Source organism: Furipterus horrens, unplaced genomic scaffold (genome assembly GCF_987537825.1).
Source record: "Furipterus horrens unplaced genomic scaffold, mFurHor1.1.pri manual_scaffold_1, whole genome shotgun sequence".
Classification (NCBI taxonomy): Eukaryota; Metazoa; Chordata; class Mammalia; order Chiroptera; family Furipteridae; genus Furipterus; species Furipterus horrens.
In genome coordinates this window covers 123788207-123860295 of record NW_028327171.1, presented here as the reverse complement: position 1 = coordinate 123860295, position 72089 = coordinate 123788207, and the positions used below count along the sequence as shown (strand labels likewise).

Here is a 72089-nt window from a genome sequence, read left to right as displayed (position 1 = left end):
TATCAGATATTGCGATTCCCCCTACTGTGTTCTTCTTCTTCCTCAAGATTGCTGTGGCTATTAGGGCTCTTTTTTGGTTCCATATAAATTCTTGAAGTATTTGTTCTAGGTCTGTGAAAAATGTCATTGGTGTTTTAATAGGTTAGCGCGTATGCCCCAACCGTCTGCGCCACCACCGAAGAGAAAGAACAGTTCTACCATGCACTGGACGAAGCGTTATCCAAGATCCCCAGAAGTAACGCTCTTTATCTCCTTGGAGACTTCAACGCAAGAGTAGGAGCTGACCACATGGCCTGGCCCACCTGCCTCGGAAACTTTGGGAGAGGAAAGATCAATGAGAATGGTCAGCGACTGCTTGAGCTTTCGTGTCACCACGGCCTGTGCATGACAAACACATTCTTCAAGTGCAAAGAGATCCACCAGGTGTCATGGAGGCACCCCCGCTCCCGCCACTGGCACCAGCTTGACCTCGTCATCACCAGAAGAATGGATATTGGCAGCACCCTCCTCACCCGCAGCTACCACAGTGCAGACTGCGACACGGACCATGCCCTCGTGGTAAGCAAGGTGCGCATAATGCCGAAGAGGTTGCACCACTCCAAGATGAAGGGTCGCCCACGCATCAACACCAGTTGTGCCAGCAACCCAGTTAAGACCCAGCAATTCATCAACAGGATGGAAGATGCACTCGGCGAGGGAACGGCGGCAGATGACATTATCGAATCCAATTGGCCACATCTCCGCGACGCCATATACAACTCCGCCATTATTGCTTACGGGAAGAAAGAGCGGAAGAACGCTGACTGGTACGAAGCTCACTGGGAAGAAATGGAACCCGTGATTGAGGCTAAGAGGAAGGCCCTACTGGCTTACAAGGCCACGCCTACTCCCAGTACACTTCAAGCTCTACGGGCTGCCAGGAACAAAGTCCAGAAGACCGCCCGCCACTGTGCCAACACCTATTGGCTAAACCTGTGCAGAAGCATCCAGGAAGCTGCCGATATAGGCAACGCACGAGGAATGTATGAGGGTATCAAGAAGGCAACAGGCCCAATCCTCTCCAAGATCGCCCCCCTTAAGTCCAAGACAGGTGAGGTCATCACTGACCAGGAACAGCAAATGCGGCGGTGACCGAGCACTACCTCGAGCTGTACGCAATGAGGAACACTGTAACAGACACTGCTCTTAACGCCATCCCAGACCTACCAGTCATGGAGGAGCTAGACACCCCACCTACTGCGGCAGAGCTCGGCAAAGCCATCGACCGCCTCGCTTGCGGGAAAGCACCAGGAAGCAACGGAATCCCTCCAGAAATCCTAAAGAGCAGGAAACCAGTCCTGCTACAGCCGCTCCACCATCTACTCTGTCGCTGCTGGAAGGAGGGTTACATCCCCCAGGATATGAGAGACGCCAACATTATCACCATGTACAAGAACAAAGGAGACCGCAGCGACTGCAACAACTACCGGGGCATCTCTCTCCTCAGCGTCGTCGGCAAAGTATTCGCCCGGGTCGCTCTTGCCTGCCTGCAGACCCTTGCTTCCCGCGTCTACCCAGAGTCCCAGTGTGGCTTCAGAGCTGGCCGATCAACAGTGGACATGATCTTCTCCCTACGCCAGCTGCAGGAGAAGTGTCACGAGCAGCATAAACCACTCTACCTCGCCTTTATCGACCTCACGAAGGCGTTTGATCTGGTCAGTCGAAGCGGACTCTTCAGCTTGCTACGGAAGATTGGCTGTCCACCACATCTGCTTGCTGTGGTCATGTCCTTTCACGACAACATGCACAGCACGGTGTCCTACAACGGCGCAACCTCTGAGGCCTTCCCAGTCAGCAGCGGAGTAAAGCAGGGCTGCGTCCTCGCGCCTACGCTGTTCGGAATCTTCTTCTCCATGCTCCTCCAATACGCCTTTAAGGACTGCAGCGAGGGTGTCTTCATTCACACCAGATCTGATGGCAAGCTCTACAACCTGGCCCGTCTACGAGCCAAGACCAAAGTCAAAGAGGTGCTCATCCGTGAGATGCTCTTCGCCGACGATGCAGCTTTGACATCACACTCCGAAGAGGGACTCCAGCAGCTAGTCACTTGCCTTTCCCACGCATGCAAGGAGTTCGGACTAGCCATCAGCCTGACGAAGACGAATGTTATGGCTCAAGGCACGGGGACTGCCCCATGCATCACCATCGACGGATACACCCTGGAGGTTGTCAACGACTTCACTTACCTCGGGTCCACCATCTCGAGCTCTCTGTCAGTCGACTTGGAGGTCAACCGGAGAATCGCCAGGGCAGCCACAGTTATGGCCAGACTGAACTGGCGAGCGTGGAACAATTCCAGCCTCACTGAGAAAACCAGACTGCGCATCTACCAAGCCTGTGTACTCAGCACTCTCCTCTATGGCAGCGAGACGTGGACCACCTACGCAAGGCACGAAAGGAAACTCAACAGCTTCCACATGAGGTGCCTGCGACGCGTCCTGCATGTCGCCTGGCAGGATAAGGTCCCCAACACCGAGGTGCTGAAGCGAGCCAATATGAGCAGTTTGCATGCAGTTCTTAGTGAGAGATGCCTCAGGTGGCTCGGCCATGTCAAAAGAATGGATGCAGGCCATATTCCCAAAGACCTCCTCTACGGCGAGCTAGCAGAAGGCCAGAGGATGACAGGGCGCCCAAAACTGCGGTTCAAAGACATCTGCAAAAAGGACATGACACAATGCTCCATCAATCTCAACACATGGGAAGTTCAAGCAGACGACCGCCTAGCCTGGAGGCTCGCGGTCAGGCAAGGTACATCCCGCGCAGAGGCTGCGCGCAACGAGGAGGTGGTCCAGAAAAGATCGAGGTGGAAGCAGCGTCAACAGCAGCAACAACAGCCATCTGCCTTCACCTGTAACAAGTGTGGCAGGGATTGTCACTCCCAAGTCGGACTGCACAGCCATTCTCGGCGGTGCAGATAGACTCTCAAGAAGCTACGCCATCGTCTCTCGAGACGGACGGCTGCCGATGATGATGATTTTAATAGGGATTGTATTGAATCTATAAATTGCTTTGGGTAGTATGGACATTTTAATGATGTTGCATATTCCCATTCATGAGCATGGTATATGCTTCCATGTATTTGTATCTTCCTTAATTTCTTTCTTCAGTGTTATGTAGTTTTCTGAGTACAGGTCTTTTACCTCTTTGGTTAAGTTTATTCCTAGGTACTTTATTTTTCTTGTTGCTATGGTAAATGGAATTTTTCATTTAGTTTCTGTCTCTGAGGTTTTATTGTTGATGTACAGAAATGCCTTTGATTTCTGAATATTGACTTCGTACCCTGCTATTCTACTGAATTCACTTATTTAGGTCGAGTAGTTTTTTGTATAATCTATAGGGTTTTTTATGTACACTATCATGTCATCTGCAAATAATGACAGTTTTACTCCATCTTTTCCAATTTGGATGCCTTTTATTTCTCTTTCTTGTCTGACTGTTGTGGCTAGAACTTCCATGACTATGTTGAATAGGAGTGGAGAGAGTGGACATCCTTGTCTCGTTCCTGACCTCACAGGGAATGCTCTCAATATTTGCCCATTGAGTATGATGTTGGCTTCAGGTTTCTCGTATATGGCCTTTATTATGTTAAGGTACGCTCCCTCTATTCCCATTTTGCTGAGAGTTTTCATCATAACTGAGTGTTGTACTTTATCAAATGCTTTTTCTGCATATATTGATATGATCATATGGTTTTTGTCTTTCCTTTTGTTTATGTGGTTTATTATGTTAATTGACTTGCAAATATTAAACCATCCTTGCATCCCTGGGATGAATCCCACTTGATCGTGGTGTATGATCTTTTTGATGTGTTGCTAGATCCAGTTTTCCAGTATTCTGTTGAGGATTTTAGCATCTATGTTCATCAGCGATATTGGCCTTTAAATTTCTTTCTTTGTTGTGTCTTGACCTCGTTTTAGAATTAGGGTAATACTGGCTTCATAAAATGAGTTTGGGAGTCTTCCCTCTTCTTGGATCTTTTGGAATAGTATGAGGAGGATAGGAGTTAGTTCTTTCCTAAATGTTTTGTAGAATTCACCTGTGAAGCCATCCGGTCCAGGGCTTTTGTGTGCCGGGAGATTTGTGATTACTGCTTCAATTTTACTAGTTGTTATTTGTCTATTCAGACCTTCTGCTTCTTCTTGATTCAGTTTTGGAAGACTATATGTTTCCAGGAATTTGTCCATATCCTCTAGGTTGCCAAATTTCTTGCCATACAGTTGTTTGTAATAATTTCTTACAATTCTTTGTATTTCTGTGTTATCGGTTGTGATTTCTCCTCTTTCATTTCTGATTTTATTTATTTGGGTCCTCTCTCTTTTATTCTAGATGAGCCTGGTTAAAGGCTTGTCAATTTTGCTTATCTTTTCAAAGAAACAGCTCCTACTTATGTGGATCTTTTGAATTGTTAGTTTAGTCTCTATGTTATTTAATTGTGCTCTGATCTGGATGATTTCCTTCCTTCTACTTGATCTGGGCTTTGCTTCTTGTTCTTCCTCTAGTTCTTGTGGCTGTAGGATTAAATTTTTTATTAGAGATTCTTCTGGCTTTTTTAGGTAGGCCTGTATTGCTATGAACTTTCCTCTCAGGACTGCTTTCGCTGTATCCCATAGGTTTTGGGTTGTTGTGTGTTCATTATCTTTAGTTTCCAGAAACTTTTTGATTTCTTCCTTGATGTCATTGTTAACCCATTCATTATTTAATAGCATGTTATTCACTCTCCATGAGTTTGAATGTTTTTGATTTTTTTTCCTTGAGGTTGATTTCCAATTTTAAGCCATTGTGATCTGAGAAGATGCTTGATATAATTTCAATTTTCTTGAATTTGTTTAGGTTTGTTTTGTGTCCTACCATGTGGTCTATCTTTGAAAATGTTCCTTGTGCACTTGAGAAGAATGTATATTTTGCTTCTCTGGGGTGAAAAGTTCTATATATATCGACTAAGTCCATTTGATCTAGAGGGTTGTTCAGTGCCTTAATATCTTTGGTGTTTCTTTGCTTCGAAGATCTGTCCATTGTTGACAATGGGGTGTTAAAGTCCCCTACTATGAGTGTGTTGCTATCTATATCTTTCTTGGAGTCTTTCAAAATTTTCCTTACATATTGAGGTGCTCCTAAGTTGGGTGCATATATATTTATAAGTGTTATATGTTTTTGATGAATTTTTCTCTTAAGTATTATGAAATATCCTTCTTTGTCTCTTTTTATGGCCTTTGCTGTGAAATCTGTTTTGTCTGATATAAGTATTGCTACCCCAGCTTTTTTTTTTTTTTGTCCATTTGCATGAAATACTTTTTTCCATCCCTTCACTTTCAGTCTGTGTAGATCTTTTATTCTGAGGTGGGTCTCTTGTAGACAGCATATCTGTGGGTCATGCTTTCTAATTCATTCAGCTACCCTACGTCTTTTGATTGGGGCATTTAATCCATTTACATTTAAGGTTATTATCGATAAGTACTTATTCATTTTCATTTTCCCCCTTTGTACTTGTGTTCTTCTCTGTCTCTCTCTGTTTCTCCATATCCTTAAAATAGACCCTTTAGCATCTCTTGCAATGCTGATTTGGTAGCGATGTATTTTTTTAGCTTTCTTTTGTCTTGGAAACTCCTTATTTCACCTTTCATTTTGAATGAGAGCCTTGCTAGGTAGAGTATTCTTGGTTGTAGGCCTTTGTTTTTCATTGCTTGGAATATTTTTTGCCATTCCCTTCTGGCTTATAGTATTTCTGCTGATAAATCTGATGATAGCCTTATTGGAGCTCCCTTGTATGTTATTAGTTGTTTCTCTCTTGTTGCTTTTAGGATTCTCTCTCTGTATTTGAATGTTGCCATTTTAATTATGATGTGTCTTGAAGTGGGCCTATTGCGTTTCATCTTCATTGGGACCCTCTGTGCTTCCTGGACTTGCGTGACTCTTTCTCTTATCATGTTAGGGAAGTTTTCTCTCATTAGTTTTTCAAAGAGGTCTTCTATCCCTTGCTCTTCTTCTTCTCCTTCTGGAATTCCTATGATATGGATATTATTATATTTCATCTTGTCCTGCTGCTTTCTTAGAGCGTCTTCAGTTTTGTCAAGTCTTTTTTCATTTTGTTGCACTGTCTGGGAGGTTTTGTCTACATTGTCCTCCAGTTCGCTCATCCGATCTTCTGCTTCCTCTAACCTGCTTTTAGTTACTTCTACTGTGTTCTACAGTTCAGAGATCGTATTATTCATTTCCTCCTGGCTCTTATTGATAGCGTCTATGTCCTTTTTCATGCTGGTGTAATTCTCAGTAAGTTCCTTGTAGTTTTCCTGGAGTTCCCTGTAGTTTCCCTGGAGTTCTTTGTAGTTTCCGCTGAGCTCATTGAGCTTCTCCATTATCCATGTTTTGAATTCCATATCTGATAGTTTGCTCCTTTCTATTTCATTTATCACTTTTTCTGGGGATTCTACCTTTCCTTTTGATAGGGGGTTGTTTTTCTGTCACCCCATTTTTGTGACTGCTATTGTTTTTTGTTGCTTCTTAAAATGATCTGCACTTGCTGGATCTGCCCCTGGTGGCTCAGATCCTGTACCAATCTGGGCCTAGGCAGCCTGTTGGAGACTTCCAGGGATCTACTGCCTTTGTCTGTCTTCTGTAGTTGTTAATCTATTCCATCTGTGATTAGTTGTCAGGCTTAAGGACCATGAGTGTGGCAGCTTAATTTCTATAGGCAGGACTTTTGCTTCCCCTCAGGATGATGCCACTTGGAGGGGAATTATCTGCCTGCAGTACTGGGAATGAGTCAGCACTGGGACCTGGTCAGCTGTTCCCCAAGTTCTTCCCTCAAAGCCACCATGCCAAACTCTCCCCAAGTATCTGCAGTCCTCTCTGCCTTCCCTCTGCTTGAGCCCAGGGTGAGTGGGGGCCAAAATATTTTCGCATGTGATCCACTTAAGGGCTCGTTTTCTCCAGCTGTTCCTCTCTGGCTAGCAAGAAACATTGTGGCTTTTCACTTTTCATAGCTGGATACTATTTTACTTTCCACTCTGTTGCTGTAGGCTGGGAAGCCCAGCTGGGAGTTTAAACCCTGCTTTTCTCAGGGGGAGCCCCCAGCTGCTGAGCTGTTTCTCAGTTCCTTCAGCTGCCATTCGTGGGAGCCCAGCCAGCCCTTCTGTGTCTCTGCACTCCCTACTGGTCACGCTGTGATGTAGCAGCCTTTTCTGTCTCTCCGTGGTTATAAGAATTCTCTCCAGCTAGTTTTCAGTTGGTTATTCCAGAGGATTTCTCCAAAATTAAGTTGTAAATCTAGACTGGTCCTGGGAGGAGGTTAGTGTAGCTTCCACTTACTCCTCTGCCATCTTTGATCTCCCAAATGTTTATCTTTTATAGTAAAAGTGTAAACACCAGTATAATTGCAAACTCCCAAATTGTTTTCCATACCTTTAAATACTTGTAAACCAGTTTTGCTTCAGATTTTTCCTTAAGTATTATTCTCCCTACATATCCTAGTGTTTCTCTTCCCATCTTTCCATTTTGATAAGATTAGCCTGCCAAGTCAAGAAAAGACAAAAACAAACATATAAACAAACAAAACTCCTATAAAAAGCTACCTCCCCATCACTCCACTTCTAAACAGCTTAGTATATATATACTCACACACACATATGAACACAAGGTACAATGGACAAATCACATCAATAAGCCAGCATTTGTTGCATTTATTTGTTCCTTTGGAGATATGGATGAAGAAGGAAATAAAGGAAGGAAAGATGGGAGGAAGAAGAGGTAGTCACTTATTGTCTAATAAACAGTTGTTTCATAGAAACTATTGTCACCTAGAATTTTTATAACTTTCCATGTATGTTTTTTAGAAGTAGAACCTTGTTGCTACCCATCATTTACACCCATCACTCCTTAACAGAAAGAGTGGCTGGGTTGGAACATGGCTTGCAGTGACTGATCCATGGTTTAGCAGTTGGTTTGGAGGTCTATTGCCTTTCTTCCTCTCAAGTGTAGACTGTCCCATATAAAGACATTTGATGAGGGCTATCTGGAAAGATTTCACTCCCCTGCTCAGGATGTGTAGCAAAGGAGCATCTTATACTCAATAAGGCTTCCTAGACCAGGGCAAAAATGTATGGTAGTTTTGACAGATCAGACAGGGACATTAGAGATGTAGTCATAACAATGAGAGTCAGAAGTCTGAGGAGACAGCACATATGGAAGACATCAATCTTCCTGCTACAGGCCCAGAAGGAAACCATGCCTCTCTTTCAGACCCTGATGTGGTTGAAGGTGTGCTTAAAACTTAAGGTTGGAAGACAATGGCAGTGAAAGAACAGTGTTGATGGATGGTCTGGGCTCATCAGAACTGTGCTCTGTTGACTTAATATATTGTAGGCATTAGGACTGGAATTCCTGTACCCCTCTGACATGAAGATTAGCTGTAGAAAATGAGATGAACTTTATATTTCAGAGACAATGAAATTCGGCTGAAAGCAAAAAGATCTGGTGGTAGGTATAAGGATGACATCCTAAGCAGGATGAACAATTGCCAAGAGCTCATTTTTGTATTCAGTAAATATTAACTGAGTATCAACTGTATGTCAGGCAATGTCCTTGGCACTTAGTATATATTGGTGAACAAAGAGACATAAATTTCTACCTTATTAAGCTTAAAATTTTAGAGAAACAAAACAGACAATAATTAAACAATATACATGTCAGTACATGATAAATACTGGGTTAAAAATAGGAAAAAATATATAGAGAGAGGTCAGTCAAGAATGTAGGAGAACAGGATTTGCTATTTTAAACAGAATCACACTTTTGTTGTCAAGACTTTAAAAATATATATTTGCTTTGAAGCATTTTGCTTAGTTAAGGCCCCTGTTACCATGAGAATATGAACTAATATGTATTTCCATAAATAAGTGAGAATTTTGATAGATAGGTCCTTTAGGGGCTTGCCATCAACTGGTAACTTCTTAGAGTTTACATCTGAAATGTAGATATAAGAGAAAAGTCTTGATTCATTAATTTACTAGTTTTACTCTTCTGCTTTGGATAAAAATTAGTTTTAATTGGAGTAAAATAATTCACAATTAGTTTTACATTGATTATACTTAGCTGAGGCAGTTTATAGGAACAAAGCAGGACCCAAAAAGATAGCATTAGAGATTATGTGTGCCCTCAAAGGTACACAGAAAGTTGTTTCTTGGTGAAATTTCTCATTTCAGCTAAAGATGTCTACCTTGCTCTGTTCCCTGGAACCAGACCAATCATCCAGATATGTATGCCCCTGATACCCAATCAAGTTGGGACCAGAGTGAACCCCAGACACTGCAGTAGGCCATCCAGAACTCCAGTTAGCATGGAGGCACTCATTTCTCCAGCTGCTAGGAGCACTGGCAGTGTTCAAGGTTACTGTGTTTCCTGGGGGCAGCCTGTCTAGTGATTTATCAGTCAGTGGGCATTACAAAAACCTCAGAAAAGGGCATCTCTGAAGGTCCACTTGAGGTCCAGAGCTCCCAAGGGATAGGCTGAGGGTACAATTAAACCCCTCCCTCTGCTTAGCTCTCCTTCTCTCACTCTTAGGTAAGCTTCCTGCAAGCCTTTTCCGTGTCTGTTTCCCAAGGAACTTCATCTAAGAAACTCAGCTCTAAAAGCAGAGATCAACTGCAGAATCAACAATTTCTACCGATTGCGCCCTTGTACTTAGACTCAATTTCATTGTCTTTCTGCCAATTTCTGATTCTTTAGCTCCCTCTTCTGTATCCAGCTTCATTCTCTCTATTTGGACAGCTTGATGGCATCAGCCTCCTGAGTTTTAACCTATGGTCCTACCAATTCTGCCCCCCCCCAGAAGTCCCATCCATTCTAGCCTCAGTTACCAGACAAGGACTTAAACCTAAGGGCCTGCCTTTCCCACTCCTTTGATTCTGAGCAGCTGATGTAGGAATAACCTTTCCTTACAAGGCACACAGCACTCCCTTAATTCAGTGGTGAGGCTCTTGCAAGCTTTAGGAGGAAAACACTGTAAAGACTAGGACACAATAATGGTGAAATTATGGGCAACTCAGGCCAGTAATGGGGTCATTTTACTTACAGACGTTGGCTGAGTTTATGTGCACAGAGCAGTCTTCAAGGCATGGTGTACTCTAAAGGACAGTGCAACAATTGTGGTTTTTAATGATAATATTTTCATGATGATGGATTTAGATTTGAACTCTTGGCTTAGAGTGTCATAACTTACTTAAAAATATACTTTGATTTTTCTTTAAATAATCGACCTCTTGGTATAATATTACCACAGAATTTTGTAGGCACAAGCTTTTCTTGTTGTGTTACTTATTCTAAATGAAACACCACCTCACTCTGAATGACTTTTGGTGCCCCTTAATATCTCAGGAATTCTTTTCAGTGCCTGCCTGTCTAAAATTATCCATGGTTCCTGCACGGGTGGGTAAAGTTAGTGCCTCCAAAGAGTTATAAATCCAGTGTCCCTACTGAGCACATTGTTTTAGGTCCAAAAGTGTATGAATTGCAGCCCCAAGATTTTTCTTTATTCTTTGTTATGACATAGGTAACCAGATCTTGTTGAATGAAAATCTTCCTTCGAAAACTTTCTGGCATCCAACTCCACTTTCAACTCTTGCAAACCTTATTTTGGAAAACGGTCATTTAAAATATCAACATTTCTAGATCATGTTTTAAAGACGGTTACAGGCGTTTGGAGTAACCATATGCCAAAGCTGTCTACTTCCAATCTCAAAACCCCCTAGGTTAAAACCAGAGCGAAACTTTGAGACAAGCAGCCAAGAGCTGAAAAACTCTTGGGGTTATTTATAATCCCCAAATTCAACCAAAATTGTTTCCACTCAAAATTAATGCTTGGAAACAGATTTTCAAGCCCAAATTTAGACTCTGTCTTCAGTTTTTTGGTTCATCACAGAGCCAACTGTTTGAAATAAATGTCTTTGAAACTGATTGAACATTAAAATGATTGCCTGTTACATTGAAAAGATAAATAATACAAAATATTTAAAGAGATGACCCTCTTAATCCCAGAGCGTTTAGAGCCAAGGAGCACAGGTTGGCTGATGTCCATAGTGAGAAAGGGTCATTACCAGGCTTGAGGACTGGACATCTGTTTACACAAGTGATTACTCTGTAGCTTAACTGAGAGTCTCTGTTTGGTGAATGGAGCTGCAGTTCATATTTATGGGGGGAATGTGATATGCTGAAAAGCATTTGGACCTTGGAGTTAGAAAATCTAGTTTCAAAGTTCTGCTTTATCAGTTCCAAGTTGTATAATCTTCACAAATCATTCAGTGTCTTCAAGTCTCAGTTTCTCCATATGTAAAATTAGGCTAATCAGTTTTTCTCTGCCTCCCTCTAGGACTGTCAGAGGCTCAAATGAAGAAATATATATCAAAGTGGTTTATCACTATTCCAAATACATGGTCTTACTATGTGATTCTGTTTTCTTTCTTTCTTTTTTTTTTTTTTACTTACTTTTCAAATATCAACAGTGCTTGCATTTTCAAATCAGGGCATCAGACCTTATATAACCTGTGAATGTTGTGAAAAGAGAAGTATAAATATAAAGAAAACTTCCTGTTGCCCTTACTTGTTAACTCAGAAAAACTGTGTTCCGAAAGAGGCCAGCAACAGTTTTCAAAAAAAAAAAAAAAGAAAACTGGTTTCTCAAAGATGATCCCCTTTACTGGACACTAATTGGGACATTGTCTTTGTCCTCAATATGTAAAGAGACTTTTCTTTTTCAGATATTGTTAAAGTATTTCCTATTAGTGGTTACTCATCATCACCAGTTTAAAAAGTTTAAGCTTTTGGTTATTTATTTATTTAATTATGCATTTCACAGAACTGTATTGAATGTTAAGATTCAGGTAATGTTCTATGTTAAGATTGCCAGGCAAATTAGAATTTCAGATAAACAATGAAAACACTGAAAGTGACTTCCGGCCAAGATGGAGGCCTAGACAGACACGCTGGGTCTCACTCCACAACTAAGAAGGAATATAACTACCTCAAAACTAGAGACAACTATAAGTTCCAGAAAATCAAGCTGCATGGAAGTCCAACAAACAAAGATATAAAGAAGAAATGCTCATCCAGACAGGTAGGAGGGGTGGAGCCTGGACAGAGAGGATATGATGTGGTGGTGGCGGCAGCAGCAGCAGGCCAGAAGAAAGCAGAGTTACATGTTTTAAAAATTGGGAGGGACACCTGGGGAGTGTTCCCAGCTCCTGACCAGACTGTGCAGCTCACAGTCCCAGTGCCAGGGAACATCAAGCCTCATTGCTTCTGACTGTGCAAACCAGTAGGAGTTGGGGCAGAGGAAAAAACTGCCAATATCTCAGCAAAGTCCACTTGTTTAAAGGACCCTCATGGTCCTTTAAGGTATGTAGACCCACCCACTATGGGAACGACTACCAGGGCAACAGCTAGAAAGGTGATATTCCAATACAGAAGTGGGAGCAGTGCCTGGAAAAGGGGTAAGTACTGAGCAAGTGGCATTGTTCCTTCTCAGACCCCTCCCCCACCTACAGTGCCACAACATGGTGAAATGGGTCACCCTGTACTGACAAATACCTTAGGTTCTGCCCTTACAATGTAACAGGAGAGACAGCTCTGCCTAAGACACAGAGGCAAACAAACACAGGAGCCTGTCAAGATGAGGAGACAGAGAAGTATGGCCCAAAAAGGGGAATGGATCAAGGTTCCAGTGGGAGAACTAAGCGGCAAGGAGATAGCCAACCTAACAGATGCAGAATTCAAAACACTGGTGATAAAAATGCTCACAGGATTGACAGATATGCTTGACTACAGCAAATGCATAAGGGAAGAAGTGAAGGCAATGCTAAGTGAAACAAAGGAAAATCCACACAAAACCAATGGTGAAGGGAAGGAAACTGGGATTCAAATCAATGATTTGGAATATAAGGAAGAAAAAAATGGTCAACCAGTACAAAATGAGGAAAGAAGAATTGAAAAAAGTGAGAAGAGGCTTAGGAACCCCTGGGACAACTTTAAATGTGCAAACATCTGAATCACAGGGGTGCCAGAAGGAGAAGAGGAAGGTCAAGAAATTGAAAGCTTATGTGAAAAAATAATAAAGAAAAACTCCCCAAATTTGGCGAAGGAAATAGACATACAAATCCAAGAAGCACAGAGAGTCCCAAACAAGCTAGACCCAAAGAGAACCACACCAAGACACAACATAATTAAAATGCCAAAGGTTCAAGATAAAGAAAGAATCTTAAAAACATCAAGAGGAAAGCAGAGAGTTACCTACAAAGGTTTACCTATAAGACTATCAGCTGATTTGGCCAAAGAAACTTTGCAGGCAAAAGGGACTGGCAACAGGTATTCAGCGTGATGAAAATCAAAAACCTACAACCAAGATTACTCTATCCAGAAAAGCTATCACTTAGAATGGAAGGGCAGATAAAGTGCTTTCCACACAAGGTAAAGCTAAAGGAGTTCATTACCACCAAACCATTATTATATGAGATGTTAAAGGGACTTATTTAAGAAAAAGAAGATAAAAACTATGAACACTGAAATGAAACAAACTCACAACTATCAACAACTGAATCTAAGAAGTAAAAACAAAAACAAACGAAGCAAACCAGAATAGGAACAGAATCATAGGTATAGGTATCATTTGGAGGATTATCAGCTGGGAGGGGGAAGAAATGGTGAAATGGTGCAGGGATTAAGAAGCATAATTTGTTGGTACAAAATAGGGGGAAGTTAATAATAATATAGGAAAAGGTGAAGCCAAAGAACTTATTGCACAACCCATGGACATAAACTAAGGAGGGTGGGATTTCTGGGGGTAGGGGGGGTACTGGGAAGAGAGGAGCAAAGGGGAAAAAATTGGGACTACTATAACAACATAATCAATAAAATATACTTAAAAAAGAAAACACTTAAAGTATAATAGCTAATACTTTAAATTTATGCTCATACTTAAAATAATTTCTGAAGTATTGATAACCAAGCCAATGTTTTTAAATACTGTGTTCACCAAATCTAAAAAAAACCAAAAAACAAACAAAAAAATATTACGTGGGACATACTTTCACTAAAAAATGATTTGCTAATTAATGACATTCAAATGTATCTGGGCACCTTATGTGTTTATTTCCTAAATCTGACAAACCTATCTATGTGTTGAAAATGTACTAGTCCCTGCTCCTAGGCAGCATTCATCCATAGAGTAAGACAGACAACAAAGAAGTAAGTAGATAAATAAGGCAAGCATTATAAAAACAAATAAACTTAGGTAAAGAAGTAGTGATAAAGAGTTGGTCTTATTTTTAAAAAGGTCAAAAGGAGGACCTTTTTTGGAAGATGACTTGGGGTTGACATCCAAAGGTGGAAGTGAACTACTTGAAGCTACAGAGGAAGAGTACCCAAACAGAGGGCACAGCAAGTGCAGAGATCCTGAGTGGGAATGAACTTGGCATATATGAGGAATGGTCACAAGGCCAGGTGTGGGAGGAAAGGGTTCAAGGATGCAAGGTGAAGCTGGATCTTATAGCTAGCAAGTTGTAGGCAGAGGTTTGGTTTCAGTTTGGGTGAGATGGGGAGCCATGGGTGGGTTATAAGCATGGAAATGACTCATTCAGATTAATAACAGAATTCTAGATGCTTTGTGGGGAAGAGACTGTAGAAAGGCAAAGTGAAAGCAGGATGAACTAGGAGCTTATTGTGGGTATCTCAGTGGAAGGTAATAGAGGCTTGAGCGATGGTGGAAGCATAGGAGGTTGGGAGAAATGGCTTAAGTCATGACATATTTCAAAGATGGAGTTAGCATCTTTGGGTTTGGTGGAGAGAATGAGTACATGTTAGTGTGAACATGGGATGAATGGTGGTGCCATTCATTGAAATGGAGCAAAAGCTCATTTGGGAGGAAATGGAGCATTCTGATTGGACATGTTATGTATGAGATGCCCACTAGATATTCAAGTGATGGTGGTAGGTGTGAAGATAAGAGTAGACTAGGATAAGATTGTAGAAATAGCAAAAACCATAACATTATTGGCTATAGTTAAGAATATGGACATTATTTTAATGTTATAAAATATCAATAAAATATTTTTTAAAATATGGAAGTGAAGTTATTTAACTTTTATTTTAAAGGATCACTTAAATGGATGAAAAATTATTGTTAGGTGAAGGAAAATTAGCACTGTTAGCTTAGGGCTTCTCACCCAAGGAGTCTTGTTAGAATTCAGATTTTTTTTCAGAATCTATGGAGTAAAGATTCTGAATTTCTAACAAGATTCAATGACACACATATTGCTGGTTTGGGGACAGACTTTGAGCAGCAATGTGTTAGGGGACTATTCTAAATAATACTGGTGAGAGATAATGGTGGCTTGGTCCTTCAGGGCAGCAAACATGGAGAGAAGCAGGCAGCTTTGAGATAGTGGTAGAATTGACAGAATGGAGTATATGTGAGGGTTGAAGGAGAAAGAATAATACAAGATGACTGAGATTGCTGGCTTGAACAACTGGATGGTTGTTCGTTCACTTATGAAGTGTAAAATATGGGGTGGTACAGGTTTTTTTTGTGTGGGGGGGTGGGGAGAGGGATTGAGGAAGAGTTTTGCTTTGGGCATGTTAGGGATGAAGTGCCTGGGACTGTCAAATAGACACGCTAAGTAGGTAGTTGTATATATCAGTCTAGAGTTTAGAGTAGAACTCTAGGCTTGAGGATAAATTTATGAGTCAGAAACATAATGAGTATTGAAACCCATGGGATTAAATGTGCTAACCTGGAAAAAGAGTATAGAAAGAGAGAAGAAAATGACCCAGGACTGAGCTGAATGCAGTGCAGGTGTGTGTATCATACACAAGAAAACTCTAGATAAACTACCTTGGTCAGGGGTCAAAATCTTAAAAGCCCACCTATGCCAGGCATGCCAGGTAAATGAGAAAAGAGGGCTGGCTATAATACAATAGGGAATGGTTAGGTTTATGGATCTCAGAGGTATGTATGACTCACCTAAATGGGTAGCTACCATCCCACCCCTCTAGCTGATTGGTACCATCTAGTAGGTCTAGATTCTCCAATTTTTCAAAAGAAGTCAGAAATCCAGATTAGTTATGGGAAAACCTTTAAGTGTTGGCAACCATAGTCATGTTTTCAAATACTATGTTAGCCAAATAAAATATGTCAGTGCACAGACGTAGCCCATGAGCTCCTAGTCTGTAGCCTTGAAGGTATCAGATTTAACATTAGCTGTTTGGATTATTGGTGAGAGAAGGGGGTGGCCTGGAAGGTCTATGACATGGAAATTAAAAACAAAAACAAAAACAAAAAACCTTCACCCAAGAACATTTTTTTATTGCTTTGAGAGAGAGAGCGGAAAGGAGAGAAAAAAGGGAATGAGAGAAACATCGATGCGAGAGAGAAACATTGAATAGTTGCCTTCTGAATGTGGCAGATCAGGGATTGAACCTACAACCCACGCATTTGCCCCACAGTGGTAATCAAACCTGCTACCTTTTGGTTACACAATGAAGCTCCAACCACCTGAGCCATACTGGCCAAGACAACATGGAGACATTTATAATTGTCCTGAGGTACAAATTAGAATCAGTCATGATTTGGAGAGTTGAGTGACTCCAACTAAGCACTGAGCACCTGTATTGCAAAAGAACTTTGCAGTTCTCTACTCATCGCAATGTGCAATTCTTGTGAAGCACAAAGAAGAAACTCAGTATTTTTGGAGGAATGGCAATATAATTTTAGTTTTAGTTGTAAAGTGGTAAACATTGGAGGTTGGGGAACAATGTACAGGAAACATGTGGTTCCAGCTGGAAATGTGATTCAGGAAAAAGCCAGCAGCTTAGATAAAATTTTCACACTCATTATCCTGACTGGTGTGGCTCGGTTCATTGGGTGTCACCCTGCTAAGAGAAAGTTCACTGGTTCGATTTCTGGTAAGGACACATGCCTAGGTTGCAAGTTCAGTGTCTTGTAGAGCACATGAGAAGCAACTGATTGATGTTTCTCTCTTACATTGATGTTTCTCTCTTACATTGATGTTTCTTTCTCTCCCTCTCTTTCTCCCTCCCTTCTCCTCTCTCTAAAAAAATTAAAAAAAAATCGGTCATTAGTTGGGAGGTTTGGGAAGGTCTCTAGTTGTTTCTCTGGAGAATACTATGCAATATTTCTGAATATAAATGGAAGATAATGTGTGGTCTAGTTGAACACCAGGACACATTGAGGAACCAGGCGAAAATCCATTTGCTTCCTGATAGCAGCTCAGGCCTCCTTAAATCTGGGTGTCAGGTGAAAAGAATGACCTTCTTAGAAAAAAGAGCCTTATATTTGCTAATGAGGTCTATGTGTATTTACATACATGTAAACCTTTTCTTCTCTAGGTCACAGCAGCCTTGGTAGAAAATTAAGACTTTGGGTAATAAACCCAATTGATTTTGACTTTAGGTGCCCACACCAATGTCTTTAGATGCTATCTAAGCTCTTTTATACCTCCTCCTCCAAAATTTCCAAGTATATGTATCACACACCAATACACAGATGGTTCCTCTGGTTAGCATCAGTATCCCTGTTCTTCATTTCTCATCATGGCAGTCCCAACTTGTGACTTAATGGCTGCACTGTTGGCAAAAAGAAGAGACTAAGAATGAGCCTGCCTCTGGCAAGAAGAGGTCAGTGCAAATCACCCTTTGCTAAGGAGTTATTGTCTCAGCCACACTTTCCTCATCTGTAAGCAGAACCTTATAGGGACAGTAGTGTCAGTGTAGGGACTGGTATTTACCATATGCTCAATCATTTTCCCTCCATTGCTCCCTCTTTATTTTCAAAGTCTTAGAATCAAATTGTGCATCTCCAAATCCTCCATTATTTCTTCCAGGAAGACAAGGGTAGGATAGAGAAGGATGACCCTGGGGCTCTATCCTAATGTTCCAGGGTTCTCTAGGTGGGAATGCACATTGAGTGTTTTTTTGTTTTTGTTTTTGTTTTTGCTTCCTGGAAACCCTGACCCTTGCTACACTTAATAAATCAATTAGTAAGCATGGCCCATTTATGCTACACACTTTTACTTACTTACCATCTGCTCAGGATAAGATATGATTTTGACCCATAAGAGGCTAGCCAGCCAATGGCGAAGATCTGACTTGTGAACAGAAGTGCCATATAGCATTGCAAATATGGATTGGGTGGTAGATGTCAGAGCCAGATCACCCTCACATCTGGAAAAAATATGGATTACAACATTTTTCTGAGCAATGTCTTCCCCTAAGACTCTGTAAAGCACTCTGTATGCTGGGTATACAGGGCATGAAGGTGTCCCCATATTGTCTTCAGACCTATTAAGACCCATCTTTCCTGCAGCTTGGTTGGTCCCTCTCCTAATGTAACAGCAGAACAGGAAATTGTGTAGATCACTAGGCTCAGTCTTTCCGTGTGTCACACAGTGATATCAACCTATTTGAATTTGGTTATATCAAAGGACAGAGAAGAATATGCCAGCTGGTCTCAAAGAAGAAACAAGCCAACCCCCGTCAGAAGGGATCAGAGCTGGAGACTTGATGCCATTTGGTGAACTGAACACATGACTTCTCTCCTGATGGTTCCTGGGGGAAACACTGCTTTCTCAGCTGACAGGCTGGGAATGAATGGCCTGCATACTCCTGTTTTCACACAGTACATCAGATCTAAGTGAAAGGTTTGTGCTGCTGCCAAGAGCAGAAAATGATGGCTCGGCATCAGTTTTGGAGGAAAGGACGCTTTAAAGCAGAGCCTGGCTCCCAGAGAGCGTTGGATCCCAGGACATCTGGTCCATGAGGCCCACCCAGTGTCGCCCTTCCAGGCAACTCTCAAGGCAGGGAGATGCCACACATGCTTCAGACATCTGGGATGTTACTCAGCTCTTTGCTTTTTACCCCTTAGTGAAGAGAAATGTGCTCTAAAAAGCAAGATTAAAAAAAAAAAAAGCTGGTCATTTATTTGAGCAAGCATAGCATGGGTTCTTTTTCATTGGAGCTTTCAGAGTCTTAATACAATCAATCATTGTCTAGCCTGGCTATTAAGCAGGTTACCCTGATTTGTGCCATGGTGCAGCAGTCAACAGGGCAAATGCTCAGCACTCTTCTGGACTGAAGCCTTCATCCTGGACCCCTTTGCTTGGCCAAGCCTGAGCTCCCCTCCAGGCCTAGTGCTAGTTGTCTTAGACCCTCTGACCCACTGTACCACAGAGAGTCTGAACAGCAGCGAGGCATATGTGGGGACAGGGGGGGCTGGGGAAAACTTAAGGGCACATCATCTTTGGAAATTGTTGCCTGATGAATGTAGAGCCTGTGATACCAGTTCTTCTGATTTTCAAAGAGAAACAAAAAATCAGAGTTTTAATATAAATTTTCCATTAAAATATTTTGTTAAGTTAGTATTATGAATGTTTAAAAGACTATAAATAACATTAAAGGTTTATGATAAAACACAGTACTATCCTGCCTTGCTCTTCTCTACCACCAATAACTTTATTAGCTGCTTTTGTATTTATCCTGTTCCTCAATTTTTAATGTTATATACCAGCCTCTAACTTTCCATTATGGTAGCTAAATGGACTCTCTCCCACTTCTTCTTTCTTATCATCTCAATACTATTATGTCATAATTGTTGGTTAAATCAATAGTCAAAATTTATATTATCATCACTGTATAAAAACTAGTGGCTAAGTATTTTACTATGATTACATTTTTTTTTCAGACAACTTTTATTTATTAATCTTTTTTGGAATTAACTATTGTCTTATGATTTAATTTCCTTTGAGGGGGGTAATTTTTGGTCATTTTCCCCAGAAATGTTCCAACAGCTCTCTCAGATAGATACCAATCAATATTTTTAATACTGTCAAATGTGTTGATTTCACCTTTTCCTTAAAGAACAATCCATTCTCCTGTTCCGCATTTGAATGAATTACTCTTCAGGATTGCTACATAACTATCATCTTGAGACTTTCATTTGAAATTTCAACTATCATAGTCCTGTATGTTTTTTTGATTTACACCCTATTTTGTTTTTCTGGTATACAGACTCCAGTCACTCTTAGAAATGGTGCATAACAAGTAAATTTTTTATCCTTATTTGTCTAAAAATGTCTTTATTCTATCTACACACTTGATTCTTTTGACTAGGTATAGAATTCTTGTTTGAAAGTCAAAATAATTTCCCTTGGAAATTGTTCTATTGTCTTTGAATTTTCAATAGTCATCTCTGTTTCCCAGTCTTTACCATGTGATCTGGAATTTTGTGTTCCTGTAACCTTTTGTTATTTTTGCCTATGGTATTCTGAAATTTCTGTTATGAACCTTGATTCTCCTGTATTCATTGTACTTTGTACCATATAAGCCCTTTTAATATGGAGACTAGTTCTTTTAATTTACGGGGCATTTTCTTAATTTACTTGATAATTTTCTCTAGCTGATTTGTTCTCTTTTTCAAGGATTTCTAACATTTGAATATTGAACCTCTTGCACTAAATCTCAAATTTTCTTGTATTTTTAAAAATATTTTTTTCCTACTTTCTGCACAATTTCCTCATTTCTATGTTGATCTTATCCTGTATCAGCTTGGTTTACCCTCTACCATGAGTGGTCTGCATTGTTGATTTTCTGCTATGTCAACTCGGCTACCCTGGAACTACATTTTCCCAAATCCTTTTCTCTGTATGGATTGGCGTTACAGCTGGCCCAAAGAAAAGTTTGTGTGAAATGTGGGAGGTAGACATGAAGCAGCAACCATCACCTGCTGTAGCTCACGGTGAGAGGTGGTATGGTGACAGATAGAGGTACCAACAAGCTCCAATTTGTCTTCTTCCCCACTTCACATGTTCTTCTCCTTTATGTATCCAGCTCTTTTTACCCTTGACCCTGCTGTCCAGCAGTGACCCCATGCCCACCACCAGCTGCTCAGGCACAAACTCACTAACTCAGGAGCTATGAAGAAACTGTAGCCTTCCATGGATTTCCACCCCAGCAACACTTCACAGCCTCACTCCAGAAGCTGAATGTGCCTGAAGTCTCTACTTTGTCCACCTGCACTAGTGCTTCAGGAGGGCTGGTTAGGGGCTGTTTCTGGATCTCCTAACTCCCCTTCCAAGGCTTTACTTTCTCAGCTCCTTTCACAATGTATGAAGTCTAAATTCCTATGACAAAATTTTTCTCCATAATATTCATAGTAGTTCTGCTTCCCTCTTTGAGACCTGACTAATATAATATTTTACTGAATCTTTTATTTTGGCTACTTTAGATTCAGTTTTCAGGTATGCTTTCTTGTTCTCTGATTATTCCTTATCAGTCGTTGCTATTTCTGTTAACAATGTCTCTATGGGTTGAGTAGTGTCCCCACAAAATTATGGTCTGTAACCTCAGGATATGAGCTAACTTGCAAATAGCATCTTTGTAAATGTAATAAGCTAAATTGAGGACATACTGGATTAGGGTTGGCCCTAATCCAATGACTGGTGTCCTTTATAAGAAGGCTATGTGAAGACACAGAGAGACACAGAAACAAGGTCATATTACAACAGAGGCAGAGACTGAAGTGATGCTGCTACAAACCAAGAAATACCAAGGATTGTCAGCAACCACCAGAAGCTAGAAGACAGGCAGGGGCCTTATTCCTCTTCCCAGTTGTTAGGAGAACCAACCCTCCTGACACCTTGACTTCAGACTTCTGGTTCCTGAACTCTGAGACAATACATTTTTGTATTATAAGTCACCCAATTTGTGGTAATATTTTTTGTGGTAGGAAACTAATATAGTTTTTTTTCTTCTTTCAGACTACTGAGTATATTTTTAAAGTTTACTTTTGATTCCCGCATTTTCTCCATTTCCTCCAGGTTCCCTTTTTTCTGTTTCTTGTTTTAGTGTTTTTTTTTTTTGTTTGTTTGTTTGTTTGTTTTTGGTCTCTAACTTTTATGTTGGTGGTTTCCTCAAATTATTGGTGCTGCTTTGCTGGCTGTTCATGTTTAAGAGTGGAGTGCTGAAAGGTAATTGGAAGCTCTGTGTATTAGGTAAGACTTACTAACATGTGGGGCTTCTCTATAGAGCAGTTAAGCAGTGAATCATCATTTTCATTGATGGGAAACTGCTAATGTCAGCCTATTAACGTGGCATTTCCATGAAGCCACTCAGTTTATCTCAAGAATTATTCTCAAACCTATACCTGGTAATTATAAGTGAAGCCACTGAAAATTTTTAAATGGGACAGGGAAAATGTATTGAGACTTCTTTCATCAATGGACAGATTCTCACTCAATTTCCTTATTTTCAGTCCTATGTCCCAGTGTCTCTCATATCAAACTGTACTTGTGTCCTCAGATCTGAAGGTTGTCAGATACAGTTTCCCCAAAGAGAAGGCCACAGTCTCTGGCCAAGGGGCTTGGCAAGAAAGAAGGGCTAGTTGCCCAACTGCTCAGGTGTTTGGAGATAGGTGCTCCAACTATCCCATATACGACTGTTCAGTTAATTATCTCGTATTCAGCTTTACTCCTTATGTCTTCATCCTGAGGGTTCATATTCAGAAGCTCTGAGCCTTTCCAGGGGCATTCAGGGCAGATTATGTTCATTTTAGTAAGTATAATCCTCTTTCAGTCCCCAAGTTGAGCTTCCTCCACTCAAACTCAGTTATCACTCTTCCATCTGCCTTTAATGTCTGTCAAAATCTCTTGTCTGCTGCTGTCTTTCCTTCAGGTCTTTTACTGTTTGTGACCTAAAACCTTGTAAATATTCTCTTTTGCTGTTATTTTTAGTGAGTGAGAGAGGAACTAAATACATTTGGGTCAGTCCATCACATTAAACAGAAAGTACTCTTTCAATTTTCAAATCATAGCTCACATCTTAAAACAAGACAAAATGCAAGTCAAACAAAAAACAGTTAGGGTCCTATTTGGCTTGTAGATGTTTTGATCTCTGCCAAAGGCTTACTGTGGAGACAAAAATAGAGACAGGGGTCTAAATATACCATAGCAATGACAGCTAGAGATATCAGTAAATATCAGGAAAAATCTGGAATGAGAGGGCAGATATTCCACTCTGCAGGAGGAAGAGGGACGGTGAGTGCTGCTTCTCTTAGTAGGACCTGATATCAGCAGACCTAGGACTTAACCTGCCAGAGAAAGTAAGGGATTTATGAGCCCCAGAGTGCTGGACAGGCTTCTTGACATGAGGTTTTATGAAGCTGTATTGGTTTTCTGTTTCTGCATTACAAATTATCTCAAAATTTAGTGGCTTAAAACAAATACTCCTTATCTCAGTCTGTGGGCCAGGAATTTGGAAGCAGTTTAGCTGAGTGGCTCTGGCTTATGCTAGAGGTCATCCATAGCTGTTGTTATTAGAAGGCTTTCTGGGGAGCTGGGGTATCCACTTCCAAGCTGACTGACATGGCTGTTTGCAGGAGATTTCAGTTCCTTCCTGGCTATTGGTTGGAGGCTTTGGCTCCTCACCTGTGAGCCTGTCCCATGATGTGACAGCTGGTTATTCCAGAGTAAGTAATCTAAGAGAGCAAGCGGGAAGCTGTAATACCATTTAGACCTAATCTCCAAAGTTAAACATTGTGACTTCTGCTTTATTTTATTTGTTAGAAATGAGTTCCTAAGTTCAGGTTACTCATGCAGAACGGACTTAGGTTCTACCTTTGAAAGAAGGAATATAAAGAAATTTGTGAACATTTTATATACACATGGGCTTGCTTTGATAACTTTTTTTTAAACCTCTTTCTCACCCTGACCTTACCCCTCTGGGATATGTTTTTCTGCTTAGGGTACCATTAATTTTGGGAGGTAGGAACAAATTCATGTTAAGCAGATTTTCTCATTTAATCCTTAAACAATGATCCCTTCAAAACTCCATGAGATAAGTACTGTTCTTAGTTACAAAACTCATTTATTTAGCAAATATTTTTTTTTGAGCACTGGATGCTAGGGTACAGTGTTGAACAGGACTTGGTGACTGATCTCATCTATCTTATGTTGTCATGTGGTTTCCATTCTCGTGTGTGTGTGTGTGTGTGTGTGTGTGTGTGTGTGTGTGTGGCAGGGGGTGGGGTACCTGGAGGGAAGTCACCCTGTATTGCCCTCATCAAAGGAGGAGTGATGGGGGCAGGGATTATGGGAACAGGTGGAGGAAGGAGTTTCTTTTTGGCTGCCCAGCACTGCTCCCTGCCAAGAAGAGGATGTAAGAAGTGGGGAGGAGTCTCGATAAGGGGTGGAGGTGGTACATTTGCCCAAATACACACTAGATTGAAGCTCTGGGAAGCAGAGGGACAAAAGCTCCGACTCCACTACTCTCAACTCAAGTAACCAGCATTCTTGGTCCTGAGGAGGAGTAATGAACCAGATGTCTGAGAACAAGGATCTTTCTCAGCCTTCCTCACATCATCTGTGCAGACAGCTGTCCCTTCTGCCTCTCATAAGACTTGGCCAGGCCCACTCCTGGCCAATGCATCTAAGGATTGAACATCTTGTGACCTGGGGCCTCAGACAGGACTGATGGTGGGTACAGATGCTAACATACACAGACAGTCAGGGAGAAGATTATGACAAATCTGAAAACAAAACTTGGATTGTATCTGGGTTTTGGAGCAGGGACTCAAGCAGAAAAGAGTGATTTTGAAAGCCAGAGGTGAAAGGGAGAAAGGAACACTTGAATTTCCAGATGGGGTGGGCTGATTCTGAAGCTGCTGGAGCCTGGGTGGCTGTTGAGGGCTTTTCTGCTCTGTTGCGGTTGTAATTACAGTATCTGAAAGCTTGCGTGACATTGCTAATTTTAGAGAAAATGGGACACTGATATCTGTAAGAACACTCAGGCTCAGGTTGCTGATTAGTGCTTTCACATATCGCAGAATCAAACCCAGAAATAGTGTAGGCATTAGGAAATATTATTATTAGAAGGATGTTCATAACGATGAAAATGAAAAATGTAAATGCCAACTCTTTAGAGAGGCTTAAAGAGATTAATTGGAATAATAAAACAACTGGAAGTCAAATTGGTTATGGAACTGTGCTTTGAAATGATGAATTCTATTTACAGTCTGTTTTCTTTTGGCACATTCTTTCTGGGCTAAAATGTAAAAATAAATTCTGTAATTGAGCTTCTTAAATTCATGAAGGACTATATAATATGGAGTATTTTAATCAAGAATTTCCCAGTTGTTGCAGGAAAATAAATTTTTAAAAAGGAAAGCAAGCTTTAATGTGAAGAACATAGAGTAGATATAAAAGCAAACTAGTGAGCAGAAAGTGAGACACAGGAATTGGTCATCACAGATCATTTAGGGTAAAAGTTCTAGAGGAACTGGAGATGTTTCACTTGAAAACAGGAATGATGGGATAATTTTAAGTCCACAAATGTAAATAATATCAGTAAGAATAGGGTCGAGACCCCAAAATGAAATGGAATTGGAGATAAAAAGTAAACAATGTTTAGGTCCAGAATAAATAATGCAAAGGTTTATTTGTTTGTGTTGACTAAGACAGAGAATAATTCACATGCAAAGAGCTGAAATCAATCATTATTCTTAGGGATAATAGCCTGAAACAAATTTGAGCCAAAATGTGTTATATCATAGATGCAGACTAAAATTTTATCACGTTCTCTGACATTTAGTGCTAATAATGACGTTTTATAGTTTAAAAGTTTAACTTTCAAGAGAGCTGGGAAGAACATGAACTGTGAAGCCAAACAGAGCTGAGTTTGATCTGTGTGACTTTTTGTACACTTTATTTTGCCCAAATGTGGTTTCTCTGTGTAAAGAAAATAGCAGTGTTAATATTCCAGGACTGCCATATTAATGAGGCCACATGTGTACGGCACCTTGGCACATATTATACACCTGCAAGTGCCTCTTTTTTTCTTTACTTGTAGGGGAAAGTATATGTGAAACTTATAATGTGACATGTTACCATCACCTAAGCTGTGGGCCACAACCCTCAATCTGACCTCTAAGACTTATGCCTTGATCATGACTCTGAAAGATCAGAACTTGTTTTATTGGACTGTATGTGGACTCAGGAAAAGTTTATAGGGAATCCTGCAGAGTATTTTAGATTCCATCTTAAAGAGAAGATAATAAATGGAAATTGTCAGAGCAATTAGGTTAAAACAGGAGCATGTGCTTAGTATCTGTGTGATTCTTAGACATAAAGTTACTAGTAAGACATTAATCATATTTTATAAAATAATTGCAGATAGCCTGGCTTTAGCCCTTACTAGCTGTGTGACTTTGGGAAAGTTACTTAACTTTTCTTACCCTCTGTTTTCTCAGCTCTAAAATGGGGATAAAAGTAGTACCCACCACATAGGGTTGTTGTGAGGATATGAATGAGATAATGTGTATAGAAGTGCTCAGTGGAGTGCTTGGCACACATTGGGAATTCAGTCAACATCAGGTAAAAGTTAAACAACTGAACAAATAAAATTCTTGTTCCTCTTAAAGTAGAGAGAGTAAACAGGGTTTCTGCCTGAAACTCCTAGCACTTGTGACTTTTGGCTCTCAGCCCTGACCATATAATTAATCACAGTACGGTGAACTCTCGATTATCTGCACTAGTGAAGAGCACAGGCGTGGGTGATGCAAAACAAGGGGCAATCTAAAAGTCATTTATATCTTTGGCTTTAGAATAAATGCAGAGAAAGACACACATTGTATGCGCATGTGCGCGTGCGCGTGCACACACACACACACACACACACACACATCTCATGTTCTGTCCTGGAATCCCTATCAGCCTTTCTAGGGATAGGGATGGGGTAAGGTATAACTGGCATGTAACAAAGTAGATTAAGAATATATAAATCACTTAAAATGAAAAAAAATGCGTAATATATACAAATAAAATAATCATTATTGTTGTCAATAATAATTTACTTGCAGATTTTTGACAGTGACTAAAGTCATAAACCGGAATACAGGAAGCAGGTTGTTTTTATTCACAGCTTCCCATGATTGACCATGTTCTTGTCTTCTGTTCCACACCACCCAACTAACAGAATTTTGAGCTGATTCAAGATAGAATATGATTCACTTTTATATACCTCTAAAGCATTTGACTGATATAGTGCTTGCCACATAATACAAGCTCAGAAAGCATTCAAAGTGTGAACTGATGTCTTTTAGGGAGACTTCGGTTTGCGTGAGTGTTGCATTTGGACTTGGGACAACAAAGCACATGGATAGCCCCATTTAATCTGAGATGGTTTTCAGTTTTTACCTTCTATGGCTCACGGCCCCTTCTGGAGAGGTTACTCTAGTTCTTCCACTGAAATATACAACAGTGATAGTGAAATAGTGAAGATGGAATGTGTTAGAGACTAAGAAGTATGTGATAACAGTCTCACAACTGTAACATTAAAGAAGTTTTAGAATCTTCCAGGTGAAAGCCTCTCATCTCATAGAAACTTCATTCACTTAACTCACATTTGTTTAGTTTCTCCTGCAAGTCAAGTATTGTGCTTAACGCCAGGGAAACAGATATCCATGCTTTGTATTAGAATTGCTTACAGATCTTTTTCAGCTCTGCACTCAGCTGTTTGAGGGTAAAAATTGTCTTTTTTATCTTTATGTCCCTAGTCTCCCTGCAATATCAGCCCCACAGTCAGTATTTGAAAGAATGAAAAAATGAATTAACGAGGGAGACAGTGCCATTGTCTCCTAGTAGGGAGGCAGTATGTCAATAAATGTTTGCAGAACAGTACACATGGTGCTGTTATTAAAAATTGCTGGGAGAAAGAGTGTTCCTCTGTTCATGTGGGCTGAGTAAGGCTCATAGAAGAAGGGCATGGCTGGGTTCTTGATAGGCTATGATTTAGCTAGGTAAAGGTAGAGGAGGAAGGCATTCCAAAAGAAAGAATAGCCTATGCCAATGCATGGTATGTTGAGAGATAATCTGAGAAGAGTGTCTGTGGAAGAGGAGTGGGAGCAGATGTCGGGAGAATGGGGAGGAACCCAAGAGCCATTTAGTCCCCTTGTCCTTACCTGTGCATTGCTGTGGATTCATTTATTAAAGGGCTGATTGTTTGAACATTTTTCTGGGTCTCTCCAAACTGTACGGGCCTAATCCTCCCCAAGACAGTCTTTCACGCCTTTCCTTTGCTCTGTAGCACCAGGAGCAAGTCGGGGCACAGAGTACACACACTCAAGTCTGTTTGGCTGGAATCCTGATTCTTGCCAGAGGAAAGTCTCCTGCACCTTGTGCTGTGCTTTTGTAGCCAGCAGTTTTATAGGGTTTTGACAAAGATTATGTCTTTTTTCTCAATCTTTCTCTCATCCATCCATCCATCCATCCATTCCTGATTAACAATGGTGGTTACACAGATAACCTGCTTTTTAAAAATGTATGTTCATTAATAAGTAGAGAGGACAGCAGATTTGGGGTCTTCTAAGACATGCCTTGCTTTGGCAGGTGCCACTTGTAAGGGTTTAAACTGCTTGATTTTCTTTTCTTCATTGAGTTTTTCCCCTCTCTCCAAATAAAGATGTTGACATTCTTGTATCAAGATACCACTCACTGATGCTAGATATCTGAACTTTCCATCCAGAGATATCATCTTCAGTGGCAATAATCCAGGGTAGGGGAGAGAAAGAGGATGTGAAAGAGATTGCCCCTTCTGCTTATCTGAGACCTGCTGGAAATCGGATTCATCCCCTTTCTCTCAGTTGGGTCATGAGGCTTTCTTAATATTTGTTCCCCAAACTAAATATTTAGCACTGGGCAACCAGAGGCAGGGGAGGGAAGGGAGTGAAGAGGCACATGGCTCTGTGTCGGAGTGTTTGCCTCCCGCAATGGAAGGGATAGGAATAGAAAAGACCCAGGCACAACATAAATATTTCCTATTATGGAGAAACTAAAGTCACAATGGAATCTGTCATGCTTGTGATATGAGAGATGGACAATATTTCGGGGCTGCTGCCATGCTGGCACCTGAATGAAGTTTATATTTTGTTTATGGAGCTGAATCTGAAGCCTTTTATTTTTTTGGCCCAGCCTGTGTAATTCTTCTTCATGGGAGCTCGAAATGGCTGCGGAGCAGCTCAATATTCCATTTATTTTATTTATAAAAGAAATTCAAAGGCTGAAAAGATGAAGTAATTGACTTACTGGGATGACAGTTAAACCCACTAAATTTAATCTTATCCTCTCAAGTACAACATATCGCGCTTACAAATTATCACCAGGCACCAGGCAGCCCCTCGCTCCTCACCTAATGCAAATGGAATGGAGGCCTCTGTTATTGTATTATCTGACTTTACTATCAGCATTAATCCGGCTTAGCTCACTTAATGATGCCACTTGTGGCACTCTGAAGGCAGCGGAGAAGTCTATAAACTACTTCCATTAAAATGCAAATTGAGCCCGCGGAGAAAATAAGTGACACAAAAAGTGGGAGAGTTGGGCTGTGCGCGGCCCAGCCGCTGCGCCAGCGTGATCCGAGGATAATGACTGATGCTGTGATTATCCGGCCCGCAGCGGCCCGGAGAAAGGGAGCCAGCCTTGCACGGAGCGCCACAAAAGTGATCCAACAAGCTGGGGCATTTAATTTCTGAAGAGATTTATATTTTTTTGTTGTCAGGAAATGAACAAATACTTATCAATGTAAAAACTGCTATCTCTGATCTCGCTGCCAGGTTTTTCATACTGATATTATTTGCACCCCATAACACAGGAAATGAAAACCTCTGCCTTCAGGACGCCACTGTATCTTCAAATCCTCCGCTAACAGACTTGCCTTCCCCGGCTCCCTCCCTCCCTGGTAAACAGAAAACTTCTGTGGGCAAAGGACAGAGAAATTCCAAGGCTTCGGATTTTCCAACCCCGACTTGGATTTCAGGGACAACACGAAGGCTCTCTTCTCCCCAGGGTAGGGAGAGAGGTTGGGGGTAGGGAAGGATGAAGTAGGGGGGAGGGCCTGGAATAATGGCACTCTACAGTAACATCTGTTTTACTTAAGCAACCTGAGATTCACTTTTAGGATGAAAAAGTATTCCCTTTCAACAGAAGAAATCATGGGCCCTGGGTCTGTATTGATTCAGAACGACGCCAAATAAAACACAGGCAGGTGATTTAGTTTCATATTTTGATTCCGGTGTTTAAACAGTGTCTCTCAAGTTCTACTGTGTCAGCTCAGGGATCATCGTATCTGCACTTTGATATGGGAGCAACACTAGGGCTACCCCCGTGTGGCTCCTCCCATCTCCTGGGTGACGCTGGAGTCTGAGGGTAGTGCATTTCTCACAGTTCCTGGGCAGCCAGCCCATCCTCTGCGGTCAGGCTTTCAAATCTGCAAGGATTTATGGTCCTTCCAGAAGGATCAATACTACATTTTAAATATTACAATACCTTTTATCAAGACAGTGCTACAACAAAAACATTTTATCCTGTCATGGGACCCAATTAAAATTGATTTTGGCTGTCTCATTGGTGGGCTCTGTGTTGGCTGCATCCTGAAGGACAAGTGTGCTCACAGGGCTGCTCGTCCTGCACAATTGGCTGGGGACTGAAGAGCAGGATGCTGCAGCCTGTGAGGGATTCAGGCAGCCCTGGGAGGGCTGTAGAAACTGGCTGTCACCCAAGTGGCCTTCATTGGGGGCCTTGTTCTTAGCCACACTGACTCTGGCTGAGAAGCCATCTGAGAGGAAAGCAGCTTAAGTGGGAAGATGAGAGAGTCTGTGCAGGAGAAGCTAGCTGTTGGGGAGAGAATGAGATTTATCGCTAAGCCTTTGAACAGATTGTCTTCCATGCATCGCTCGGTCCTCTTTACCTGTCTGGTGTGCAGTTGCCACACTGCCTTGTAACTCACCATAGCTGTGTCCACTTCACTCCCTCACGGGACAAGGCCCTCCTTGAAGGCAAGAGCTGCTTTGTTCTCTAGGTTTCGGCCTCTGCAGTATAGATAGATACCAGTATGTGCTCAATGAGGGTTTGTAGAATGACTAAAAGAATGAAGGAAGGGAAAGTATTACATTCTTACCTCTTGTCTCTGCATATGCTTAAGAATTGCCTATGAATATATACAGCACATCAATGGTTTACACTCACACACAAAGATCCCCTCAGACTTTCTTGGTCTACCTGAACTTGGCTAGTCCCACATGATGCAAGTAGAGAGTCACACCTGAGTTTGTATCCTGGCTTCTTCACTGCATAGATGTGAATCTTGAGAGAGTTCCTGAGTCATTCTAAGCTTCAGTTTCCTTATCCATTAATTGGGAATGGAAATACCTGCCCCATCAAGCTGTTGAGGGTTCTGATGAGATGCTATGTGTTAATTGTTCTCAGAGGAAGCATTTAAAGTGATTCTTTTTCTGTGAGCTGGGCAAGGTGTGCATAGTAATAGTGGGTCACAGGCTGCCTGTTACTAATATATAGGAGAAAAAATATTACCTTTTGACTTAAAATCTTAAATTGCATATTTTTCTTTACTTAAAAGTTTGACACATGTCTTCTGTAAGTGGTCCCCGTGTAACACAATTGAACACATTCAAGTTTTATGGTGTTGCTCTACTCATTCATTATTCCACACATACTTAAAGCATGCTCACCACATACCGGGCACTGAGCTAGGTGATGAGATAGATACAGTAGTAGCAAGAAAGACAAGATCAAAATACTCATGAAGCTTCAGTTTTTGGAGGGGAAAAGGGAGGCAAATAAAGCAAGTAAATAAGTAAATAAAGACTACAATTGCAAATTGTGATTAATGCCATGAAGGAAATGGAGAGAGTGATGTGATAGGGAATGTACCATAAAAAATACTGTCATTTCTGAGTAATTGGCCTTTTGAACAAATGTGAGAATGAGTGTGTGTGTGACACCTAGCCAGCACCTTAAACAGCTGGTTTCAGTTATCTAATATTGTGAAACAAACCCCCAAAACTTAGTGGCTTAAAATACCAACATTTATTTTGTTCATGAACCAGCAATTTGGGAAGGGTTCAGTGGGGATGGCTCATATCTGTTCTACTCGTCAAAAGCTGGGGGATCAAAGCTGGGGCCGGGTCATCTCTCATTTTCATTGGAGAGGCTGATGCTTGCTATCCACAGGGACCTTATTTGGGGCATGGACCTCAGCTGCTTGGCGTTCTCATGGCCTGGGGTCTGGGCTTCAAGGGCAAATATCCAAGGGGAAAGAGAACCAGGTGGAAGCTGTATTTCCTCTTATGAACTAGCCTTTAAAGTCCTAGACAGTCACTTTTGCTCCATTCTACTGATCAGAGGTTAGTCACAGAGGTGGACCTGTATTCAAGGGAGTGGAAATAGATCCTCTCTTTCCATAAAAATGTCAAGGCATCTGCAGACTTCCTTCTAAACCTCCCAATTCCTCAATTGAAGAAACAAGAAGCATTAGTTTGAGAGACATTATCAAGTTATTAAATAGACTTTATCTCCTTATACCATTCCCCCTGCAAGTCAGTCTCTTGCTAATGTAGCCACCCTGCCAGAGCCACTGGACTAATCCTCCATATCTTGCTCTATTTTCCACTTTGTCACTCTCTCCTTCATGGCCCTCAATTGTCTGCTAGAAAAAAAACCAGTATCCTCATCCACGCATTCAAAATCCCTGTGTAACTGTCCTCAGCCTCATTCCCTATTTTATTTCCTAAGTCAATGGAGGGAGGCTGGATTTAAGAATGGAACCATTCAACCAGGTGGAGCCACTTATTTTTCACTGAAAAGAATCATATTGTGTTTTCTTTGTCAACTACTTTCTTTCTGAGTTTGCTCCCCAACACCTGAATTGTGTTCATCTTTCAGATCTCAGACCAAGCCTGCCTCTTACCAGATGTCTTCCCTGACAAAACCTGGTTTATAATAACAGTAGTCAACATTTATTGAATACCCACAACAACTTTGTAAATTCTTATTTCACTGAACAGATGAGGAAACTGAGGCAAAGCGATTTACTCTAGGCTACCCAGCTTGTATGGGGTGCATTTGGAATCCAAATCTGTCTGTCTTCCCTGAGTCCAAGCTCTTTCTATTATGAAACCTACAAAGTTCAGCACTACCTGTACAAGATAGAAAGTGATAAGTGAATAAATCACAATGGAAAAGTACTGGGTGGTTCTGCGGTCAGTCATCTCTTTTTACTCTTTGGGATTTGAGCTAATCAAGAACTTCTCTGTCAGTAATATAGTATTTCTATAGCAATTAACAGAACTATTCAAATTAAAAGTGTTGGTCTTTAACTATATCAGGCTCAATGTCAGCCATGCTTTTAGGACTTATTATCATGATTTCCCAATAGGTCTCCCAATTACCAGCTGGCAAGTAATGCCATAAAACCTGAGAGTATTAAATAAAGCAATTGGCTGGGAGTTAGACAGCCTCACTGTTTGTTCTACCTCAACAAGTTTGAAATAAAGTTTTTTGGGTTGGACAAAAAGGGCCCCGAATTCTCCCTTTTCCTGTAGATATGCCCCCTTGCAATTGGTCTTTGATTGCCTTCCCCCAACCCCATAAAAAGAGAGAGAGCATGAGTATGGATGGGCCTGGCAAGCTTGCTTTGACCAATAGAATGTGGAAACAGTGTTGGGATGGGAGTTCTAAGACTAGGCCTCAAATGGTCCTGCAGCATCTGCTTCTCTCTTTGATGACTTCACTCCAATATTGCCATGCTGAGAAGAAGCTTGGGGTGAAGGCCCAAGCAGAGAGAGGGAAGTCACTCTGCTCTCCAAACTGCTTAGTGCTGAACCCATCCCTGACTTGGGAGTGAGAACTGGTCAATAGTCAACCCACAGGACCTTAGAGAGAGGTAAATTGTTGTTGTTTTAAGTGCTAGGTTTTGACTTGTAGGTTACACAGCAAAAGATAATTAATACACACAGGTAACGTTCCACTGACGGAAGGAAATTTGTATATCCTTTAGAATACAGGTGTGGAAATGGACTTTGCTTGTAGGAATCAAATGGAATAGGATGAGAGAGAAGGCTCATTATCCCAGGAGTTTAATAAAGCTGGAAGAAATCCAGCACATGAAGGATGTTCAGACCAAGAGTTAGTATTCAAATACTGAGTAAAATGAGAATTAAAGAATAAAAAAAATTTCAGACCTGGGAGTACCTTCTGGAACTTTGTTTCCTGAGAGCAAGGCCATGTCTGTTTTTTTCCCAGGTATTTACTTAGAATCTAGCACAGTGCTGAGGCATAGTAGGTACTTAGTACTGTTTGCTGAAATGATGATAGAGATGTGGCACAGATACCAAATTTGAATAATCTGAACTAATCCGACTTTGTCTTCTAACATGGATGTAATTAGATCACATTATTTGCTCACAAAATCTGTCAAACTGCAAACTCCTAGTCCAGGGATATTCTAAACTACCAGAGTTGGGATGCACACAGATGTATTTTAGAGATTAGAAGCTCTTGGGGAAAAGGGGCTGAGACTTTGCTGAGAGATTGAGATTGTGCTAGAGCAGCCAGTCAATTCAGATTCAGACACATAATCTATTGATGGGGAATAATAACTATCAGTCAAGTTTGCTTAAACTTTGTTGCATTAAGCTGATATTTGGCCAGGATGTGATAGGTGCTATTGGGTGGTAGCAAGTTATGGGTATGAAAGGAATATTTTGTCTTCAGCTTCATCTTTGCCCTTATCAACAAAAATAGAGTGTTCAGGAGTTGAATTGTTGTGTGGCTATAGCACCCTATACCTCAGAGTGGGACATATAAAATCTAATAAAAATTTTTCATGGCTTTAAACACCTTTTAGACATTGGTATTTTGAAGAATAAATATTAAAGAAAAATAAAGACAGGTAAAGATATTTTGTATCACTCTCAAAATTAGAAGCAATAAAAATGAATTGATTGACATATGGCCAAAGCAATCGCCCTATTTGATGTTAGAAACCTGTATTCATCCAGACTTCCGCAGAGGGCAGACACATTTCACTCTTTATAAAGCCTTTTCTTATTAGGAATAACCAGTTCTTCCCCGAGGTGTTCCCTGCTCACTGGGCAGCAGAAGAAATGGCTAAAGAAAGCACATCTGCACATGTACACTGGGCACAAAAGAACAGTTGGCAAATTTTATGACAGCTGGATTAATAATGACCAATTGTTAGGCTTTAACTAGTGGTAGGACACATTAAAATAATTTTTGTATTTTCACAGTTAAAACCTTTATTGTCTCTCTATAACAAGTGTACTTTTTCCAGCTCTACCCTGTAGGACAAGGGTTGAAAATTTTTTCTGTAAAGGGCTTGATTATAAATATTTAAGCTTTTGGGCCACAAGATCTCTGTTGCAACTCTGTCATAGTCATGTGAAAGCCAACATAGACAATATGTAGATGAGTGAGTGTGGTTTTGTTCCAATGAAACTTTATTTACAAAAACAGGCAAACTGGATTTGGTCTGCAGGCTGTTGTTTGCCAATGCCTGCTTTGGAAGAATGGAGTCAGTGCATTTTTTCTGCTCTAAAAGATGAAAACTTAAGCTGCTGACTTCCAAAAACCTCTTCTTGCCTCCTAATATGCATTAACGTAAGCAGCAAACTATAGTTGAATTTCTACAATTTTAGAGTTATTAAAACAAAAGAACTAAGTTCATTGTGCCTCTGAAATGAAGGAATAGTGTCTAATCTAAGAAAATGTTAAAAAATTAAAATAATGAATAATTTCCAAATTCTGCTTTTACGCAGCAGCCTTCCTGCATTTGAAATCTTCGAGTAGAATAGCTATTATTTCCCACTGATGAACCACAAATGGGCTGAAGTTATTTGCATACCTTTTTACACACAATATACACCAGTACTCTCACCTCTGATTCTTCTTACCAAATTCCATTTAATTTGTCATTAATTAGTAAATTGTTATGTGAAATGCTGCAAAGCATGTTGGGTAAAACAGCCAGCATGATGATTATTCTTCTGGAAGCTATCTGAAATTGTTACTATTGAGTAATTTCCATAAAAATAGAAGGGTCTTTGGAGCTGTTCTTTTAAGAATAAAATGAACCAAATGGGGGAGAACAAATAATGGCAATAATAAATCAAGGACAAAAGACAGGAAACTAGTCCCAAAAAAAAGTATCTAAGAAGAAACTATATTAGCTTATTTTTGGAAAGAGTAGATGCTTCTCTAACTTTTCTTTGAAGATGGAATAAAAACAAACTAAAAAGTCCAAAAGTAAGCCTTCACAACTCTGAAAGACTTTATCTATGGTGGTAATTAGTTATACATGGGGTAAAATCTTGGCAGAGTATAAGCAAATTCAGGTTCCTTCATTCTTTCTGTTACACCCATATTATGTATTTGCATTTGTTTTGTCAGTTTCAGAATCATTGCTTTAAGTGATTATAACTGTCTTTCTTTCCCTTTTTCTCTCTTCCCTCCCTACTTTCCTTCCTCTTTCCCTTCCTTGCTCCCTCCCTCTCTCCCTCTTTTTCTTTCTCTTCCCTTCCTTCCTTCCTTCCTTCCTTCCTTCCTTCCTTCCTTCCTTCCTTCCTTCCTTCCTTCCTTCTTTCCTTTCCTTCCTTCTTTCTGTTCTTCCTTCCTTGTGCCTTGTTTGCTTACTTATTTGCTTTCCTCCATTTCCTTCTTCTCTCCTCTTCTTTTGCTTAAAGCCCAATGAACACATCATCTTCTGGATATATGGGATTTTGCCTTCAAGTTTCTTCCAGTGTTTTAATCCCTCCTTACTGCCACCTCCATAACCAAGTCCAAATGAAAGGCAAACCTCTTTGACACTTTGCCCTCCCTTTCCTGTCTTCTCTTTGCCTGGATTTCAATGGCTAAATGAACAGTGTGTTAGGTTCACTGAACTTGGTCTTGGCTTCAGTTCCACCCAGAGATAAGTTGGCTTCCAGACCAATTTCCATATGAAAGCAGCTGAAAATTTGCCTCCCGTTTTGGAATTCTAAGCAGCACCCTGGGCTCTGACTTCTCAGACTCAAAGTTTTGGCTCAACTTTCTCCCACTCCAACATCCTAACCCACCCCTAATATTTTCCCAGTCCCCTTTCTCTAGCCCTGGATGGCTTTCCAGTTCTTTCAGTGCACTACTGTGGCCCTGAGAGAGTGACTGTGAACTCAATTTGAGGGCCACTTACTTCATGTCTCTCAGAGGCTGACAGTGTAAGAAAAGGTTTTATTTATTCGGGTTTGAGATGGGCAGCAGGAGGTGGGAAATCTCCTGTAGGATGGGGAGGGAGGGAAGAGTCAATGCTTATTAGTGTTGAGACTAAGAGAAAAGTGGAAATTCCATTGCCAACTATTTGGAACAGATATAGCCCCATTAAAGAATTTATCTGGTTGTCTGTATATCTGGTTTGGGGTCTTAGGCAAACTGCCTCCAAAATTTCGTTTTACCTCCAAGATGTGGTTTTGCCAAACTGGAAAATAACAGCAAAAAAGATGTTTTTTTCTATTGCATTCCTTAGGTAAGAAGATGGGCTGTTTGGGCCCCAAAGATGTCATTAAAAAAATAATAACCCCAACCCAGTAGGAATGGAGAAAGCCTGTCTCTGTTTGAAAGCCACAGGGGTGTATGTGGGTGGACACATTAGAATATCAGGTCCTCATCCACGTCAACTAAGAATGGTTTCAGAAGTTGCTGGTGGGCGAATCTGCCTTGATTTACTTACTGGCTTGTGTTAATATTGGCACCTTGATGTTTCCGTTCAAAGGTCTGTCCAACATTAATACCTGGTCACACTTTGGATATGTTCTGAACAATGTTTTGCTTCTTTTTGTTGTTGTTCTTGGGGAGTAAAGCACAATGATTTATAGGCTTCTTGTTGTAGAGAAAACGCTGTAATTGTTTTTATTATGTCTCCTAAAAAATTTCACTTCTATAGTGGGGTGCAGTTATCTGGAAGACTAAATATGGCTATAATTTGGACACCATGAGATTGTTACCGAATTCCTCCTGTGGCTATGAGGACCTACATGTCCATAAGCATGAAGGGTGTGTGTGTGTGTGTGTGTGTACACATGCACATGGACATCTGTGGGTTCTTATGAGTGTGCCAGCACATATGAGCAATGTATATGGGTGCATGTGGTATATTTTCAACCTTGTGTGCACAAGGGTATGTGTATGTATAAGTGTGTGAGATGTACATGCACATGGATGTGCACTTGTGTGTATATGGACCAAAATTTGTAGAAGTAAGTGGGTATAGGTGTTGGGGAGCAGATGAATGTGCAAATCATACTGTGGAGCCCATCCAGTAAGAACCCTAGCATCATTATCCCAGCAGCTAAAGGCTTTCAAGGCTCTTTGTTATAGTTGCATTCCCGGTGGGTTCCAGACCTTAGCCTCTGTCTCAAGGTACATTATGCTCTCCTGAAAGGAGAAATTATTAAAATGTGAAGTGTCTGCTGTTGCGAGCCCAAACTCTACTAAGATATGTTGGCCAGGTCCCTGAGAAACATCCTGGACATCATTGGAAAAGCAGGCCCTAAGCAAAAACATATGTGCCCGCCGCTGCCTTGGAATCTAATGGTCTTTAAGGAAATGAATCTATCTCTGTGGAAGAGTGAAGGAGGAAAAACTGCATTGACCCCACTGTTTGCAGTGAAGGTGCCTGGTGTTATTTATTATGCTGAGCAGGTATCTTCCCTATGGATTATAATAAAATAGTCTGCCTTTGTTTTATCTTGCAAGCCCTTTATTGTCCTGCATTGGGCCTTGGTAATGAATTCATGCATAGATTGGTGACAAGGAAGAAGAGTTTAAGAATTGTAACACTGTTAGTATTGATTATGGAATAGATTAAAAGAGAGCTAGGAGGAATTATTCAAGGGATCAAATTCTCCCTCTTCACCCAACTGCCTGAGATAGTCAGCAGCAGTAGACGCCAACATCTGTCAATACAACAATTTCAACTCTTGAGCAAAAAACCTCCCATCTCAGAAATTTGACATTTAACAAATCACTGCATTTTGTCCTTAAATTTATCCTGTGGTAACATTTTGGCAGGATTGTTGAACTGTGGGATAAGGAGACGAAGAATTTTCAAGAAAGGGTTTTCACCCCCAACTGCTGCACAGGGAACAGCATTGTCCAGGGAGAGGTGGGGATGATTAATCACATCCAGTTCCCTAGAATCCACTTTCCCCTCCCTCTTCCCCTTTCCATTCCTTCCCTTTTCATAGGCTTCTATGACAGGGAGAATGATTTACTGACTAGTTGAGGATAACAGATATCAAGTCTTAGGTCCTATCTAGTCTTTTAAATAAACAAGCCTGGCCTTGCCTTGGGCACTAACAACATTGGCTTTTTCATGGCCTTTATTCTGAGCAGTTTGCCTCAGTCTAATTTCACAATATTTTCATCTACCTTAAAAGTAAATCCATCCATTAGAGGTCACTCCTCCTTCCTCCCTCTTCCTAGCCTCTGACAACCACTAATCTGTTTTCTGTTTCTATGGAGTTGATTATTTTTGAACATTTCTTATAAATGGAATCATACAATATGTTGCATTTGCATCTGGCTTCTTTTACTGAAGAAGGTTCATCCATGTTGTAGCATATATCAATACTTTATTTTTTCATATATATATATGGCAGAATAATATTTCATTGTATGGCTACACCACATTTTGTTTTTCTAAGATAACTTTCACTACTACCCAGAGAGATTAAATGACTTGCTTTAGGTCATATTCTAGGAAAGTTATGCAAAATGTAATTACTTAACATATGTATTTTCAATTTAAAATATTTATAGGCCATCCTTCGAAGGTTGTGGACCAGGCTTGAAACCACAATGTAACAGAGCTACAGGATGTAATGCATGTTACCCTAGGGCTTCACATAGGTTGTCCTTACCCAGAGCTCTCCCTATTCTCCAATTCTGGATTCCACTCCACATTCTTCTTTCCTGGACCAATTCTTAGGCCCTGAGCCCTGCAGTGACCTCCTGGGCCTCAGCAGTTCTGCAAAATAACCCGGGACCACAGTCTGGCAAGGAGAGTAGATGCAGAGAAGAGGTACTTCTCTGATGTGACATTTGGTTATGCTTCTTAGTAGAAACTGTGTGTCCCTTCAAGTCCTCCTCCTTGGGAAAGTTGCAGTTTTTCTTTCCCTGACAGGAATCCCAAGGGTCAGGTTGTTTATTGAGAATAAAATGATAGGAACTAAAGAACAGATTATGTATTATATTAGTAAGTAAACAACTTTTTCATTAACAAAATTATATTTTATATCAAGCTCTGCCACTCCAGTCTGTCTTTATGAAAATAAAATATTGACTAATTGCCATTGCAGATTTTATACAATAAGGCATAGTTCCTACCCCAAGGGACTTACATTCAGAGTGAGAGATAAACTGTGCTCGGGAAACATCACTGGCCATAGCATGCTCAGGACACATAGGCATTGGAAGTGGTATGCTGCAGTGACCAAAGGGAAGACCATGTGTATTGGAGCTGGCTGGAAAGGCTCTCTGTATTGGAGGGAGAGAAGATGGGGCTGGGAGAGGCTGATGCCTACAAAAAGGGCTACAATTTATTTAAACATCTAGCTGAGATAGAAGGGGAGGAAACAGCCCAAGGAAAGGCACAGGGCTAGTTCTGAGCTGGGTGTAGTTGGATAAAGTTGAGTAAGCCCATGTGGCTGGAGTTAAAAGGAACTTGGGAGGAGGCTAATGTGGAAGGCAACGATGAAAGAGAGAAATTTGATTTTTATTTGGTAATCAAAGAAAAATTAAGGTGGGGGAACTAAGGCAGGCTCAACCTGAGCATGATGCAGTCTGCAGGCAGAACAGAGGTGTCAAAAAACTGGGGATAAGTATCTCAACTTTATTGCTCTTTGAGAAATAATGGCAGAAATACAGGGCTTAGACCCAGCTTGGGGGGTGGGCATGCTTAGGGTGGTGTGTTCACAAGCAGCTACAGCAAAATGCAGATAAAAAACAAGATATGCTATGCTGAGGAGCTGACCTAAGTTGACTGGTGCATTGAGGGACACCAGAGTGAACATTCAAATGTGTGCAGGACAGTGGACATCATTACTTTGAATTGCCAAATTTGGTGGCCAAATCAAAGAAGTGGGCTCAGGGACAGGGAATGAAAACATGAGCTAGTATCTGGGACAAACTGTGCCTACACCTGGGCTTAAGAACTATGTCAATAATTCAGCTCAAAATCTGGATGATTCTGAATGTTCAATTTTAAAAATGTAAATAAAGAATTATTCATTCTAATGGTAGTTATCATTTATTAGATTGTTTTTTTAGTATATTTTATTGATTATGTTGTTGCAGTAGTTCCAATTTTTCCCCTTTTCTCCCCTCTGCCCAGTACCCCCCTTCCCCCAGCAATCCCACCCCCCCTTAGTTCATATACATGGGTCATGCATATAAGTTCTTTAGCTTCAGCATTCCCTATATTATACTTAACTTCCCCCTATCTATTTTGTACCAACCAATTATGCTTCTTAATCCCTGCACCATTTCCCCATTTCTCTCCCCTCCCACTCCCAGCTGATAACCCTCCAAAATGATCACTATACTTATGATTCTGTTTCTGTTCTGGTTTGCTTCGTTTGTTTTGTTTTTATTTTTTAGATTCAGTTGTCGATAGTTGTGAGTTTGTTGTCATTGCAGTGTTCATAGTTTTGATTTTCTTTTTCTTAAATAAGTCCCTTTAACATTTCATACAATAATAGCTTGGTGATAAAGAACTCCTTTAGCTTTACCTTGTCTGGGAAGCACTTCATCTGCCCTTCCACTCTAAATGATAGCTTTGCTGGATAGAATAATCTTGGTTGTAGGTCCTTGATTTTCATTGCATTGAATAGTTCTTGCCAGTTCCTTCTTGCCTGCAAAGTTTCTTTGGAGAAATCAGCTGATAGTCTTATAGGTACCCCTTTGTAGCTAACTCTCTGCTTTTCTCTTGCTGCTTTTAAGATTCTCTCTTTATCTTGAACCTTTGGCATTTTAATTATGATGTGTCTTGGTGTGGTCCTCTTTGGGTCTAGCTTGTTAGGGACTCTCTGTGCTTCCTGGACTTGTATGTCTATTTCTTTCGCCAAATTCGGGAAATTTTTCTTCATTATTTTTTCGCATAAGCTTTCAATTTCTTGTTCTTCCTCGTCTCCTTTTGACACCTCTATGATGTGGATGTTGGCACATTTAAAGTTGTCCCAGAGGTTCCTAAGCTTCTCATTTTTTTCCTCATTCTGTACTGGTTGACTATTTTTTTTCTTCCTTATATTCCAAACCATTGATTTGAATCCCAGTTTCCTTCCCTTCACCATTGGTTTTGTGTGGGTTTTTCTTCACTTCACTTAGCATTGCCTTCACTTCTTCCCTTATGCATTTGCCAGTCTCAAGCATATCTGTCAAGTCTGTGAGCATCTTTATCACCAGTGTTTTGAATTCTACATCTGTTAGGTTGACTATCTTCTCATCACTTATTTCTCCCACTGGAACCTTGATCCATTCCCCCTTTTGGACCATACTTCTCTGTCTCCTCATCTTGACAGGCTCCTGTGTTTGTTTGCCTCTGTCTTAGGTAGAGCTGTCACTCCTGCTCGTTGTAAGGGGCAGAGCCTTAGATATTTGTCACTACAGGGCCACCCGTTTCACCACATTGCAGCGCTGTATGTGAGGGAGCGGTCTGAGAGGAAACCATGCTGCTTGCTCAGCACTCACCCCTTTTCCAGGCACCTCTCCCACTTTTGTATGAAACAGGTGCCTCTCTAGCTGTTGCCCTGGCCATTGTTCCCAGAGTGGGTGGGTCTATGGATGTTCTAGGACTGTGGGGGCCCTTTAAACAAGCAGACTCTGCTGAGAGACCAGCAGTTTCTTCCTCTACCCCGAACCCCACTGGTTTGCACAGTCAGAAGCAATGAGGCTTGATTTTCCCTGGTGCTGGGACCATGAACGGTCTGGTCAGGAGCTGGGAACGCTCTTCAGGTGTCCCTCCTGATTTTTAAAATGTGTAACTCTGCTTTCTTCTGGCATGCAATTGCCACCACACCGCGTACTTTCTGCCCCAGCTCTGCCCCTCCTACCTGTTTGGATGAGTATTTCTTCTATGTATCTTTGTTGTTGGACTTCCATGCAGCTTGATTTTCTGGAACTTCTGGTTGTCTCTAGTTTTGAGGCAGTTGTATTCCTTCTTAGTTGTAGAAGGAGACCCAGTGTGTCTTCCTAGGCCTCCATCTTGGCTGGAAGTCTATTTATTGGATTCTTATGTTTAGGGAAGGGAATATTATATAACATAAGATAACCACTCTGGGATGTTGAGTGACTTGCCAATGTTAAACAGCTAACAAATGGCCAGGCTAGGGGTCAGCCTATGTGCAGCTGGCATCAAAGCCCATCTTGTTTACTTACTCATGTTATAGCCATACAGATTTTCAGATATTGTGCTGTCAAAGAGGCATCTATGCACCTTTTGATTTTAGTGAAAAGGTATGTTGGTATGTTTTCTTGCTCTGTTCTAAAATGTAGATGTTGAACACAAAGCCAAATTCAAAAATTTGGAAGGCTGTTGCCTCAGGGCTTTAAACAGTAGTTGAATAAATGCTCTCCATTCATATCAATGAATTTTTATGCCACAATCATGTGACTGAATTTTTCTGCAGTTGTCCAACTATCTAGTGCTAGTATTTGCCTTTATATTTAAGAAGTTACTGTTTCTGTAAAAATATTTCATCATTTAAATTGAAATAGATGTAATTTTACAGGTCTTTGTGCATCTTGACCTTTTAGTTTATGATACTTATTGGGGGTGTGTGTGAAAACATGTGTGCACATGTGCTTGTGTGTGTACATGTATAATAATTTTTGTTATTGGAAAAGAACGAGTATTTTAGGAGATGGGAAGTGGTCTGGTACAGGAAAATTTCTTGCAGGTCTGGTGAGGTCCATGTGGAGGCTGTACTGTAGGGGTCTGTGGTGCAGGATGATAGGGGGGTGGAGGGCTCCTCCCCTGACCTTTCCACCTGGGATTCTGGCACCAACACTGACATTCCAAGCATCCTCTCTGATGGCACTGCTTGGGGTATGAGGCCACTCACATCAAGCCAGTAAATTTCACCCATATGTTTCTTATTCATTTACACTCATAAAAATGTGATTTTCAATAGCAACATGAGATGAAATAAGCTTTTGAGGCTCTGTCTCTGCTAAGGGCAGTGGAGTGGACAGAGCTCTTTTGCCAAGAGGAAACAAATTCAGGCTCATGCACATAGTCCCCTGCCAGCAGAAGAGGACTGCGACAGTTCACCATCAGGCTGAAATTGTGCCTTGGATCTGGCTTCTGCCCTTTCCCAGGGAGTGCTGGTGCAATAGCCTCATGAGAATGATGGCTTTTTTCCTTGCTATTTTAATTTTTTCTATTTCTCATCACCCTGAGAGTACTGATTCCCCTGCTCTGCTTGCTGTTCAAAATATTTGCAGCTCCTATTTTAGCTTTGTTGCTCAGATTAGCTCATCATGAGCCAATTTATTTACTTGCTTTGCTTTTGTTTTTATTAACTGAGATATTGCAAATTGCCTGAAATACAGGAGTTCTATTTTTCTGTCAAATCCATATTGCCTTGGAGGTGATTTGGCTCAAGAACTGTGTCTCTTGGCCTCTAATGTATTTACCTAGTTTTGCCATCATACTGTACCCAGTCTGTTCTTCTCTTTTTGTTTTACTGGCCAGCCATGGTTGGTTTCCTCTTAGCTCCTCCTGGAAATGGGGGGAGAGTTCTGCTTCTGTTATGTCATCATTTCAAATGATAGGAAAAAACTAAATGATGTTTCTCCAAATTAAGGGAAGAATAGGAGCTTTAAAAGCACACAAATTGGTCAATTAATTCTAACCTTACCACATCCTAGTCATACAACCTTAGGCCTCAGTTTCCTCCTCTGCATCGTGAGGGTAATAAAATCAGTCAAACCGAATTGCTGTAAGGATTTAATAAGGCTGTGTCATATTTGTACCTGTATCCACATGGCCTGGTACAGTGCCAGGCATACAGAAAAGACCATTGAAGATTGGTGTCAATGTCCTTCAGTAAAAAGGCCACCAAGAACAAAGCTGTAGTTATGAAAGTTGAATTTATTATTCTTTGCAATGAAGGAGAACATAATCCTAGGGGTATCATGGAGCATCTCAGAATGAGGGTGTTTGAAGAAACCTATTATAGGATTTGGACTTTAGATGAGTGATTTTTGGGGGAATCTAAGGAAGATGGGGTTTGATGCTGTAAGAAAATGAGGGTCATTCTATAATTATCTTAATAAATCTGATCTCTGAGGAGCAGAGACTAGATAGAGGATAAAGCTGTACTTGGTAAAGAAGTAGCAGTCAGTCACTCATTCTGGCCCAGAGATGTGGTGTTCACTGTGTTGTGACACTGTAGCCTTATTTTTGTCACTGCTTAGACACAATTATGATATGGCTATTTTTTGTTTCCTTTAACCATGATCTCAGAGTAGCCTTGTTGAGATTGGTATTCTCTGAGTTGTTTATATCTGGGATGAGAAATAACAATGTTTAGCTGAGTGCCAGATCAACTTCTGAATGTCAGGGGCTCCTCTTTTTTCTTTCTTGCTAGCTTTCTCCTTTTCTCCCTCTCAGAGGGACAGAGGCTGTCTGTCAAGTTAAGGATGTCCTGATATAACATTAAATGGCCTTCATGGAAACCAAGTCTGTGACTAAGTGACTACTTTGAATGGAAAAGAGTTCAGGTGAGGGGTTGGGAGGCTAGAGAAAGTAAAGGCATTGGGGGGGTGCTAAATATTATCTGATTTTTTTTCCTGAATCAGAGGGAAATTAGAGGCCCCAAGAGCTGGGGTTAGGCATACAGGGGAGCAGTCTGGTGGCTGGGACAAAGCTGAGCAAAGTACCCACACAGCAAATCTAAGCTGAGTAGAGAAGGCCACACACCAAAAACACATGTGGGTGGCCAGAAAAACATGAAAGTAACATGACGAAGTAAGAGGTATAGGAATTTGGAATAACTTTAGAAAGCATCAGAGTGGAGAGGCAAGGAATTTACCGAATGTCTTGGTCCTCACCTACCCATGGGATAGAGCTCTTGAAGATGCTTTGCATAAATACGGCACATAGGAAATCATGGGGGAAGATGTTTGCCTGCAAGTTGGCAAGGTGGGATGTGACCAAATTATTGATATTCTTAAATAGCCTCACTGTCCTCCATTCCACACCTTTATTTGTTAGGATTAATAAATTACAATGGTTAGACTTCTGGGAAGTTATACTGATGTTACTGAAAGACTGATGTTGCCTAGAAATCTTCCCTACCCTGGATCACAAAAATGACTTGTTTTCATCTTTAGCAAGTTTTAGAGTCTCCTTGCAAACTGCCACAGACTGAATGTTTGTACCCTTCCCCCACCCCGCAAATTCATAAATTGAAATGCAATCACCCAAGTGATGGTATCTGGAGGTGAGGTCTTTGGGAGGTGATTAAGTTATGAGGGTAGAGCTCTCATGAATGGGATTAGTGCCCTTATGAAAGAGACCCTAGAGTGCTCTCTTGTCCTTTTGCCATGCGAGGACATGGGGAAGATGGTCATCTATGTACCAGGAATTGAGCTCTCACTAGACACTGCATCTGCAGGCACCTTGATCTTGGATTTGCAGTCTCCAGAACTGTGGGAAATAAATTTCTGTTCTTCATTAGCCACTCAGTCTCTGGTATTTTTTTATAGTAGCCTGAACAGACTCAGCAACAAACAACATATTTGCAAAGCATGGCACTCTTTCTTCTCCACATGTCTCATAACTTGCCACTTGAATAGTATATATGCAATAGGGGCTTTTCCTTAGCAAAGTCAATGCCAAAAACTGTCCTTTCCTTGATTCCACTCTAGCCAGTGTTCACCATTGGCTGCAGGGAAAAAGGACAATAAGTAGGAAACTTCTGGGGAGAGGCAGTCTATGACCCTTAATTTCTTGACTGATTTTCTAGACTCTTTTCTAGATTCTTTGTCTTGTTACCAACACTCTTGTCTGTGCCTTTAATATTCTTCTCTCAATTGTTTCCTTCTTATCAATATTTAAGAAAATGGTGCTGGGAGAACTATACAGGGACATGCAAAAAATGAAACTAGACCACCCACTTAGACCACACACCAGAATAAACTCGAGATGCATCAAAGACTTAAATGTAAGCCGTGACACCATAAAAGTCCTAGAGGAAAACATAGGCAGGAAAATTTCAGATATCCCACCCAGCAATATTTTCACTGATATATCTCCTAAGGCAAGGGAAATAAAGGAAATAAAGGAATAAACAAATGAGACTACATCAAACTAAAGAGTTTCTGCTCAGCAAAAGAAAACAACAGCAAGATGAAAATGGAACCAACCATATGGGGAAACTATTTGCCAATGATACCTCAGACAAGGGATTGATCTCCAAAATACATAAAGAACTTATACAACTCAACATGAATAAGACAGACAACCCAATTAAAAAATGGGTAAGGACCTGAACGAACACTTCTCCAAAGAGGATATACAGAGGGTCCATAAGCATATGAAAGAATTATCAAGATCAATAGCCATCAGAGAGATGCAAATAAAAACCACAATGAGATACCCTTTACATGAGTCAGAATAGCCACCATCAACAAATCAACAAAGAACAAGTGCTGGCGAGGATGTGGAGAAAAAGGAACTCTAGTGCACTGCTGGTGGGAATGCAGACTGATATAGCCACTATGGAAAACAGTATGGAATTTCCTCAAAAAATCTAAAAATAGAACTGCCTTTTGATCCAATGATTCCACTACTAGGATTATACCTGGAAAATCCTGAAACACTAATTCAAAAGAACCTATGCACCCCTATGTTCATAACAGTGCTATTTATAATAGCCAATGATGGAAACAACCTAAGTGCCCATCGGTGGATGAGTGGATCAAAAAACTTGTACATTTACACAATGGAATACTACACAGCAGAAAGAAAGAAGGAACTCCTACCTTTTGCAACATCGTGGATGGAACTGTTGCGTATCATGTTTATTGAAATAAGCCAGGTAATGAAAGACCAATACCATATGATCTCACCTGGTACAGAAACCCAATGAACAAAACAAACAAATGAGCAAAATAGAACCGGAGGCATGGAAACAAGGGACAGACTGACAGTGACCAGAGGGGAGAGGGAGAAGAGGGGAAAGAAGGGGAAGGGTATAGTTAAGAAACTAGTATAAATGACCCACGGACACGAACAATGGGGCAATGATTGACTGTGTGAGAAGAGGGTATGGGCAGAACAGGGGAGAGCAAAGGGGGAAAAATGGGGCAACTGTAATAGAACAACAATTTTTTAAAAAGAGGGTGTGGATTAACTGTGGGAGAAAGGGTGGGCTAGATCAGGGGGGAGCAATCAGTGCAAAAGTGGAACAACTGTAATAGAAAAATAATAAATAAATCAAAAATTTAAAAAATACAGCATACAGAAGTTCTTCCTGTACCCCATGCTCTATATTTTGCTATTTCTTTACAATAACACTTTTTCTCTGAATGTTGTCTACCTTATGTCATCATCCCATTCACTGCTCACATCCTGCTCCCAGAATATTCACTATCCCCAAATCTCAGCCTCAGCAGGATGCCTTCTCTAGCTCCAGAAACATGTACCCACCTTCGACAAACAATTTTTACCTGCTTTCTCAAATGATGCACAATACGGCTTAATACATCCCCTTTCATTTTTTAACCTGCTTTTCCTCCCATGTCCCCTATCTCAGAAAATGACATTGCCATAGAGCCAGTTGTTCATGTGACAGACCCAAGACATCATCAATAGCTTCTTCTTTCTCACCCTCCAACTTCCAACATTCCACTAGTCATTAAGCACTCCTTAAATATATCTGCAGGTGATTCTCTTTTGCTAGTTCAGGTCACAATCTCTATTTGCCTGGATGACCACAGCAGCCTCCAGTATTCATGCTTCCTGTCTTTCTTTCCTGAGACCTGTTCTCCATTCTACAGCCAGAATGAGCTTTTGAAGTAAAACTCCACTTCACTACTCCCAATTTAAAACTATCACTCACCCTGACCGACTATGGAATGAAGCTCAGACTCTGAAGCATGAGTTCATATGCCCAATCTACACCAATAGCCATCTAAATATACACAAGACTTGGTTTCTTCAATGTAAAATGAGGATAATAACAGTTGCTCTTATTTGGTAATGAGAATGAAATGTCATCGAATATATAAAATATAAGGTGCTTTATGAAGAAAGGAATGATGATCCACTGCTCAACACATATCTGTTGAGTGGACGAATGAATTGCTTCTGTTACCCAGTTCTCTTATTTAAGCCCACCAGATGGGAGGGGAAGCAGAACTGTAGGGGAGACAATTTCTAGTCTCTTAAATTTGAGGGACTTCACAATCTGGGACCAGCATGTTTAGTGCTGCCATTCCTTCTTCTTGAGTGTCTTTATTGTATCCATTTGTAAATCCAGCTTTGGAGGAAGAACCACTTCAAATAAGATCTCCTCAGAATATATCACCACCCCCTGAGGAGCATATGTTCTGTGAAGTTAGGGGAATAAATACAGATCTTTCTAGAAGGGAAGAAAAAGGAAGAACTTTCACTTTTATTCAATTATCACTTCAGCAGCTGTCTACATCATTTGGAATATTCCCCTCACATCTCTCAATGGAGTCTCCATTGTCAAAATCCCCGTTGTCACTGGCTGACAGAGACTGGTCTTTAGTGCCAACAGTATTTAATGTGGAAAAGCAGAAGGAGGTGACATCAGGATCTCTTACTCCACATAATCTCTTCATTATTTCTGACATAGATATTATAACGTTGTCACAGATTTAATAGAGGATAGTGGTAATACAATTCTAATGCATTAGGTGTGATCTGAGGTGACTATAGTCTAAACTTAATATAAAATAGATATTCTGTATGTGAAGGTAAATGAGCTTGAACACAGACATACAAAGGCACTGCCATCACAATAGGGAGTGAGAAATGAGCTTTTCATTATTGGTTATGATTGACATCTTTTTGTGTCCATTCATGGCTGCAAAACTCCCAGTGTCAGAGCAGAGAACATGAAGAATTTCTCCAACAGCTGTGCAGGAGACTTTAAGGCACAAAGTTAGGGAAGCTTGAAGTTAATTGTTTCCAAAAGGGCAGAGCAAAATGAAATAATTTTGCACTTTGCTGTTAGTCAATATGTTTCCTTCTAAGGCATTTTTTTTTCACCCACTGGTATATAAATGATATATTGCTTTCCAATAGCCACAGGTGGTAGGTGTTTGTCTGAGGATTTCCCTTTTAAACTGTTTCAGCAGGCCCCCATGGAGATAAAGAAAGAAAGATCACTGCCCAGTTTTTATTCAGCTCTAAGCCACTTTAGTTTCCAAATACTAAATTATCATTCCTTCTTCTTTTTTCTTTTTCTTTCTTTCTTTTTTTTCTTTTCTTTTTCTTTTTTGTTCCTTGTTTTCTCTCATGTGGGTTTTGCACCTGGACTTCCCTTCTTTTTTCCCCATCTCCGAGGATTAGGAATTCAATTTCCTCTTACTCCCTTGAGTTGATTTGTTCAAAATCAGCTTCTCTGACTACAGTTAAAAGAGACACAGTACCTTCTTTCCACTGTTGTGTCTGTAGGAACCAATGGTCCTAGATCATCATCCAAGTCCTGCTTGTCCTGCAAGGGACATGAAGTGACAGGAAAGGTCACGAGGATGGGATCATGAGGCCCATTTTATGAATGGAAAACGGGTTTGGAAAGGTCACAAGAGTGGACCATCTTAGCTGCCCAAGTCAATACTCTGATTCATAAGAGACCAGGAAAAAAGAATTGAAGTGGAGATAGTTTCCTGTATGTCCTATAACCAAAATATTTCAGAACATAATAAAATGGATTCACACAAGTGGTGGGAGTTTCCTTATACTTTGGCTATAAGAATTTCTTCCTTTAGACTTGTGTTTCTTAAGAGTTTCTCTTGGCTCTAACAAGTGTAAATCACAGAGACTTTACAGGAAATTTTATTGTCATTTTTAAAAAGCAAAAATCTCATATACTATCTCATAATTGTAAAATGTAATAACATATTTTGCAAAATCATGAGCTCTCTGGCAGGGTTATAATGGATCAATTTTCTACTGAGGTTTATAAGAAAAAAGAGACCATTCCAATTCATAAATGAGTATTTTCTAGGATGCTAGTGAATTCGGTTTGTCTTTCTCTGAAAATATTGGATTCAAACAGGAATCCATGAGAAGGATCACCTAATTCCATAAATGTTAACTCACAAATTCAAACTGCAAATACACTTTATCTTAGAAATTGCTCTATCACGCTGGTCACTTAAAGCATGTTTATTATTTAATATTGCGGAGGGAAAGAAGTGAAGCTATTTAAGTTCCTTTTTTTTAATTTTATTTTTTTGTTTTTCAATTACAGTTGTCCCATTTATACATGTTCTTTGATTAAACCCTTCCCTTACTTATCTCCCTTCTCTACCTCCCCTCTCCTACCTCCCCTGTAATAACTGTTATTCTGTTCCTTGTTCTACTTAGTTCATTTGTTTGTGCTGTTCCTTAGTTTCCTGTATTTGATGATATCACATGGTATTTTTCTTTCTTTGCCTGACTTATTTCACTAAGCACAATTCTCTCTAGTTCCATCCATGTTGTCGCAAATGGCAGGAGTTCCTTCTTTCTTTCTGCTGCATAGTATTCCATTGTGAAAAGGTACCACAGTTTTTTGATCCACTCATCTACAGGTGGGCACTTAGGCTGTTTCCAGCACTTAGCTATTGTAAACAGTGCTGCTATGAATATAGGGGTGCATAAGTTCTTTTGAATTAGGGTTTTAGGATTTTGGGGGTATAACCCTAGCAGTGGAATCGCTGGTTCAAAAGGCAGTTCATCTTTAGTTTTCTGAGGTAATTCCATACTGTTTTCCATAGTGACTGTACCAGTCTGCATTCCCACCAACAGTGCAGTAGGGTTCCCGTTTCTCCACATCCTCTCCAGCCCTTGTTGTTTGTTGATTTGTTGATGATGGCCATTCTGACTGGTGTAAAGTGGTATCTCATTGTGGTTTTTATTTGCATCTCTCTGATGACTAGTGACATTAAGCATTTTTCTTTCTACCTTACCTTTACATTAACTCAACACTTGCTGAACATATTCTATGTGCTGGCCACCATGTTCAACACTGGGGATGCAATGGCCCAGGTCCTTTGGAGGAAGGAAGTCTAAGTAAATTTTCATGAGGAGCTAGGATTTGGGTTTGGCTTTGTCTCAAATATAGGGTAAATGAATAAGAAGGAGAATCACATCCCAAGCTTGGGAAATGGTGTGAGCATGGATATAGATGTTGAGATCAGCTTGGCTTATAATGAATGGACCATATGGGACAAAGTGGAGGGTCCTCCTCTGTGGCTTAAGAGAAAATGACCTCAATGAGAACCTTATATGTCCTCATGATACAACTCAAAAGAGTCTGGAAAATTTTTTTACATATATTTATACTAGCATTTAAAAATTAAATTAATGTCACTATAGAAAAGACTCTAAGAAGTAATTTCTTTAGCTCTCTTTGAACTGTTGACTTTCATGGTATGTTATTAAGTGAATGAAGCAAAGTGTGAGATAGTAGTTATTCTAGCTATTTAATAAGAAGCACTGACCAACAATTCCACTTCTGGAAATATATCTGAAGAAACCTGAAACACCGATTCAAAAGAATACATGCATCCCTATATTCATTGCAGCATTATTTACAATAGCTAAGCTATAGAACCAACCCAAGTGTCAATAAGTAGATGAATGGATAAAAAAGCTGTGGTATATATTTACATAGTGGGATAATACTTGGCCATCAAAAATTAGAAAATTTTATCTTTTGCAACAGCATGGATGGACCTAGAGAGTATTATACTAAGTGAAATAAGCCAATCAGAGAAAGACAAATACCATATGATTTCACTTATATGTAGAATCTAATGGACAAAATAAACTAACAAACAAAATAGAAACAGACTCATAGATAAAGCTGTCAGAGGGAGGAGGTTTGGGAGGTGTGGTGAAAAGGTAAAGGTATTAAGCAAGAAAACAAAACTCATAAATACAGACAACAATATGGTGATTATCAGAGGGAAAGAGGGGTGGGAGGAGGTAGAAGAGGGTAAAAAAGGGAAAAATAGTGGTGGAAGGAGACACATAATACAATATACAAATAATGTATTGTAGAATTATACACTCAAAACCTATATAATTTTATTAACCAATGTCACCCCAATAAAATCTATAAAAATAAAAAAAGAAGCACTGACAGGATAAACCAAAAACAACAGGATAGATTAAAGATGTGGAGGGTGCATGAAGGAGGCTGGACTACCCTGAATGTATCTTTTTGTAGTTTCACATTTGAATTTTATAAATATCTTAATTAAATTAAGAAAAAGTAAACATTAAAATTAAAAATAAAGTAAAACAAATTAATCCAATTGTACTTAAAACTAAAGAAAAGAATTATTCCTGGAATGTTTGAGCACAATTCTATTCCTGAGCATGCTTAGAGTATATATTCTAAGACAAATAGAGTTGACTTCACTCAGTATTTTCATGTAAGAAGTAATTCTGGTTTATAATTTTGTAAACTATTTAATGGATATCATAGGGTAAACCAATTAAGTTATGTCAGTGTTATTAGGGATCAAGATTTTCTACATCTGAGAAAGTAAATATGGTGTGACAAGATGTGTCTGGCTCGCTTTTCACATTATCTGCCCTAAACCTAGAGTCAGCTATTTCTCCAAGAAACTCTGGTTCCTCTTCGTGAGAAGTGGTATTTTAAAAACATTATCTGGGTACTAGAGAATACTAAAAGAAGGTCTCACTTATGTCCTTTTATTGCCCATGACTCTGGATGCAGCTGCTTTGGTTTAGTTTTATGTGCGGCTCACAATGAGAGGTGTAGGAGATAAGTTTGGAGTGGGTGATTGCTGTCAGATGGTAAAGGGCATTAAATGCCTATTATATAAATCTGATGTTAGCTGATCATTGGAGGGGGACAATAAAGGTTACTGGGCCTGAGGTGTTTGCTATTGATGGCTAATTCTTAGCCTGATACACATTATGTACTTAGGTTATGTCACCTGAATCTAACACTGGGATTCACAATTCCTTGTTTGCCAGTGTTCCATAACCCAGTTATAGAATGAATACAGAACTTCTTATATAATTTTTCAAATGCTTGTTTTATTGCTAGCTGTGCCATTGGACCTACTTGAGATCCTGGGCTTAGCTAAGTAGGATTTTAGTTTTATATTGTTTGTTATCAAGTTATTATAACAATTTTAGTTAAATATATATTGAACTTAAAATATGTGAGTAAAAGCTATGCTATGCAGCCTAATACTTTACATTAAACCAGAATGTCTTCAAAAATAACTTCTTAGGAAATGTACTTACTTTGTTGTCACTGTTTACTTTATAAATTATAGAAATAATACACCCAGAGAAAGGGTAATTGATAGAGTATAAAACATTAGCAATTGAGAGAATCATGGTCTTTCTACCCCATTCTCATTTCATAGATGGCTTTTGATTTTTCCATTGGTTACCACCATAACACCCTGGCTGGTTTGGCTCAGTGGATTGAGCGTCGGCCTGCAAGCTAAGTGTCGCTGGTTCGATCTTCCAGTCAGGGCACATCAGAGAAGGAAAACTCTGATTCCAAAAAACCTCCGCTGCCTTGCGGCATACCTCTTCAGGGGAAAGGCTAAGGGAGTAAACCCCGACAGAAAATTCGGAGCCGGAGTCCCTAAGGCGGTTTGACGTTGTAGTCAACACCGGCAACTCCTGCGGCGCACCTGAAGCCAAGCTGTATTGACTCCGTCTTTCCCTTGGATCCTTCAGCTGCGAAGAGAGGGGGGGTCTGCTGCATGGGCAACAGCAGACCCTCCATATCACCCTGCCTAGGCTCTGTAGCTTCAGCTTCACTGGAGAGGACACTCCAGCGTCATCGCAAGATGTTGATTCAACACGGGAGGAGACAGATACCGTGTCACTCCCGAGTCGGACTGCACAGCCATTCTCGGCGGTGCAGGTAGACTCTTAAGAAGCTACACCATCGTCTCTCGAGATGGATGGCTGCCGACGACGACGACCACCATAATTCTAAACAACAGACCAGTAGTTCTTAATTTATAGACTCCCTTGTTTGAAAGATAAAGAATTTAACTCATCTACACATACTAACTTTACCTTCCTTTCTGTGTCTCCTCTAAATTTATTGGTTACATTATTACTTTTGGTTATATTGATGATCTTTAAAATGTTAATTAATATACAAAAACCTCTACTTTTTGTTTTGTTTTAGACACTATCTCTTGATTAAAAACTACTACCTTTATGTTACTTTCCATTTTTTCTATTTCTGCTCCACTTTTCACCCTTCAACTTCATTTTTGTGTGTTTCTTTTAAAAAAAGAATTGAGTTGAGAGAGAGACAGAAAGAAGAGAGGAATGAAAGAGAGAGAGAGAGAGAGAGACAGAGACAGAGACAGATTGCCTTGTTGTTAAACCTATTTATGTATTTATTGGTTGTTTCCTTTATGTATCTTGGCTGGAATCGATCTTGCACCCTCTGCATATCAGGATGATGCTCCAACTGAGGTAGATGGCCACGGCTTAATTTTTTTAATATTACCAAGGTTTTGCATTGGTGTTCTGTTCTGTAAATATAGTTATGTATTAAGTGCTTTTTCTATAGTTTTATTCCAAATATTAAAAATAAATTTATATCATGATTATGGATATTGTCTACTACATAATTAAACAATGTGATGAGATCCATGGAGAAATAAATATAATGTTATATCATCAAACTTGTGCTGCTTATAAGAGAATGTTACAAGTGTCAAGGTCAATGGCAATCTCTCTTTAAAAAAAATACCTTGTTATTTTATGTCATAATTTAATGCACTTTGCTTTTGATTCATAATTTTGTTATGCTTTTTTATTTTTAATAAAGATCATATTTGTTTTTCTTTTTTGAGGAAAGGAGCTGTATCATATTAGTATGGTACTTGGGTCTTTTAACTTCTACTTAAATAGTAATATTTGTTAAATAAAATGTATTTTTTAAAATAAATTTACTTGGGATTCTACAACTACTGGTTTTAACTTGTGTCAAACTGTCATTGTTTTAATTGCCCTTTATAGATGTTTCCTTGTTTCTTAGAGGCCATGACTTCTTATTTCCTAGATTCCTTTCCATGTACTGAAGTATATCTTCAAGAATTTTTTTTTTTTTTCATGAAGAGCATATGGTAAGTAAATCTGTGGCCTTATATGTATGAGCATATCTATTTTCGCTTTTTATTGATAGCTTTTCTGGGTATAGAATTCCAGTTTCAATATCATTTTCCTTCAGAACATCAAAGGCATTGCTGCTTGGTCTTCCAGTGTGCAGTCAATCTTCACTCAATATCTTTCTTTAGTTCTAAAAAAATCACCTTTTTTTTATTGATTATTTTCTTCATCCATGTCTTTTTTTCTTTTTTCACCTGGGACATCTAGTAGGTAGATATTGAGCTCTTGGATTACTTCTCTATATTTCTTACTTTAAAAAATCTCGACCCTGGCTGTTGTGGCTCAGTGGATTGAGCATCAGCCTGTGAGCCAAGTGTCACTGGTTCGATTCCCAGTCAGGGCATATGACTAGGTTGCACATCAGGTCCCCAGTTGGGGGCGCAAGTGAGAGGCAACCACACAGTGACGTTTCTCTCCCTCTCTTTCTCCTTTCTCCTCTCTCTAAAAACAAACAAATAAATTATTTTTTAAAAATCTCATATTTCCATTTTATTCTTTTGATGTATTTTTTAAAGCTTTCCCTAATAATTTCTTTTAACACTTAGATTTGTTTTTTAAATCATTTTATTTTTAAAATTTTTAAATTATAGTTGACATTCTATATTATATTAGTTTAGTGTACAGCATAGTGTAGACCATCTTATTTTTTATTTCTAATATTTATTTTAAAAGTTACTTAATTGAGCTTCTATTTTGTAGTAACCTACTCTTATTTTGTAAGCTACTTTGACATATTTTGTACTATTAATCGTAAGATCTGCCTTTCCTCTGAAGTCAGGTATTCCCTGGTCCTTTCCTTCTGTACTGTTGGTTTCCTTAACCAACTGCTGATCCTTGGGTATCTTTTCATATTTGTGAATTAAGCACAGACATGTGTAGCAGAAGACTGTACAATTATAGTGTAGGTGAGCTAAGACAGGAGCATCAGAGCAGGGAAGATTTGAGGAGGAAACCACAGTGGAACTGAGGAGAAAGACCCTAGAAAATTCTTCTTTCCAAAGCTTGGTCCCAGATTTTGATGCTCCTGTTGTCCCAGAGCCAAAGCTGTTCTGTTTTTTTTTCTAGAAATAATGTGACCAATGCAATAGACTTAACTTTGTAAAGTGTCAAGCATTGAGGCAGAACAGAAATAAAACAAGAACAAAAAATAATTAAAAAGATAAAGCCCACTGGTTAAAGACTGGGGAGAGTGTCCTGTCTGCTGATGCTCTGTGGAGTTCTGCTCTAAGTGCAGCTGGCTCCCTGGCTCCACCTGCCTTGTGCTTTTATGCCTTAATGCTGAAAATGTGAAACTGTTCTTACATCGGGGAAAACCTTCTTGACAGTTGCAAGCCTTCTGCAGGGAGTGTTTGGAGCAGGACTGTGCAAGTGCAGTCCATGTGCCTCCCTGGCTGACAGTCTGTCACTCTTGGGGTTAATCCAGCCCCAGCAGCTCAGCATGAGGAAGCCCTGCTGAATAGACCAGAGGCAGAGAAGGCCCTTCAAGAAAGCAACCTTGTCCTCACTCCAGAGCCTGCTTTAAAGAGGGGCCCTGCCATTGGAGGAAGAGACCACATTCTCTCTTGGTCTAAAATAATGCAGAAAATCCTCTCATATTTCAGTAGAGAAATGACACTTTTTTTTTTTTTCCATTTCAGCTCTCAGAGTATAGCAAGTGGCTGGATAAGGTGGTTTCCAGATATCTGCAAGTCATGTGAAGGAGTGAAGTGAAATAATTGGAGCTAGCACTTTAGGTGCACACACTGTTACAGGTTCTTTCAGTGCCTTCAGTCTTCACAGCCTTCAGTCTTCACCGCCTCCTCTGGAGAAGGTATGCCTCCACTTCACATGCATATCAGAGCCAAAATCTGAATGCAGATCTGGCTGGCTTCAGAATGCTCTTTTCCATTAACATCCACATTTATCAAAGTATAGAATACTTGTCAAACACGGCATTAAAATCCCCTTTTGCTACTAAATTAGATGATTTTAGATAAATTAACCTCTTCAGGCATTAGATTTTGTATCAGAAAAATGGGGATAATAATAATATTCTCATTCATGATCTGTTGTGTGTGTTATATGTATATGAGGGTACAGAATTCATTACATGTCTGGTACTAGTACACATTCAATGAATATTTGTTGAATAAATGAATGAAAAGCAATAATAATCTTATCGTCGTCGGCAGCCGTCCGTCTCGAGAGACGATGGTGTAGCTTCTTAAGAGTCTATCTGCACCGCCGAGAATGGCTGTGCAGTCCGACTCGGGAGTGACACGGTATCTGTCTCCTCCCGTGTTGAATCGACATCTTGCGATGACGCTGGAGTGTCCTCTCCAGTGAAGCTGAAGCTACAGAGCCTGGGCAGGGTGATATGGAGGGTCTGCTGTTGCCCATGCAGGAGACCCCCCCTCTCTTCGCAGCTGAAGGGTCCAAGGGAAAGACGGAGTCAATACAGCTTGGCTTCAGGTGCGCCGCAGGAGTTGCCGGTGTTGACTACAACGTCAAACCGCCTTAGGGACTCCGGCTCCGGATTTTCTGTCGGGGTTTACTCCCTTAGCCTTTCCCCTGAAGAGGTATGCCGCAAGGCAGCGGAATAATCTTATAGAACATCTGTTTTCATATATCAGGGTTTCTCAACTTTGGCATTACTAACATTTTAGAGTGTAAACTTCTTTGTTGTAGGGGGCTGGCCTATACATTATAAGATGAGTAGCAGCATCCCTGCCCACTGACCACTAGATGTGAGCAATCCCCATAATTGTTTTAACCAAAAATGTCTCCAGACATTGCCAAATGTTCCCTGGGAAGCAGAATTGCCCAGCTGCGAATCATGCCTTAGAGAGAACCAGCTCTACCTTGGACAGCATAAAAGAGCAATTTGTACATAGTAAGTAGTTTAGACAGTCAACAGTAAACAATTTAAATTTTAGATTTTGTGAGCCACATGGTTTCTGTTGCAACTATTCAACTCTGCCATGGTAGCCCCAAAGCAGCCACAGACACACATGAACTAATGAGTGTTACTGTGTTCCAGTGAAACTTTATTTACAAAACCAGGCTGGCCCATGAGCTGTCATTTGCTGTCCCCTGCAAATGTAGCCTCTTACTAGATATGTCGCACTGTTACAGCCTGGGCCTGGCCTTACATATAGGCAGAAGAGACTTTGTTGACATGTAGGCTGTGAGAAGGGGCCCTGTAAATCCCTCTGCCTCATAGACTAGGTATGGAACCTACAACATTACAAAGGAAGGGGCATCTTCTGGAGAGCCAAGCATGCCTTTGACCAGTATCCTCTTCATAAGAGCACATTCCTGCAAGAAGGCTAGAAACTAAATCTATTTTCAGTGTAAAGCACCTACATGTGAATGAGTTTTTCCTTTCATAGGGATTCTTGATCTTCTCTAGCCACAGGACTTAGAATAATATGAGAGTGAGGCAGGAGAACAGACAGGCATATAAAAATGCACATTAGAGCCCCTGAACACAAATTCATTTGACTTCACAAATCTTCCTATAAAGAACATACTCAGTATAGACTGAAGAGGAAATGGCACAGAAGTCAACTCTATTATTTGGCAAGGGTGTAATTAGGCTTGCCAATGGAACTTTATTAATAAGGAGCACTGAAATCCTTCTTTAAATAGTAGCCTGCAACTATTGTGTCAGCTTCCTGCAGGTTAAAGCATGTCCCTTGTTATCAAGATAATGCTCTACCTGTTTATAGAACATAACAGAACACAAACATCAACCTGCCACAGACACTCTCACAGTGCCTCAGTTAGAACCCTTGCTATGTGCAAGCAAGAGGGTGGTAGATGGAAAGTAAGTAGTCTGAAATAGATTTGTTTGGAATTCTACTTCCTTATTTCATGTAACTCAGATCTACTTCTGACATGGGGTATGCTTTAGTTGTGACACTGCTATTCTAGCTTCCAGTGCAGACTGGGAAGTCAATGAGGTGTAAGTAGCAGTCATGGGAGGATTCAGGAAAAACTCTATAGAGTAGCTGATTTAGCTGCTAGACCAATTTTATCTGTTGATTTACCCCCTTATTTCTGCCTGAAACTTGGTTGTGATGGTTGAAGCGTTTGCATCCACTCTGTAATCAGAAGTCTGTGTTACTGAAAACACTCTAAAGCTGACATTAAGTCATACATACCCTATTCTGGTACATATCATTATAAGGATTGTAAACAAACATCTTTAAGAAGCTATTTTGAAAGTCTTTGCTGTAACACTGCAGTATCTTAAAGATGACCACAAGTTCTTTTTCACTCTTTCCTTAGAGAGGTAGATTCTGTTTCTCTTATCTTAAAATTTGAGCTTGCCCTATGGCCTGTTTTGATCAATGGAAAGTAGCAATAATGTAATTTTTGGGGCTGGGCTTTCCATTACCTGCAGCCTCCACCCTTGCCTCTTAGAACTACCTCTCTTAGAACCCACCTGCCATTCTATGAGAAGCCCAGGCCACATGGCGAGACCACATGGAAAAAAACTGAGACACCCTGATCAACACCCCAGCTGTAAAATCTGCTGAGAGCCAGCACTGATGTCCAGGCAAGTAAATGATTCTTCTGGGATGTTCTGTCTCAGTCAAGACTCCAGATAACTGTATTCTTTGCTAATACCACATCAAGTCAAAGAAACACAAAGATGAGCCCAGTCTTCCACAAAAACATCAGATATGTGAGAGAGTCCTCTTGGATGTATTAGTCCCTCAAGCCTACAGATAATTGAAGCCCCAGCTGATACTACCTGGAACAGAAGAACCACTGGGCTAAACAGAGTCAACCCACAGATATATAGGAAATAATAAATGCTTTTTTTTTTTTTAAGGCACACCAATACGGTGACTGAAAACAGGCTCAATTGAGGGATAGAATTAAGATTGCTGCCCTGTGCAACTAGAAAAGCTGGAAAACATCAGAAAATCTTCAACTCTCAACCACACATAAGTAATTTAGAAATGTGGGGGCCTAATTCTCAACCTAACTGAATATCTTGAAGGCCCTTGAATTGAAAAATAAACATTAAAACTGGCCTAAAGGGCTAACCAACAATGAAACCAGCCCACAAGTCTGCCAGCATGATTGGGAACACATGACATCCCTCCACCCCCAGAAGATAAGATAACTCCTGTTGATGAACTGGTGGTTGAGAATTACACAGCACATGAGGAAATACAATGTAAAGTTTGTAGTACAAACAGTGGTGAAAGAAGGTCACATTCCAGAATGATAGACAATAAAAAAGATGAAAGTGACTTTAAAATTATGTTTAAAAAATTCAAAAAGGATTGTTTGTAAAGTAATAATGAAATGCTACAAAACAGCAAAATAGTTGAACAAATAAGTGAAATTATAGAAATGAAAAAGAAAATAATTCAAAATTTAAAAGTCTCAGATATATATATCTGATACATATATACAAAGAATTAGTGAATTTGAAGCCATATCTGAGAAATCACTTAAAACATAACATAAAGAGCAAAAGAGATACATAGTAGAAAGAAGTTAAAAGACATAGGGGCTATACTGTGGAGTTCCAATACTTGTCCAATGAGGATTCTAAGAAGAGAATATAAAGTGAATGAGGTAGAGTTGTATAATATTTCCAGAAATAAACATCCAAGTCTATAGTTGAAAATCATTGAGTCCCAAATAATATCATTTACTATACAACCAAATTGTTGTGTATATAATTGTGTTTACATATAATTGTGGTTTTTTCAGAAACAAATTTTTTCTTTCTTTCTTTCTTTCATTCATTCATTCTTTCTTCCTTTCTTTCAATTTTTTCCATTGCCATTTAGTCCCCTTTTCCCTGTGACCCCTAAATCACCACATTGTTGTCCATATCCATGAATCTTTTTTCCTTTTTTACTCAATCCCCCTTAGCTATCATCCTGCTCTCTATCTATGAGTCTGTCTCTATTTTACTTGTTAGTTCAGTTTGTTCATTAGATTCCACATATGAGTGAAATCATATGGTATTTGTCTTTCCCTGATTCACTTATTTCACTTAGCATAATATTCTCCAGGTTCATTCATACTGTTGAAAAGGGTAAAATTTTCTTCTTTTTAATGGCTGAATAGTATTCCTTTGTGTACAGGTACCATAGTTGTTTTATCCATTCATCTATTGATGAATATTTGGGCTGCTTCCATATCTTGGTGATTGTCAATAATGCTGCAATGAACATAGGGATGGTTATGTTCTTTCAAATTAGTATTTTGGATTCCTTTGGATATATTCTTAGAAATGGGATCGCTGGGTCAAAAGGCAGATCCATTTTTTATTTTTTGAGCTATCTTCATACTGCTTTCCACAGTGGCTGCACCAATCTGCATTTCCTCCAACAGGGCAAAAGTATCCGCCTTTCTCCACATCTTCATCAGTACTTGTTTGTTGATTTATTGGTGATAGCCATTCTGACAGGTGTGAGATGACATCTCATTGTGGTTTTAATTTGTATTTCTCTGATGATTAGTGTATTTGAGCATCTTTTCATATGTCTTTTGGCCATCTGTATGTCCTTTGAGAAGTGTCTATTCATGTCCTTTGCCCATTTTAAATTTGGGTTGTTTGTTTTATGGTGTTGAGTTTTGTTAAGCTCCTTATAAATATTGGATATAAACCCCTTACCAGATGAATTGGTGAATATACTCTTCCATTCTGTGGGTTGTCTTTTTATTTTGTTGATGTTTTCCTTTGCTGTGCAGAAACATTTTTGTTTGGTGTAGTTCCATTTGTTTATTTTTTTCTTTTGTTTTTCTTGCCTAAGGAGATATATCCTATGTTTTCTTCTAGGATTTTTAGATCTAACATTTAAGTCTTTAATCCATTTTGAATTTATTCTTGTGTGTGGCTTAAGAAGGTGGTCTAGTTTCATTTTTCTGCATGTATCTGTCGAATTTTACCAACACAATTTATTGAATAAACTCTCTTTAGCCCATTGTCTGTGGTTGCTTCCTCTGTCAAATATTGACTATAAGTGTGTAAGTTTATTTCTGGGCTCTCTATTCTGTTCCATTGATCTATGTGTCTGTTTTTATACCAGTACCACACTATTTTGATTACTATGGCCTTATAGTATAGTATGATATTAGGTAGTGTGATTCCTCCAACTTTGTTCTTTCTCAAGATCACTGCTGTTATAAGGGGTCTTTGTGGTTCCATATAAATTTTTGAAATATTTGTTCTAGTTCTGTGAAATATGTCTTTGAAATAGTGACAGGAATTGCATTGAACCTATAAATTGCTTTGGGTAATATGGACATTTTGAAGAAGTTAATTCTTTCTATCCATGAACATGATATGTGCTTCCACTTATTTGTGTCTTCTTCAGTTTTTTTCTTCAGTTTCTTATAATTTTCTAAGTACAGGTCTTTTACATCCTTGGTTAGGTATTTTATTATTTTTGAAGCAATTGTGAATGGGATTTTTTTTTAATTTCCCTTCCTGTTAGTTCATTATTGGCATATAAAAATGCAACTGATTTCTGGATATTAATTTGTATCAAGAATTCATTTATGAGATCTAGTAGTTTCTTGGTGGAATCATTGGGATTCTCTATGTATGGTATCATGTCATCTGGAAATAATGACACTTTTACTTCTTCCTTTCCAATTTGGATGCCTTTATTTCTTCTTCTTTTCTGATTGCTGTGGCTAGGACTTTGGGTACTATGTTGAATAACAGAGGTAAAAGCAGATATCTCTGTCTTGTTCCTGATCTTAAAGGGTGCTCTTGTAGTTTTTGCCCATTGGGTATAATGCTGGTAATGGATTTGTCATATATGGGCTTTGTTATGTTTAGTTATGTTCCCTCTATTCCCACTTTGCTGAGAGTTTTTATCATAAATGAATGTTGGATTTTTTCAAATGCTTTTTCTGCATCTATTGATATGATCAAGTGGTTTTATCCTTCATTTTATCTATGTGGTGAATCACATTCCTTGACTTGCAAATATCATACCAACCTTGCATTCCAAGAATAAGTCCACTTGATCATGGTGTATAATCTTTTTGATGCATTGCTGTATTCGGTTTGCTAATATTTTGTTGAGGATTTTAGCATATATGTTCATCAGGGACATTGGATTATAATTTTCCTTTTTTTGAAGTGTTTTTGTCTGGTCTCGGAATTAGGGTAATTCTGGCCTTGTAAAATGAGCTTGGGAGCCTTCCATCTTCTTGAAGTTTTTGAAATAGTTTGAGAAAGAGAAGTGTTAGTTCTTCTCAGAATATTCGGTAAAGTTCACATATGAAGCCACCCAGTACAGGGCTTTTGTTTGTTGGGAGATTTTTTTATTACTGCTTCAATGTCACTAGGTGTAATCTCTCTTCCTCTGATTCTTCCTGATTTGGTGTGAGAAGATTGTATGCTTCAAGGAATTTGTCCATTTTGTCCAGTTTGTCCAGTTTGTTGTTCATAATATTTTCTTACGATATTTTGTATTTCTTTGGTGTCAGTTGCTATTTCTCCTCTTTCATTTCTGATTTTATTTATTTGGGTCCTCTCTCTTTTTTTTCTTGATGAGTCTATCTAAAGGTTTGTCAATCCTGTTTGTATTTTTAAAGAACCAGCTCTTGGGTTCATTGATTGTTTGTATCATATTTTTGGACTGTTTTATTTATTTCTTCTCTAATCTTTATTATTTCCTTCCTTCTACTCACTTAGGGCTTTATTTGCAAGATCTTATAAATCTAAAGTTAGGTCATCTATTTGAGCTTTTTCTTTTCTTTCTTTCTTTTCTCTTTTCTTTTGAGACAGGCCTGCAATGTTATCAGTTTCCCCCTTAGGATTGATTGCTTTCCCTGTGTCCCATAGATTTTTGATTGCTTTGTTCTGATTTTCATTTGAGAAATAAACTAATTTTCATATCTTTTTTTTTTTTTTTTGTAATTTCTACCAATGATGGAGCTGGATCTTTGGTCTATTTTCTCCATTTTCTCTGACCCTTTCCCCCATATCTATGCCTTTCCTCACTGTGTCTCCCATATCAGGAATGCTCAGTTTTATCTCCAATGACTGGCAGAGCTTTAGCACCTTCTAGAAGCCTCCTCTGACCATCCCAGAGCAATGCCTCCACTTTTTCTAAAAGTTTACAGAACTGAAGTCTGATCACTTATTTGGCTCTTAGTCCATTGGATTTTAATGAGCTCTTTGGGAGTTCTTTCAGGTTGAGGGCCTCAGGCCGTTTCTCTCTAGGCTCCCCAGTGACTTAATTTGTTCTCAATAAATGTTAGTTAATTAGTTGATGGTTAACCCTCTAAAGATTTATGACTCATTTTTTGAAAAATAAAAAATAGAGCAATGGGAAAGTGTGTTGACAGCTTTTAGAAAAGCATGATGTTACTACTGCTGTACCTCCATAAGAATGACAAATATCTCTACTATTACTACCATACTACCACCGCTACTATTAGTACCACTATTACTGCTAATGTCCAACAAAGTTCTCAAAGTAAAAAACAAAAGGTTTGAGTAGAGTTGTCCAGTGGAACTGTAGATAAAGAGGACTACAGTTGGTGGTTGTGAAAGCAGGAAGAGGGGAGAGTTCTGGAAAGGCAGGGGAAAAATGAAAGGAGTAAGACTGGAGAAGAGAGAATGCTGGGAGAGGAAGAAGAGGACTGATAGTCACTCCCTGATGGAGTAGAATGCTTGGAATAACAAAAACAAAATGAGGCAAAAACACAAAAATGGTGTAATACAATTTATTCCCATGGAATGGAAGACATTTAAGCCCCTCAGTCTTATATGGAAGACACGGAGGCTGCTTGCCCAAGAGAAAGCCAAATGAATGGTTCAGAGAAACAGTATTTTCAAGTTCACAAAACCACTTCCTTAGAGATGTAGCTTCATTCTTTCAGTGACCCAAGTTTACTAGAATAATTGAAAACTACTTCAGAGGTCACAGAGGCCAAGATCCTTCTCAGGGTACAGTCTTACATCAGTCCAGCTTGGATGAGAACTAGAGCTTTGTTTATTTGGCAGTTTGTGCTAAGCCAGGAGCTGACTATTTTGACCCTTTCCTCCAGCATGATGAAGCTAGAGAAATACCTGCACTGATATCAATCACCAAAACCACCAATAGATTTGTTGCAAGCATAAATCCTTAATCACTGACCAACTGGGTTAATTTCCATAGCCTTTAATTTTTTTTACCATTTTCAAAGGAAAAATATCTTTAATCCAAAATTTCTCTAATATCCAGGATAAAGTTTCAATCATTTTATTCTTTCAAAGTCAGAACATTCTTTTCTTGGTTAATTTATTAACTAAGTTTTCTATATTATGTGTGATGGCCCTTGATTAAAAATATCTTGTTGAGCACATTAATCTGTCTAGTTGCTGACTTTCAACTTCCTGGATCAATCAATCACAAAGCACCCTAATTCTTCATGACTTGTCCTAAATTATATTTGATACCAGTTCAACCTTATCTTTAATAAGTTCACCTGGGTAATTTGCATATAACAAACAAATTAGGTCTTTCAATGATTATTTATAGGGTGCCAAACTCATACATAAATCTAGAAATAATCTACCACTAGAAGCCTTCTGGCTAAATGGAGAACTGAACCTAATAAACAAATTAAGTTAATTCCTTCTCTCAAATTCAATTTGTTTTTTTATAACTATACAGTTCCATTTGTCATCTACAATTAACAGTTAAATTTAAATCAGGAATAAACTCATGTGACTGTTTTGGATGGCTTGGCATTAATATTTTGAGTATTTGACCAAGTGATCACAGATTTGTGGTGTTTCTCTGTTTTAATTTAATGGTTCAGATGTAAGTATACATGTGGAATGGGACAGAATAGAGCCATAGGGGATATAGATTGTCCATCTAGCTCTGACAGAGACTCTGTTAGTTTTTGGTAATATGTCAACATTCCCTCAACTTCCTCACTCTAAACTGAAGGGAAAGTGGTCTGTGGACAAGCTCCAAATAGTCTGTAAACTCTTGAAATAACACGCATTTTTAGCATGTTTGGGTATTCTTTTTCCTTTTAGAGAAATTTCCAAACTTTAATTAACCTATTTCTAACATCAAAGGCTTAAGAAATTCCAGATTAGAGTATATTCCATTCCTATTTCAGTATTTACATAATAAAATTTTATTATAATTTTATATTCTCAAGGGAGATTTCTATCTTTCAAGAAGTCAGAGTTTAACGTACCTGACTTTACTCTCTAAATTGAGTGCACCTACAAATTGGGTATGAGAAAGGATTGACTTTTGACAAAGTATCCTGGGATAATTAGCCATATGAAGAAAAGTTAAATCCCTACCTCACACCATATTTAAAAAGTTTCAGAAATATTAAAAACCTAAATGTAAAAAGCTGAAACTGAAAACTTTGAGAAGACATTCAAGAATATCCAGTACAAAAGTATTTCCAAAATAAGACAAAAATTACATCATAGAGAAAAACATGGATAAATTTTTACTATGCTATAGTTGTGAACTTCTATATTTTCAAAGACTTCTGAACAAATTTTAAAAACATACCAGAAACTAAAATAAATTATTTAAAAAACCTGAAACTCACAAAATATTAATATTTTGAATATATTAACATTTTCCCTTTTTTACATTAATAAGAAAAAAATCAGAAATTAGAAAATGAGAATAAAGTACAAAGAACTAACATAAGGCAGGGGTACTGTGACTGGCCTCTAGTATTCACATCCCTTCATGCTCAAACATACCCTGCCATTTCTACAGCCCGTATTATTTTGCTATTAATTTTCAAATTTATTCTATGCCACTTGTATGGTTATCTATATCATCTGGACAAATTTTTGTTGTTAAATTTCTTGACATAAGTACTATGTTTTAAACTTTTAAGTATATCTATCAGACAGTCCCTAGCTCATCACTAGATACCTAGGAATACCTCAATAAGTACTATATATATATTGGGCTGGCCCAAAAGTATGTTTAGTTTTTTCCATAAAATAAAGGACACATTTTTCAATTTCAGCAATAACTTTATTCATTTGGAAGTTTTGAGTATGTCAGTTATCTCCCGCTATTGGCTTCTAGTGGGTAGAGGCCAGAAGTGTTGCTAAACATCTTCCAATGTACAAAATAGCCCCACAGCAAAGAATTATTTGCTCAAAATGTCAGTAATACCAAGAAACTTCTCAAGCCATTTTTGACACATTTAGTCACAGCACCTTCTCCATACACTGAACAAATCTTTTGTGTGTGTTTCAGTTGCATTTTTACCTTTCTTGAAACAATAAAGCATAATGTGCTGAAAATGTTGCCTATCTTCTTCCATCTTCAATATTAAAATGGCTACACAAAAATTCACTAATTTTGATGTTTTTTAAAAATATGTATGCTAATATGACAGCTGGCACAATACAATCTAACAAAATTGTTCTGAATAAAGTTAAAGACACCTAAGCACTACTAGAGCCCTAGTAAGGAAAAAACTAAACAAACTTTTTGGCCATCCCAATACAGCTGTCTGTCTGTTCCTTGTATCTGTGAGTCGCTTCTATTTTGTTTGTTTGTTTATTTCACATATAAATGAAGTCATATAGTATTTATCTTTCTCTGACTGGCTTACTTCACTTAACATAATACTCTCCAGGTTGATCCAAGCTGTCGCGAGGGGCAAGATTTCCTTCATTTTTATAGCTGAGTAGTATTCCATTGTGTAAATGTAGCACAGCTTTTTTATTCACTCATCTACTGATGGACACTTGGGTTGTTTCTATAGCTTGGCTATTGTAAATAATACTACGATGAACATAAGGATGCATACATTCTTTTGAATTAGTATTTCAGGTTTCTCTGGATAAATTCCCAGAAGTGGAATCACTGGGTAATAAAGCAGTCTCATTTTTAATTTGTTGAGGTAACTCCACACTACTTTCCACAGTGGCTGCTCAACTCTGCATTCCCACCAACAGTGTACAAGTGTTCCCTTTTTCTACATCTTTGCCAGCACTTGTTTGTTTATTTATTGATGATAGCCATTCTGACTGGTGTGAAGTGGTATGTCATTGTGGTTTTAATTTGTACCTCTCTGATGGCTAGTGATGTTGAACATTCTTTCATATGCCTATTGGCCATCTATATGTCCTTTTGGAGACGTCTCTATTCAGGTCTTTTATCCATTTTTAAATGGACTTTTTTTTGGTGTTGAGTTTTATAAGTTCTTCATAAATTTTGGGTATGAACCCCTCATCAGATATACCATTGGAAAATATGTTCTCCCATTCAGTGGGTTGTCTTTTCATTTCGCTGATGGTTTTCTTTGCTGTGCAATGAACTCTCAAGTCATTCTGTGTGTCTTCCTTTCCAGATTCTTGACCATCCACAACTTCATTGAGGTATTGCTGATAAATCTTATTAAAAGATACTTTCAGATCACTCCTCAACCCCTTTTTAACTTCTGGTGTGAAGATCTCTATTTTTCTTAAATTTTGAAAAGCATCACAATCAGTTTCTCCACAGAGTCATATTGGTTCTTCTATTTCAATCTTTGATAACCTCTTGTCTAGAAAGAGCCATGGGTAATTTTTCCTCTGTCAGTGCAAGTTCTAATACTGGATTCAATGAAGTTAAAGGCTTTTGGTCCTCTTTGGCTGTATCTTGTAACCACATCTTTTATTATTTCCTTCTACTTCTTTTTTTTTTTTTTGCAACTTCACTATGCTTCAAATTTTTAAAAAAATTTTCCACCAACAGGTTTGTGTCCTCCAACAGCTGTCACTTCTGGAGAATCTCTGACTTCAGAATGTCCATGTCTTTGCTCAGGTTTAAACTCATGTTTCTCTTTATGGCTTCTTGGGTGAAGCTTTTCCCAGCCTGGTGCAGTGAACCCATGTGAACTGCGAGCCCCAGTACTTGATGACAATACTAACAAGGGCACTTCCAGTGGAAGCTGAGGTGAGCCACTTTTTAAAATATCTAATCATCTCTAAAATCAAGATTCACATTACAATCTATGGTATTTGACAGCATTCAAGACATAATTTGCTTTTAACTACACAAGCATGAACTTGGTTATCACTATCATCAGTTTAATTGAATTATGGGCCCTTTCAGCACTAAATTTACTGAGCTTAATTGTCATTTAAATATATCTTAAAATATTACCCTATGAGTTGACATTGATACAAAAATTATAGTAAGGGCAGAAGTCTTGGAAACAAAGTAATGGGACAAAAAAGCAACTACTCATCATTGGCAAATGGTCACAATTCTACATCTTGAAAAATGAATACCAAGTGCTTTGTGGGGTTCAGAAAGAAAGGGACCCAGACTGCATGAATCTGTGAAAAATTTTGTCCCTGAGATATGTGCAAAAAGTCCGTTTAACATAGGCCATGCAGTATAACCCAAGGCAAGATAAATTGCTGAGTCTCAAAAAGAAACTCAAAGCAACATAGGATGATGTATTTAATAACTTATTCAAGCTGGATTTCATTCAATCAAGAAAAGCATAGCACCCATTTATGATAAAAATGCTCAGCAAAGTGGGAATAGAGAGAGCATACCTTAATACAATAAAGGCCATATATGAGAAACCTGGAGTGAAAGTTATCTCTCTAAGATCAGGAACGAGACAAGGGTGTCCACTCCCTCCATTTCTATTCAATTTGGTTTTGGAAGTTCTAGTAATATTAATCATAAAAGAAAAAAAAAACATCCAAATTGGAAAGGAGGAAGTAAAACTGTCATTATTTGCAGATCACATAATAGTGTCAATAGAAAACCCTATAGGTTCCATAAAGAAATTACTATACCTAATAAGTAAATTTGGCAAAACAGCAGGATGCAAAGTCAATATTTAGAAATTGAAGGCACTTCTGTACACCAGCAATGAAATATCAGAGAAACTAGAAAAAATCACATTTATTATAGCAACAAGAAAAAATAAGGTACTGAGGAGTAAACTTACTCAGAAAACTATAGAACACTAAAGAAAGAAACTAAGAAAGATACAAATAAATGGAAGCATATACCATGTTCATGGGTGGGAATAATTTGTAGAGTCAATGCAAACTCTATTAAAATACCAATGACATATTTCACTTAGGTTGTTTCCAGCATGAGTTATTGTAAACAGCACTGTTATGAACACAGGAGTGCATAAGTTCTTTGGAATTGGTGTTTTAGGATTCTTCGGGTATAGTCCTAGCAGCGGAATCACTGGTTCAAAAGCCAGTTCCATTTTTAGTTTTTGGAGGGAATTTCATACTGTTTTCCATAGTGGCTGCACCAGTCTGCATTCCCACCAACAGTGCACTAGGGTTCCCGTTTCTCCACATCCTTGCCAGCACTTGTTGTTTGTTGCTTTGTTGGTGATGGCCATTCTGACTAGTGTAAAGTGGTATCTCATTGCGGTTTTAATTTGTATCTCTCTGATGGCTGGTGATGTTGAGCATTCATTTCATATGCCTAAGGGTCCTCTCTATGTTCTGCTTGGAGAAATGTGTGTTTAGGTTTGTTACCCATTTTTAATTGGGTTGTCTGTCTTCTTGGTGTTGAGTTGTATAAGTCCTTTAAGTATTTTGGAGATCAATCCCTTGTGTGAGGTATCATTGGCAAATATATTTTTCCATATGGTTGGTTCCCTTTTCATCTTGCTGATGTTTTCTTTTGCTGAGAAGAAACTCTTTAGTTTGATGTAGTCTCATTTGTTTATTATTTTTTAATTTCCCTTGCCTTAGGAAATGTATCAATGAAGATGTTGCT

At 39.4% G+C, this 72089-nt stretch overlaps 1 pseudogene; it reads right to left on the bottom strand.

Annotated features, from left to right (window-relative positions):
- Positions 1–30448: 30448 nt before the first annotated feature.
- Positions 30449–70133, bottom strand: LOC150021877 (pre-mRNA-splicing factor 18 pseudogene; annotated as a pseudogene).
- Positions 70134–72089: the final 1956 nt, after the last annotated feature.